At 42.5% G+C, this 72089-nt stretch overlaps 1 protein-coding gene across 1 annotated transcript; it reads left to right on the top strand.

Moving 5' to 3' along the window:
* The first annotated feature begins 34068 nt into the window (after positions 1 to 34068).
* On the top strand, positions 34069 to 54288 carry RGS18 (regulator of G protein signaling 18). Its single transcript, XM_060232382.1, has 5 exons — positions 34069 to 34337; positions 36741 to 36845; positions 41127 to 41188; positions 48177 to 48343; positions 53882 to 54288. Exons 1-5 carry the CDS (start codon positions 34222 to 34224, stop codon positions 54137 to 54139), a joined length of 708 nt encoding a protein of 235 aa, XP_060088365.1. The 5' UTR covers positions 34069 to 34221; the 3' UTR covers positions 54140 to 54288.
* Positions 54289 to 72089: the final 17801 nt, after the last annotated feature.

Raw genomic sequence — 72089 nt, 5'->3', positions numbered from 1 at the left:
AGAGTGGGATCCATGGCCATTAGGCCCTCCACTGCCAGCTGCCTCCAGGTGCTGCTCACTGCTCTTGTTCCAATCATGCTGAGTCACAACTGGGCCCTCCAGTTGCATCTGAGATCTTCCCTCTTATCGGCGTCTGCCAGCTCTTCCTTCCACCAGGACCCTGATGCATATATGACTCCTAGCAAAAGCCAGAGTACAGCCACATGAGGGGGCAGCCTGAGGAAGAGCCAAAAATAGCTGTAAATGTTAGTTGCGGCAGACTCCCGTAAGAGTAGCAGAATGCAGCGTGCAGAGGCAATCGGCAGCAAACACCAGAGCAAATGCATCAGATGCGGGCCTGCAAAGCAAGAAAATATGGCAAGTGCCCTTTCCTTGTCCAAAGAAGTGAAAGTTGTTTTGATTACACTGGAAGTTCATTTTTATTTCAGTGTCTTCAAGGGCATTTCTTAGAGAGGCTTTGTAGACATGCAAATATATTCCTCTGCTAGTTTCTTGTGAAAAGGCAGAGGGTTAATCAGTTTAGCTTTCAGCCCCAATAGCTGATTATCTCTATAGTTTCATCCTGTTCTGCACTAAGCAGACATGATCAGGAGGATAGCATCTAGTTGTGTGTGTGTTGGTGGCACAGTTTAGACACATTGGAATGGGTTCAGAGGAAGGTGACAAAGGGTCTAGAAAACACCGGTGAGTAGAGTTGCCAGGCTGCAGCCAGCAACCCCATGGGAGGGATTCACTGAGGCTGGCATGCAACTGGCATGCCAGTGTGCTTACACTGCTTCCAGTCAAAACTGGACGCAACACAGGGGATGTTTCCTCTGTGGTTTTATCTGAGGCACCATTGGGCAACAAAAGGGATTTCTGGAGTCTTCTCACTATAGTGGGAGGTCTGACTTCCTTACCACTGAGGAAAGATAGAAAGAACTGGGTATGTTTAGCCTGAAGAAGGCTGAGGTGAGATGTAACCAGGCTCCTCAAATACATGAAGGGCTACTACCTGAGAGAGAATAAAGACTGCTCTGGAAGACCAATGGATATAATGATAAGAGCAGTTGAACAATGCAACCACCTACCTGTTTGGAAGGGCTCTCCTTCTTTGGAGGTTTGGGCTCTCTTTAACTAAATGTTTTCAAAAGGACGTTGGACAGCCATAGCTTTGAATTTTCTGCAATGAGCCGGGTCAGGTAGGCTGCAAGTCTCCATTCAACTTTAGAACTGTATTTAAGCAACCTACTTTGATTTGATACAAGAACTCGTGGGCATTCAATGAAATTGCTGAGCAGTTGGGTTAGAACGGATTTTTTTGTCCACTGTGTGATACAGAGTGTTGGACTGGATGGGCCATTGGCCTGATCCAACATGGCTTCTCTTATGTTCTTAATTTGCAGGTGAATTATATATTCAAGCCCTGATCACTACAGCTGCCAGTTGCCTCCTAGACACGGACAACCTCCTGCCCCTACCTGCTCTTGAGCAATTGTGTGGCAGGAAACAACAGGGAAGGGGTATTGCAGATATCATTTCTGGTCATCAAGTCCACGACACCAGCAATGTCCCCAATTTCTATGGTCTTTACCTCAGAGAATGGGGAGTTCCTAGAGTGTTGCAGGCACAGTGGCAGGGCTTTTGTTGTAGCAGGAACTCCTTTGCATATTAGGCTATGCACCCCTGATGTAGAAGAAGAAGAAGAAGAAGATATTGGATTTATATCCCGCCCTCCACTCTGAAGAGTCTCAGAGCGGCTCACAATCTCCTTTACCTTCCTCCCCCACAACAGACACCCTGTGAGGTGGGTGGGGCTGGAGAGGGCTCTCACAGCAGCTGCCCTTTCAAGGACAACCTCTGCCAGAGCTATGGCTGACCCAAGGCCATGCTAGCAGGTGCAAGTGGAGGAGTGGGGAATCAAACCTGGTTCTCCCAGATAAGAGTCCGCACACTTAACCACTACACCAAACTGGCTCTCCAATGTAGCCAATCCTCCTGGAGTTTACCATAAACACTGCACTAAGACGCCTGTAAACTCTTGAAGGATTGGCTACATCAGGGGTGTGTGGCCTAATATGCAAAGGAGTGCCTGCTAAAAAAAAAAAAGCCTGCACAGTGGTATCATTTCTAGGAGATTACTCAGAAAGGGACATTTGCCACATCAGTAACATTCCCTTTCCATTCCCCTGGAGGTGCTGACACAGGACTGGGGAACCCAATCATACAATGCAGGAAGCACATGCATTAACACCAGCTCCAACATATGCTCACTTTAGTATTGAAACCAAGAGCCAATGCCTGGGTAAATATGCATTTCTATCACATGATCAGCTGTAGAATCATTGAGTGAAGAAAGAAAATTACTCAAGAAAAATCAAATGCACTATGCACACAGATTGTGCGTGTAGCCACTATAACTTATGAAAAGGGCTTCGGTCTGCTCAGTTCCACATGTTATCAGCTCTACACATCATTAGATAAGCAGTTTGTTATCGGTGACTGTGAATGGATATCATATCCTCTAACACAGGGACACAATGGTAACAGTCCTATCCTTCACCAAGGCACACTGACTGCGTCATTCATTCATTACAAACTGTTCTCCACATTTTTTTATTTTATTTATTTATTTATTTATTTATTTATTTATTTATTTATTTATTTATTTATTTATTTATCTGTGCTCATGTAACATGTCTTGCACTGACTTCTAATGCAGCGGGGAAGCTGATCATAGTAGCTTCCTTTAACCCAGCTGTTGTTTTTTTTTAATCTGAAGAATGTTCAAGAGAACATTTAATCTCATGGCAGATCTGTTTGTGCTTGCTATAAAAACTCAAAACGCATCAGGCAACAGTTATTATCTGGATAGGCCCACATATGCAAAGTTTTAAATACCTCAGAACGCAAGTATGAGCCTCTGGGCAAGGACAGGTAGCAGACACAGTGGTTGTCCCTCTTCATTGGGGACATATGGGACACGTGTGTTCTATCATGCACTCCGCAGAACTTTGGAAGGGCAACACAATACATGAGACGTTAATCAGACAGTTGAAATGTGGCATATTACAACCCTTTTCTTTCCAGCCCTTCATAGGCAATCTACTGCTTTTGCCAGCTACATGGCTAAAAATAGTTGACATTTTAGAGAGTTTCTATAGAAACAAAGATAATAGTATCACATAATAGGCCTGCTCCAGCAGAGTTTAATGTTGCCTTTAGATTGCCTGCACAACTCTCAGCCGTAATGATACCGCTTCCATTGCTTAAAAAAAAAAGGCTGAGGTTTGCTGAAGCTTTTCAGTCTGTCTCCTGTTTAGAGGAGTTAAAATTTCCCAAAGTGGCTTAGGCTAATCCTTCAAGTACTCATAGTGGTGGGGGGTCCTGAAAGGAATAGGCTGCAAGCCCCATTTCCCAGCACTGTGAGCCTTTAAAAATGTTAAGCCCATGAAAGTCAATGAGGTTTAAGTTCCTGTATTCTTTTTTAAAAAATGGAACGGAGGCATGCATTCATCAGGCTTCTGAAGTCAATGACATTACTCCAGAGTAACTCTTTTAGGGATCGCCTGCTTTGCTTTTTGTCCTTGAAATCCATACGAGTTTTTTTTGGGAGGAAATGGAACTCTAATAAAGCATTTATCAGATGTAATTAAGTCTTACTTTGCACAAAACAATACAGAGGAAAGGACATGAAAAATGTGGCTTCGCACACACACATCACTGCATTATGAAAAGAGCAAGAATCCAGTCGCACCTTAAAGACTAACACTCTGTGCTGCAGGGTATGAGTTTTCATGAGTCACTGCTCACTTCTTCAGATACTCTTCTTGCTCTATCACTGCAATAAGTGATTTATTAATTTAGATATTTATAGCTCACCTACCTCCCCAGTGGAAACCAAAAACTGCTCACAAATTCAGTCTTCCCTCCTCAACTTTAAAAAGGTAGTCCCCTGTGCAAACATCAGTCGTTTCCAACTCTGGGGTGACGTTGCTTTCACAATGTTTTCACAGCAGACTTTTTATAGGGTGATTTGCCATTGCCTTCCTCAGTCATCTACACTTTCCCCCAGCAAGCTGGGTACTCATTTTACTGACCTCGGAAGGATGGAAGGCTTCTGCCGGGATCGAACTCAGGTCGTGAGCAGAGCTTAGGACTGCAGTACTGCAGCTTTACCACTCTGCACCACGGGGCTCCTCAACTTTAGCCTCATAATAATCCTATGAGGAAAGGTAGGCTCAGAGCAACTGGCCCAAGATCACCTAGCAGAACAAATGGTATCCCCCTCATAGGATGTTTCCGATTGGGAAGTGGCATGGAAGAAAAAACTAAACCCTTCCATTGTGCGTGCAATCATTTCAATCTGAATCAGGCCCCCATTTATATCAGGAGCATGGAATTTCAGAATATGCCTCTCCACCTGAAATTCCTGGGAGTGAACATAACAGGTTAGATCAGGACTAAATTTTCCAGTGACAGAGTGGAATTTCCTGCTCCCTCCGACATACATGGCAGCCCTCTGATCTCCACAAAATGATGCTCTTGGGGGATAAGGTATCCTGAAGAATTACAAGAATTACAGTCTGTAGCACAAAAGAGGGGATCAGTGAAAATTGCCAGTTTTGTCTGGATCTAGCTAATTTAACTGTCTGTAAATTAGAGGACAATACAACCTTTGTTTATGACTGAATTAAAAAAAGAAAAAACCTTTTGCCATTATTATTTGTAGCAAATGCTATTGTCTTGAGAATATTCTCCATCTTCACCATCCTTATAATTGTCAGTTTTGCTCCTAGAACCCATTTTGAAATCCAGCTGATGAAGCCAGAAACATAAATGTCTAACTAAATGATTATCAGTTCATCTGTGATTTGTCAGTCACATTCTTACATATATCTGTTTCTATATATAATGCTCATATATGTACACTCTGTGCTTTCTATTGTTATCTTTGGCTCTGCATTTCTAAAAAAACCGAATAAATTATATGCAGGAATGCTTCCTGAGGCTAAAGGAAAGGTTAATAGCAGTCATTTTCAGTTGAATTCTGTAGGCAGTAATTTTTGAGTGGAATGAATTTGTGTAAGCCTAAAAGTTTTCATGTTTGTGTTAAGAACAAAGAATATGTCCATGTCTAAAAGAAGAATCAAAGTCTGATTAGTGTATATTGATGGAGCTCTGTTTCCTGTGGGGGGGGGGGACAAACATATTACACAGGAAAACAACCGGTTTGTCACAGCAGATCTACTCAGAAGTCTGTGATATTATTATTACAAGATCAGACTTCCACATCACTGATGAGAGCTTTTTTAGGTAGAAAAAGCTCAGCAGGAACTCATTTGCATATTAGGCCAAACCCCCAATACCAAGACAGCCAGAACTGTGTTCCTATTCAAAAAAAAAAAACCCTGCTCATCAGTCTTATGAACTAGACACAGGATGGGCTACTGCTGCTTGCAATCACATTATGTTACCTTTCTCTAAGAGGACAGAGTAATGCATCCAAAGGCAAATGACTCAACAGCTTTGGTACAGTGTCCAAGAGCTGGAAGGATCCTTACGGACTTTCTTTTGTCCAAACCCAAAACTTGAACATTCTCAGCACTGAGCTATCCAGCCTCTACTTGGAGACCTCCAGCAAAACAAGTCTGCCATCCCCCCAGCTAACTGGTTCGATTGTCAAACTGTTATTAAGTTTCTCCAGATGTTCAGGAGAAATCTATCTTCCTGTCATCCATTAGATCAAGTCTTGCCCTCTAGTCTTGCTCTCTTGCAGGGAACAAGTCTGCTCTCTCATATGACACTGCATTTCCAGTATCTGAAGAGTGTGATCAGGGGTCGTTTTGTAGAAAAATAGGTGGTGGAGCTTATCCAGGGATTGTTATGCAGCTGCACATACTATTCAATGGACAAGGAGGTGGAACTCTCAGAAGGAGGAGGTGGAACTCTCAGAAAGGTTCAGGAGCTGTGCTCCTGTGAGCTCCCACCAAATCTGGGGTCTGAGTGTGATCATGATACATTTTCTACTGGATCTGAGAAAGCTCCTAGAAAGTCTAACCATATCTTCTTGAGTTCTTGTATAAAGAAAAGTTGGATGTAAATGTAAAAAAACCCAAACCCAATAATTTAACATTAGAAGAACTTGCAACCCCAAGTTGTCCAAGTTTGTTTCTCTCAGTTTTGGTAATCATTGTTTTGTGATTTTATAAATGTTCACCACATCATTGTATTTGATACCCCTGCATACAGGAGTATCAAACATGCAGCCTGGGGACCGAATCAGGCCCCCGGAGGGCCCCTATCAGGCCCTCGAGCAACTGGCTGTCATTTGCTTCCTACTTCCTCTCTCTTGCTTCCTTCTGCATAACAGCTTGCTTTGCAAGGCTTGCTTAATTGCACAGGAACTACAGAGCAAAACCTCAGTTTTCTCCATTGGCTGAGGTTCCTCCCTTGGGGAGGAAGGGGGGAGGCAGAGCATGCTTTGACAGGTTCTCTCAATTGCACAGCAGAGTGACTGAGGCAAGTCTTCCTTCTATCAGCTGAGGCTCCTTCCCCTACTTGTCCTCTGGGGAAGCAAGGAAAGAACCAGAGCTTCCTTTGTCCAGTTCCCTGAATCCAGGGTTCTTTTTGAGCAGGAACACAGTTCCAGTTGGCTTGGCATCAGGGGGTGTGGCCGAATATGCAAATGAGGTCATGCTGGGCTTTTTCTACAAAAAGTCCTGTGTAAAACCATAGTAATATTAGGGGGTGTGGCCTAAAATGCAAATGAGTTCCTGCTGGAATTTTTCTGCCAAAAAAGCCCTGCCTGGATCCCATGGGAGAAAAACCAAGAAAGCACCTTTAAGACCAAGAAGTGCTAATGTTTTAAGCATGTTTTAAGTTTAAAAAAAACTTTGCATTTGTCTATGTCCTTTATAAAGCTTATATCTCTGCTACCTAATCTTAAATAGGTACACACATGGCCCAACCTGACATGGCCCAGCCTGACAAGGTCTCATTTATGTCAGATCCGGCCCTCATAACAAATGAGTTCAACACCCCTGCCCTACAATATTTGATTTCAGCACTTGATATTTGCCAGTGTTTGAAACTAAACATGGATGCTATTTATATTTGACATTACGGGATACTTGGCTTGGAGGTGGTGGACTCTCCTTCCCTGGAGGCTAGATGGCCATCTGACAGCAACATGGATCCTGCGAATTTATGGGGAGGCATTTGTGAATTTCCTGCATTGTGTAGGGGGTTGGACTAGGTGACCCTGGAGATCCCTTCCAACTCTATGATTCTAATTCTATGATCTTACTGTATTGGATAGATGACATGCATTTCTATTTGTATTTTAAAGTATTTGAGAGTTTATGAACTTTCACATTTGATGACAGCCAAAATCAAAACATTAAAGCAATACCATATGTCTAAGTTATGCAAACTTACATTCTTTTAGAGGAAAATCTACCTTAAAAGCTTGCACTGCATATTTGAAATTTGCTATTAACAGTAATATACCAGAGTCAATTTCAAAAAATGTGCTCATAATTCACACATAACTCTTTCTGGAGCTACCAATGTAAATTTGCCCTCACATGTTAAAACTGGCTTCCTATGACTGATCATGTTAGACAGATCAGGCTTAGTTATTTTATCTACCAATTAAAGTAATTTAAACTTGCATTCTTGGTAATAGGGTTACCACAACCTATAGACCACTGCCAGTAAATTTAGCAGCAGGATGAAAGGGAGGGAAGTCAGCACTTCACATGTCACAATGTCATTTACAGCCATAATGCCATTTCCACCCCTCTGTCCCCCTTGACCCTCCACCACCCTAGTAAGTTTCCAATTAGTTGCCAGTCAAGGGCTTGCAGCTACTTGGTAAATACAAGTTTTTGCAAGTCAAGTAAAAGATTGTCTTGGTTAGAAACTTAGATTGCATTTTATTCTTTCTTAAAATATTACTGTTCTTTCTCAATGCTCACATTCTATCATGCTAATACATTTGCTATCAATTCTTTCCCTTATGTATTCACTAGTAAAGTGTCCTATTGCATCGCATGCTTGGGTCGCTTGACAATATCAACCAATCAGAATTTGTTTTCTGGCAGGTGTAAGTTAGTTATTTCATTTGGCCATTTGATCATTTTATCTAGTTTGCTTGGCTGACATTCAGTAGAGGCCCAGGAGAATCATGCTTGCAAAGCATGCAAAATAAGGCAGGATTTCCCCAGTCGGATTTAGGACACTGAAATTTGCTACATTGCAGGGATATGAGCTTCACTGCAAATATTTGGTTCAGCGCTAATAAAAATACATAAATCTGCTTATAGTCTTTCAAACTATGCTGAGCTTGGCCAGACATAAAAATTCATCTGCATTTTCTGCAAACATAATCTGTGCTCTGAGCCTGCACTGAAACAGAAGTCAACTGAAAAACAAGGAACTACAAAAGAGTTTTGCACATTTTCCCCCTTCTTTACAGCAAGGGCTGGCTCACACACTACAGCATTAAGCAATAACTCGCATGTGGTAATGAACTCACACATCAAGCATTACAGATATTGCTATCGACTTACATTGACTCTAATAATGCAATGCTGTTCAATTTTCTGTCACATCAAAAGTAGAATAGGTGCATGTGTTAACTGCCATGCAGAGCAATGTGGAAGCCAGTGATTAAGACCCTTAACTCCACCTTGACTCATGTGATCATCCAACATGTAATGTGGTGGGACTGGGAAACCATAAATACTCTGATGCTTCTACTATGGCTATATCTCAGTGTATGGCATGACTGTATTGTGCAGATGATTTGCACCATCTTTCCCATTCAGCAAAAAAGAAAAGATAGTAAAATAGTCTACGCTCTTGGCTATGTTGCAGATTATATTATAGGCAATCTGGGAATATAAAACCACATCACCACTATAAGGGGTCATTTTAAATGAAGTCATTCCCTGAGTTCCCTGCTACAAAAAATGAGTGGTGTCATGACTCACTCTTGCAAAAAAAGGGAGTCATTTTTGGTTAATCAAAATATAAATTAGGAGCTGATCTATCTAGATATGGCAGTTCTAAAACTTTAAGATAAAAACCAGGATGGTTTGGCTGAGAAAGGAATTCTATCAAACCCCCAACTCAAAGCTAAATTAGGATATCTTCCTGATTTTGGCTAGGACCCCGATAGGTTTGAGGCGCACACTCTCTAAATTTGCAGATTTTTGTAAGGAAAATGTTTTGGAAGTAAAATACTCTAAAACTAATATAATGGCTTTTGGGGAAAGCCACTGGACCATTAATGGACACCCTATTGTGCAAGTGCACACCTTTAAATACCTAGGTATGGTGATCCAAGCTTCAGGAGCAAGGATTGCCCGTAGTAACTATACAGCAACACAAGCTGAAAGATCAGCAAATGCTATCCTAAAATTTTTGCGCACTAGAGGGGCTCACTTTATACCTGCTGCATTAAAGTTGTTTCACACAAAAGTGATTCCCCAGCTGCTCCATGGTACCTTTTTGGGATCTCCACCCCATTGCTTCTGCCCACTGGAATGTATTAAATCAAAATTCCTAAGGGCGGCACTTCAGTTACCAAGATGTGTCTCAAATGCTAAGCTTAGACTGGAGACAGTCCTGATGTCCACTGAAGCCAAGGTAACCTTGTCCTCACTTAACAAGGTTCGGCCCCTTCCCAGCCAAGCCGGCTTGCCGGCGCTTAGGCTGGGGGCCGTCTTTGCCTCCCTGGAAGGAGGGAGGGGCGACATCACCTGACATACGGGTGTTTGTCTTGGGCGCGGAGCCGGGGCTTTATAAGCCCCGGCTCCCGCCCCTTCAGCACGCAGTTCCTTTTGGCTCTCTGCCCGCCCACCCTTCCCTTTTGGCAGTACAGGCGTATGCCGGTCGCCTTATTAGGGGCCAGGTAGGAATTTTTTCACTTCCACACAATTGGCGCATGTGGGGGTGTTTTTTGCCTACCTTGTACTGCCTAGTAGGTTAGGATTTGTTAGTGGTATTTATTATGGTCGCAGGCTGGAGGAGGTTTGGCCACAGGGTTTTCCAGGGGAGCACCTATGGCCTAGCACCGTTGGTGCGGTGGTCTGCAGGAACCGTAGATGGGCTACACGGCTCAGTGCGGGGAATGCAGATCACAGGGAGCCTCACCTGGGTGGATCTTTCCATGGGGATTGATGCCAGCCCAGTTGGTGATGGCTGGAGGCCTGGCCGCTCAGCTACAACCCGAATACGGCGGGCTTGTGCTGGGGGCAGGGTGGCTCGCCCTTTGGACAAGGCGGGGTCCGGGGTTGACCCCAGGGCTTGTCTGGTTCAGGTTCTTTCACCCCCTGCCAGTTACAGTTGTTAATTGTTAATAAAGCGGCCCGGTTTAAAACCCAACACTTGTGTCTGCCTCTTCATTCCGACTGGGGGGGCAAATGTCAATTCTCAACCTCAAAACCTAATATAATTGCTGCTTTTGGATAAATTTCAGTCTAGCTGGTTAAAAATGATTACCAATAAACTACATTTACTTGGTTTCTCCCCTCAGTTTTACAATAAAGGATGTGGAAAGACATCTTGATCTCTCAAGATGCCCGGATTTTGTAGTGTCTGATTCAACTAGGCATCATCTTGCTCCTCTCCGCGATCTTACTTAGAGAATCACAAGATGAGGAAAGCTTTCTTCCTAGCAAGATGTTCAGCCCTTCATAGAATCATAGAGTTGGAAAGGACCTCCAGGGTCATCTAGTCCAACCTTCCTTCTGCTGTTCTTAAAGGAAAGTATAAGAAAATTCCATTTGCTCAGATACTTTGTCAGTGTGAGTTGCAAGAAACAGAAACAATCAAACATGTGTTTCTAAGATGTCCCTGGTATAGTTTAGCCCGTGCTAAATATATTCTCCCTTGGGTTAAGGCTAAACCAGGGCTAACAGAATCTGCTCAGGTAATCTATCTCCTCTCAGATGCCAATCAGAATATCACAAAACAGGTAGCTAAGTTTTGCAATGCTTGTCTCTATATTAGAAAGGCATATATCTCTTGATTTTATTGATTCTTTTATTAATTTTACTATCCTGTTTTAACCACTGATAATTTTGCCATTCGATGTTTAAATTTGTCTAATAATTAGGCTTTTTGTCGGCTTGGTGCCATATAAATAAACTGACTGACTGATATCTTCCTCATTCTGGGACATTAGCTGACCACTGAATATCTAAGCCTCAGAGATTAGCTTTTTTCAAAGATTAGTATTTGGAGGTCTTTAAGGGCTGAAGCAGATGCAGTGTCAGAAAGGTCCATTTGTCCAACTGGGGCAAACGTAAAGGTTCTGGTATAGGATATATATGTTTCCCCCATCCAATGGGACAAATAACCCAACAGGGTCATTTCAAGTTGAGAAAATGGCACTGGGGGAAGAATTAATCCTCCCTTCTCTCATGTCAAGGTCCTGATCAGAACTGGGGTCTCACATGTTAGCTATTTAATGGGGGGGGGAGGGGTTTCAAGCATGTTATCTGGTTTAGCCCTCAATTTCTTTAAACTGGAGTCAGGGAAAGGAATTGAATATGGAAAGAAAGTGGCTGGAAGGTGGCAATCCTCCAGCTCCAGTTTTGGAAAAGCAACAATCCTAGTTCTCTTATTCCTCATCAAGTCCATATGACATCCAATCCCACTCTAATTTTTTTCCATCTTCCCTACCTTCACAAGGCCAGGCTGTAAAGTGAAGTAATGCTATGTACCTGAAACAGTGATGCCCACAAGACTCTCACCCCATGGGAGCCCTGTTTTTCTCTGCAGCTGAATTCCCTTTTTATACATGTGTACACCTGAGTGGGGGCCCAGAAATGATAGAAGGAGCCTAAATTAAAGAGTGAATCATCCCAAAGACAAAAATAATGCAGGGTCACTCCTCTGTCAGTCACATGTAAAAACCTATAACAGGGATTCAGTCAAGGGCCATTCCCTGCAAGGACCCCAGAGTTTCCTCCCAGCTAATCTGATCATAAACAACCCAGATTTCCTAAAGCAATAAGCAATGGACTGATCCCAGCAATATCTCCCCTATGTAAATGGTCTGACAGGAAGACTTCAGCCCTTCCCAAATAATGATAAACTTTGAATAAGGCCTGTTGTTAATACACAGGGCTCCAGAAAGAGGCTCTGGGTGAGTGCCAGAGTGTATTCTTGGTGCTTGGGGGCAACAGTGGGAGGGCTTCTAGTGTCCTGGCCGCACTGATGAACCTTCTGATGGCACCTGAGTTTGGTTTTTGTTGCCATTGTGTGACACAGAGGGTTGGACTGGACGGGCCATTGGCCGCTTATGTTCTCTTATTTTCTTATCTGGAGAGCAGTTGTAATTCTGAGTAGTCTCCAGCCCTCTCCTAAAGATTGGCAACAATGGTTCCCCAGGAGGAAAAAAACCCTTGCTATTTCCCCACCCACTCAAGTGAAGGCATTCACTCACACCCATCTCCAGGGGAGCTGGTCTTTGCCATTTGGAGTACTGTGTACAATTCTGGTCACCACATCTCAAAAAAGATATTATAGCATTGGAAAAAGTCCAGAAAAGGGCAACTACAATGATTAAAGGGTTGGAACACTTTCCTATTAAGAAAGGTTAAAATGCTTGGGGCTCTTTAGCTTGGAGAAATATCAACTGAGGGGTGACATGATAGATGTTTACAAGATTATGTGTGGGACAGAAAAGGTAGAGAAAGTAGTAGTTTTCTCCTTTTCTCACAATACAAGAACTCATGGACTCTCAATGAAATTGCTGAGCAGTCGGGTTAGAATGGATAAAAGGAGGTGATTCTTCACCCAAAGGGTGATCAACACATGGAATTAACTGCCACAGGAGGTGGTGGCAGCTACAAGTATAGATGGCTTCAAGAGGGGATTGGATAAACATATGGAGCAGAGGTCCATCAGCAGCTGTTAGTCACAGCGTATTAATGGAACTCTCTGTCTGGGGCAGTAATGCTCTGTATTCTTGGTGCTTGGGGGGGGGCAACAGTGGGAAGGCTTCTAGTGTCCTAGCCCCACTGATGAACCTCCTGATGGCACCTGTTTTTGTTTTTTGTTTTTTTGCCACTGTGTGACACAGAGTGTTGGACTGGATGGGCCACTGGCCTGATCCAACATGGTTTCCCTTATGTTCTCATATGTTCTTATCTGGAGAGCAGCTGTAATTCTGAGTAATCTCCAGTCCTCACCTGGAGATTGGCAACAATGGTTCCCCAGGAGGAAATGGCTGGTTTGGAGGGTGGAGTCCAGGCACTGTATCTGTCTGTAGTCCCACCCCTCCTCAAACCCACCTCTCCAGGCTCCAGTCAGGTGGCATCAAGTCACCCAGAGGTTGCTCCCAGGCCTAGGGTAGCCAACCTACAGGTGGATCCTGAAGATTTCCTGGGATCACAACTGAACTCCAGACAACAGATCTCTCTCCTCCTGGAGAAAATAACTGCTTTGGAGGGTGGATATGGCATTATATTCAGCTGAGGGCAACTTTGGTTGCCTAGCAACAGCCTCTGGCTAACAGCTTTCCCAGTGGGCCATTCTTTGTATTGGGGTGAGGCTGAGGGGAGGAGTGAGGGAGGGAGTGACAGGAAAGAGGCAGCCACCATGGCCTCTGGTGAAGAGCGGCAGCCCTTTCTGAGGCCGGTTGAAGTAGAGGACACAGAAAAGTGTTGGAGATGTGTCTGTCTCTGAGGTAAGACTGTTTTTGCAGTTTGTTCAGTGTTCCCAGGCCTGCAGTAGGCGGAGGACAGAGGAGGCAGCCCATGGGAACCCAGAGGTGATGACTTGACACATGATGGGCCAATGGTTTGTTGAATGCACCCATCAGCCAATGGGAGCACTCCATTTGGCCACTATCATAGGGGAATTATTATTTATGATACCTGGCCCAAATATTCAAACATATCTCCCCAAGGTGTTTGAAACTTTAAATGAAAAAAGAGGAGACTCCCCTCCAAAAAGAGAAGAGACTCCCCTCCAAGATTTCATGTAATTTCACACTCCCAAAGAGTGCATTTCTTATTATTGTTACATTCCAAAGCAAAAAACCCTTACCTTCCGCATCCCAGGCTAAAAAAGTAACTATTCAAGCCCTGACTTTTGTAGCTGGTTTTGGAAACATCCCATTACTCCAAGCCTCACCACTGGTCCCTTGTCTGTCTTGTATCCTGAATCTCTGCCCCCCTGAGCTTTCTTCCTTTGCCTGTCAGCTTCACCTCCTAGTGCAGCTTATTTGCTACCACAGACATTCACACCTACTGCTTCTTTTCAGGATACGCTCATATGTTTCATTTTTTTCTTACAGATTTACTCCCCTTTGGGTAGATAACAATTTTAGGGAAAAGTTTTATGTGGTTCAAGCGCCCCGTGGAGCAGAGTGGTAAAGCTGCAATACTGCAGTCTGAACTCTCTGCTCATGACCTGAGTTTGATCCCGGCGGAAGCTGGTTTCAGGTAGCTGGCTCAGGTTGACTCAGCCTTCCATCCTTCCGAGGTCAGTAAAATGAGTACCCAGCTTGCTGGGGGGTGAAGTGTAGATGGCTGGGGAAGGCAATGGCAAAACCACCCCGTAAAAAAGTCTGCCATGAAAACGTTGTAAAAGCAACATCACCCCAGAGTCGGAAATGACTGGTGCTTGCACAGGGAACTACCTTAACCTTTTTCTTATGTGGTTACAGGGCTTGCTTCTTTTTTTTTAGCAGGAACACACATGTGTGCAGTTCCAGCTGGCTTGGTGTCAGGGTCTGTGCCCTAATTTTGAAATGAGTTCCTGCTGGGCTTTTTCCACAAAAAAAACCCTGTGTGAAACAATGGTGATGACGAGGAGTGTGGCCTAATATGCAAATGAGTTCCTGCTGGCTTTTTCTATTTAAAAAAGGTTCTGTGTGATTATTTGCTGTTCCATCATGTTGCATTTCCATCTGTAATTTTCATTACCGCTCTACCTTACTGCATAAATTACTTTTTTTTTCTAAAATAAAAACCGCATTTGCTTAACAGCCTTTCCCCATCATTTGTCCAAGTGTTGTTCTGAATCTGCACCTCATATACATAGGATAAACAATCTCAAGTGTTTTAAACCCTCTAAACACATATTTATTCTGTGCAAGTTGTTGCTGTTCAGTTGCACAGTTGAGTCTGACTCTTTGCGATCCCATGGACCAAGTCACGCCAGGCAAGTAAAAAGTAGGGGGACAGTTTCGCACATCAAGATCCTGATACATGCATAATTATTTGGGTAAAAGCACCTCCTCCCACAATCGAATAAGAGATTATCCCAAAGCCCTCTGCAATGATGCCAAGGGAGAAGGAGGAGTGTTGCAGAGTTGGTTTTATACCCTGTCCTTCACTACCTAAAGGAGTTTTAGAGTGGCTTACAATCACCTTCCCTTCCTCTCCCCACAACAGACACCATGTGAGGTAGGTGGGGCTGAGAGAGCTCTGAGAGAACTGTAACTGGCCCAAGATTGCCCACCTGGCTGTATGTGGAGGAGTGAGGAATCAAACCCATTTCTCCAGATTAGAATCTGCTGCTCTTAACCACTAAACCACAGTTGGCTCTGTGATGTCTAGAGCACTTAACCAGCAGCAGTTCACTAACAATTTATGTACTCTGGAGGTCAGTTGTAATTATCAGACAACACTAAGCCCCATCTGGAGATAACATGTGGGAGGAGGCTGCTAGTTAAATGTTCTGGACCTAGGCTAAACAAGATGGCCAACTCCAGATATTAATACCCCCTCCAATAACAGATGAATACTTTGGCATGTTGCAATGTCAAGTCAATGAGGCAGACAGCTCAAAATTTTACACAGACCGAAATTCTTCTGTAAAAGACTGCTGGCTGCCAAAGAAAGCTATATTTAACTGTATACTGAAACATAAACATGGCTTGCACAATCACTCAGCCATAATGACTTTGTTGAAAATGATAGCTATCAAAAGCCCTGGCATTTTTTTTATATCAAAGTCAGAGTCTCATAATGTGGTCTGTTCATTCTGATGGATTTCTGACATTAGACACTATGAAGGGCCTCTATAATGTGGAGTTAAGTACTTTGAAGCTCCCAGAGGCACTGCTAAAGGAAGTCAGTGGCTGTTCCAAATTACAGTTGTCCAGTCTTTAAACGCCCTGACCTGGATAGCCGAGGCTAGCCCAATCTCATCAGATTGCGGAAGCTAAACAGGGTCAGCTCCAGTTAGGATTTGAATGGAAGACCACGTAGGACTTTGAGGGTCACATTGCAGGAGCAGGCAGTGGCAAACCAACTCTGAATGTCTCTTGCCTTGAAAACCCTATGGCAGGGGTGTCGAACATGCAGTTTGGGGGCTGAATCAGACCCCCGAGCAACTGGCTGTCATCTGCTTTCTTCTCCCTCTCTCCTGCTCCCTTCTGCATAACAGCTTGCTTTGCCAGGCTCTCTCAATTGCACAGCAGAGCTACTGAGCCATGCATCTCGTCCTCTGTTGGCTGAAGCTCCTCCCACACCTGGGGAAGGAAGGAAAGAGCCAGTGCTTCCTTTGCCCAGTTCCCTGGATCCCACGGGAGAAATACAAAGAAAGCATCCTCAAGACCAATGAGTGCTAACATTTTAAGTATGTTTTAAGTTTTTTAAAAATATATATATTTGTGTCTGTGTTCTTTATAAAAATTTATATCTCTGCTACCTAATCTTAAATAGGTACATAAATGGCCTGGCCCGACATGGCTCGGCCCAACAAAGTCTCATTTATGTCAGATCCGGCCCTCATAACAAATGCGTTTGACACCCTGCCCTATGGGGTCCTCATTAGTCAGCTGTAACTTGACAACGCTTTCTGCCACCAGTCTTGAAACAGAAACTTCAGGCTTCACAATAGGAAGAGCTCCCTATAGAGAGGGATGATAATAAGGAATGGGCTTAAGAAGAGAGTCCAGCATTAGGGCCAGGTTGAAGTACAGGTGAAGATGAGTGGTTTTGGTGATTTCAGGTACAGGGCTCAGCACAAAGCTCTCAATTCACATAAAGAATGCAAAAAAAGAGTAAAGCATAAAACACAGTATTGCCACTTCATTAATTGCCAACTGGGACCAAATAAACAAAACCAACAGTAATCAGGCCATTTTTTTTCTTGGTGGGTTGGCATTAATGGGACTCTCCTTTAGATTTACAGTAAAATTATTTGTTTTCATCCAGGCATCACTGTGTGAAATAGAAGTGGATCCCCTCCACAGATTAAACAAAACAGCCATATGTCGGCAGTTCTTTGCTTATCATATCATTACAAAATGGTGGGACCAATTACAGTTCCTTCCAGGAGTGAACAAACTCATCATAAATATTCATCCGATTTTGATAAATTGTGAAAACAGGGATGTTGCGAGGGGGGGGGGGGGTTGTGAGCTGCCAAATTAATTTGCACATGCAAATGAATTCAAAATATGCAGTTTTAATTTTCAACTCTTCAACTCCCACTGCAGTAAGAAGAGGGAGGGGGGGTAGGAAATCTTGATGCTCAACCTTCATAACATGCCTATATGAAGCTTCTTGATGAGTTGATGAGGGGGCCTATATCCTCACTGAGGCAACTTGACGTTTAATGAAATGCATTTGGAGCATGCTTCCTTGGGGTGTATCTTCGACATTACATTACATTTTGTTAACTGAGCAATACAGACATCTTTTAGAATATAGTCGCAGCGCAATAAACCACCTTGCAAACATCCCTTCAGATCATCACCAGAAAACTAATTGCCTGCAAGAGATATGCTAGGTGAGAAAACTATCCGAAGAAATCACTGATCCATCCGGTCCTAGAGTTCCTCAACCAACCATCCTCTACTACAATGGCCATACGTCAGGACTCAAGTCCTCAGATGTTAAACCTGTGATACAAGGTAGAGATTTGTTTTGGTAAGGATAAAATGGCATTAATACCCATATATACGGCCCTGGAAAGTAACTGAAAAGTAAAATATACAAAGATTTCATATGCTCAGAAAATGCATACAATTAAGGTTTAAGTATAGGGATATTTATTGAACATGAGCACGATCTTGCAAAATAAACAAGATGGACATTGAAAGTACAGATTAGCTTCACACATACGTGTATATTCCATTGTTTTCTGTGGAATTCAGACTGCAGCCCTGTAACACTGATTAGAAATCATATTGACTTCCCTCTTAGTAAAGGGAATCAGATTGTGCCCCTTTATATTTTGCATCATAAAAAATAAGAGATTAACCTATATCACTTCCAAATTAAAAAGGAGGCATTCCAATCCTGCAATAAGATGCACAAAGACATGCCCCTGTGCTTATGGGAAACTCGCTGTACATCTTTTTGCTTGATCAAAGCATTATTGTATGTGGTTTTCAGCAATGATAAGCATGGAATGCTCACAGATTCTAATATGTCCCAGGAGTGACTCAAATGTATTTATGGTAAGACCCTTGAATAGTTATAAATTAAAAACATAAAAACAGCCCTGCTGGATCAGATGCAAGCAGAGAACGGTTCTTGTTTTATAATTGGGGAACAGAGAGATCATAGCAGAAATCAACAGGAGAGAATAGAGGACTGTCCCGCACTGGAGGTGTAGGTCCTTGTGCTTACAGGACATCACTACAATCCCTTCCTCCAAGAACAAGATTTAGTCATGTATGAAAAGTGATCGATGCCTGCTGACCTTTGGTTTTGATAGTAACTCACCTTGTGAGACATGAGGATGAGTGACATTTCAAGTTACTTTTATTATCTGTTGTTCAGAGTTCAAGTATTTTATTATAATGATTTTCTGCTTTTCTTCTGAGAGGCAAGGTCAAAAGTTCTTAGTTGGCATGGATGTCAGGAATGCAAGATAATAGCACTGGAGCAAAACCTGTTTGTTATGAAGGAAAGATCTGAACAGAAAAGGGGCCCTGGATTTGAGGGACAGAGACAAGGGGATACTGGCTAAGCAATTTTAGCCTTAATATAATAATTCTTCCCCTTTCACTTGCAGGGAGCAATTGAATAATCGAATTAAATTGAGTAATCTAATTTACCTCCTAAAGCTGAAAGGCTTTAGGAAACCAATTAAGAATTGTGAGAGGTAAGATGGCATAGAGGAGATATGGTTTAGATGGCTGGCTGGAAGTTGTACCCGCCAGTCTTCTACTGCTCCACCTATGGGAGGGAATGGTGTGTTGTCAGAGGGACCATAGCTGTATTGACAAGTAGTGGTTGGCTGTGCCTGTGTGTGACACTCATCAGTGGGGAACCACTCATTGATGAGTAGTTATTGCTGAGGTTGCTAGGGACTCTAGTTTGCCTGCTGTGTGGTCTGGGCCTTGCAGAGGGATGGTTTTTATTTATTTCCTCTGAATGACCTTAGGATAGTGACTGACAGCACCTGCGTTGTGGGTGAAGCCCTACCAGTGTGGATGTGAAGCCCTGCTTGAAACAGAAAACATAGTAAACTAATCTTACCAATGCAGAACAGTTATCTCTGACATCCTGTCCCCCAATGTCTGTGAAACAAATGCACCTCTAGACCCCTCCAGCTCCCTGCATTTGGACAAAGCATTTGAACAAATACTAATGGATGCTGCAACTTTTTAATTCTTCCTGTGTTAGTTGGTGGGAAGCCTCTCTCAATCCAGGTTTAGGAGACTTGCCCTACATGGGAAGGTGTTCCTAGTCTCCCTCCAATCAATCTAGAGTTCATATTCAAAACATCCAAAACCCAGGTCACGTTTAACAACAGTTGCTCTTATTGCCCCCCCCCCCTCCAGCAGATATGCAAATGGTTATCTCTCTGCAGATATACATACCCTGCTGCTTTCTATGACCTCTTTGTGTATTTTATGGCTCTTTCCCCTGGGAAAACAAATGGTTGTCAGGATCCCAGGAATTCCTCAATGCACTTCAAAGCACCTTATACCTTCAAATCATACACTATGTTGGGTGCCATAAGTCAGGTGAAATTTGTAGAAAAGTTTGCATCTCCCATTTTATTTTGGGGGGCCCAAATTCATAGATTTCTACAAAAAACCTATTCCCCATTTCTCATTTTAGCTAGTCCCAGGCTTCAGGACTTTTATTGTCTGAGCATTTTGAGGCAAGTAACTCGTGATTTTTATTTTATTTTTTACCTGACCTGGATAGCCTAGGCTAGCCTGATCTTGTCAGATCTGGGAAGCCAAGCAGTGTTGGCCTTGGTTAGTATTTGGATAGCAAACTACCAAGGAATACCAGGGTTGCTACGTGGAAGCAGGCAATGGCAAACCACCTCTGAACTGAAAACACTACGGGGTCATCATAAATTGGCAACAATTGGATGACTTTTTTTAAAAAATAATGAGATTACAGGAGGTGACTCAGTGAGCATGAAAAAGTCAAAACATCAGAAAGATGTAAGTACAGTGACTCAAAAGATATTGAAAGACTATGAGAAAACAGATATTGAAGACAAAACTGAAACAACTGTGGCAACCCTTTGATGTAGGGGATGGAAACACTGCAGATTTTATTATGGTTTTGTAATTGTTAGCAGCAAGTCTGTAATTTCTGTAGTTGCAATCGTCAATTCAAATTTGGATTTCCCTTCATTTCAGCAGCAAGCACAACACTATCCCGTAGTTATTATTACTGGGGTGCTTCCGTGGTCTCTGGTCAAGCTAGTTAGCTCTGACCATCGCCTCCCTAACTGGGCAAGGGAGAAACCCAGTTTCCCTGCAGGCTTATCCTACCTTATCTGCAACTAGAACACACATTTTTCCCACTCTAACATGAGATCCTAAGCAGAATTACACCCTTCTTAAAGCCTATGGACTTCAATGGATTTAGACTTTTTAGAGTTGCACTGTAACTTCAATAGACCTCAGTGGATTAACTTTTTAAAAAATTATTTAGATATCTGTACCATGATTTTTTAGCAGTGTGAATAGCCCAGCCTAGCCTGAGCTAATAAGAGCTTGGAAGCTAAGCAGGATCATCCACAGTTTGTGCTTGGATGGGAGACCACCAAAGAAGACTGGGGTTGCTACACAGAGGCAGCTGATGGCAAGCCACCTCTGCTTGGGGGTCACCATGGGTTGGTTGTAACTTGATGGCATACTATTTAAAAAAAAACAACTGTTCTTCTCCCCACTGGAGACACAAAGCAGGTTACGTTGACCATCTCCCTTCTCCAGGATTTATCAGGATTGAAGTGCAAAACCAGTTTTTAAGACAGTGAAGTGTTTTGACCAAGGTTTCACTTCCTATGGTATGCACATATCTCTTTTATTTCAGTTACCTCAAGTCCAACAGCTCTGAATGATTTTGAACTACAAAAACCTGAAAACTCTGTAGCTGCGAAACTGAGATAAATATAAGCACAAGTGGTCATTTCTTTTTCCAACTGCTTTTGATCTTAAAAAAATGCCTGTCACCAGCCCAGACTAGCCAATGGAAAATGCACAGAATATATAGGATATTTCACTTCATTTTCAATTGCAAGGGTAATTTTAAATGAATTTTGATTGCATAATGACTGCATGCATGATTTGTATTCATTTAAATAATCTTCATGCAATGATGGTGACTTTCTGCAGCGAGAGCCAATTTAGTAATCTTCACACAATAACTGTAACAGGACTGAAAGACAATACACAAATTCCACAGTAACCTGTGGGAAGCAAAGGCAGCTAATGCCAAATCAGTGTGGAGCTGTGGCTTCTGAATAACACCAGTGCCTAGCTGATAATTGCATCCCAATCACAAAGGTGGCGTGGAATTTGGGAGGTGAAGAGTGAACAAACAGACCAGTTGCTGTCCTCAAGAGAGCTGCATTCTGTCCTAGATACCTTCAGTTTATACACTGCCATGTGCACAGATTTTCTGTCACGGCATAAAGTAACATTCCCCACCACCACCCCGCCTCCAGTACCACCACAAAGGAAAGAAAGCCTTGGTAATATTCAGATTTGAACAGAAGTATCTGCAGGCTTTTCCTGTTCATAAATAAGCAATACAGGTATCAGCATAAAGGAAAAGAATCAGATATATATGGTTACTGGGTATACACTCAGTAGGAAAACAATGAAGGGCTTCGAGTTAATGATCTGTCAGGCTCCCAATAGGAAATGCAACTTACCTATGGAGCTGGATACACACACACGCATACAGAGTGGGTAAGGGATATCCTTCTAGCACGTTTTTTAGCTTCCATGTAACTATTCCCCTGAAGCAACTAGGGTTGCAAGCCCCCAGGTACCAGCGGAGGATCCCCCAGTTATGGGGGCTCCTCTCCACCATAGACCAAATGGCCAGCAGGGGAAACCCCTCCCCTAAACAGGGATGTCATGCAGGGACACTCTGGTATTTGGGCAAACTCTATGGTTTTGAGGGATGAAAAAGACACAGTTTTGCCAGAATACCAGATCGTCCCCACACAATGTTCCCACCTCCAAAACGCCCCCCCCCCCCAAAAAAACCCCCAAATCCCCCTGCCAAACAGGTAAGGGGACCTGGCAACGCTACGTGCCACTTTACTGATTCTGCATACCGAATAACAGTGAAATGAATCCATGTATTAGGTATGTGTGTCAAAAAAAGCAAATCCTTTTTATTATTAAAAAGCCAAGGAAGTGAGGTGTTTTTTTTTTTTTAATTAGAGTGATAATATTGTACAAAAGCAATCACAACTAATGACCTTTGAACATACATATCCAACAGCAGACCTTTAAAAACTTCTCTCCCCCACTCTTTGCCTCCCTGTTTCATTCTATTCTCTTTAACAGTTAATAGAAGGAGGAAATAAGAGGGCAACAAAGGAATGCTTAGCCCCTGTCCTCTCAATTCCCTTACACCAAGAATAATGCCAGTCAGGCACTGTTCCTTACCCCTTGGGCTCCACTGCCTGAGCAGGGGAGCTAGTGTTGCTAAATCTGCGTGGGCAAATGTCTGGAGATTTGGTGGCGGAGGGGAGCCTGTGGAGGGTGGGGTTGTGGAGGAGGGAAGGAATCTCAGTGGGCATTTTTTATTTATTTCTATCTTGCTTAAACTATTTTAAATATTTTAATATAATATGCCTTTCTGCCTTGCAGGACTCAAGGCAGCTTACAATTGAATGAAAATTCCATATAGTCCACCCTTCCAAACTGCCATTCTCTCTGCTGTATGGAGATCAACTGTAGTTCCCAGAGATCTCCAGGCCCTACCTGCAAGCTGCCAACCCTAACAAGGAGCATCAGTTCCCCACCGGAACAAAAATCCTAGTTTTGACTTCTGCGGCTGCCACACCTCACACTGGTAATACTGCCTTCTAGCTTGACATCTTCCTCTCTTCTCTTTCCATGTGGAAAGCCAGGGCTAGTTTTATTTCCTGCCTTTGCACTTTCCAGCAGTTCCTCTTCCAGTCTCCCTTGTTGCCACTGCCAGCCTGACTCCTGTAACAACATTGTTCATGTACACAGCGGAGTCACACTTCTGTGCTTCTTTGTGGTAAGTCACCTCTCTTAAGTATCACCATGATGGAGAAGGAATGTGGTAGAACAAGGGTAACATCTGTCTTGGGGCATGGCTTCTTAGGAGGCTATTCCACAGTTACTATTGTGGGAATGAGTGACCCAGCAAGTCTGTAGACTGTGGGGCACTATGTCACTCTAAGCATGTAAAAGTTTTATCTCCTTGAATACGATGACGCTCTTTGTCTTAACCTGCAAGCTGCCCTTTGACCCCTCTCCTCTCTGTGTGTCTTTTGCTCATCTCATTCAGTGCATGGCAGCCACACATTTCTACAGATCTTTCTCATACACATGATGTCAGAACAGCTGACTACTTGTGATAGGGAAAGTACTCTTTAGATTAGGCTTATCTCTCTCCTTTCAATTTCAACCTGAATGAGGACTGAATCAACTTGAATAAAATGTAAATATACCTCTTAGGAGATTTATTTATTGAACTCCTTATCACATTTCTATGACTGGGCAAACTCTGCTATATTAACTAAATATCTCAATAATGATTTTGTTATTGCTATGGGTGTGGGTTTTATCAATGTTTTTATCAGTATGTTTTATTGATTTTAGTGCTGTCACCCATTTTTAATGTGCTGGTGTTTGTTATATATTTTGCTTTTATTGTCATCGGAAACTAACTTGAGAACAGCAGACCGCAGAGATGCAGGGTATAAATAAATATATCCCTATAAGAATGTTACCTCTCCCTCACATAGTTGGAATGGTCTATAGGGCTGTCTCCCTGCAAACAAGGGATGATTCCACACTGGACATCTAATCCTGATTCATCTCTGTCCCCAAACTGATTTTCTACGCTAGATTCATAGAACCATAAACTCATAGAGTTGGTTTCTATGATTCCATGATTCAAGTGTAGAATGTTAGTTTGGTGACAGGGCTGAACCAGGATTAATAGTGCGGAATTGGCTAATAAATCCCTTGATGGGCTTAATTATCAGAGGGAAATAAACAACAAAAGATACATTGATGGGTCAGTTTCAAAATATTCTGTATCTCCTGTACAATACAGCATCCCAATAACTTTTTGTATGCTTTTTAAAGTTATGAGCTGAACTTGACAACATTTCTCACAACTACCATAAAATCCCACCCGAATAGGAAATCTATTTTAAAGCACAGTTGACGATGCAGCTTTTCTCTGTTTACATAGTTTTTTTGTGATACATGTTTTGGTAGCTAATAGTTGTCCCTATTAGTTACTGAATATACAAGACCAATTATCTGATGCATCATAAATGAATAAATTCTTGTTAGCGTGTGTACATTTTGGGGCCCCTTGGGCTGCTACATCAATAGATTTATTAATATCTAAGCCTATATTTGCTGCCTAATTAGACTGTGGTAACTTCCAGCAGGAAGCAGCAGATTATGGTGCATTTTTTGAATCTGACAAGCAACTTGCTGTCGATAAGAAGCACTACTGGGCTGGAGAGAGTGTAATAGCTGGAGTGTCAGGCTTTAGGCAAGGACCTAGAACACTCAGCCTCAAAATCCCCCCTATGCCAGGAAACTCACTGGGTGATCTTGAACCACCATCCCTTAGGGTAGCCAACTTTGAGCTGGGACCTGGGGATCCCCTGGAATTACAGCTCATCTCCAGACTATAGAGATCAGTTCCCCTGGAGAAAGTGCAAGCTTTGGAGAGTGGACTTTTTGGCGTATTCGCCCACTGAGGTCCCTGTCCTCTAGGAGTTTCCCAACTTAGATCTGGCAAGCCTATCCCCTATCCCTGGCCAGTGGCCGGCGGGGACCAGGCAACCCTAGGCTGCATAGGATATCTCACAGTATTGCTGTTCAGGATAAAATGGGGAACAGAGGGATAAAAATCAAACCGCTTGAGTGCAAATCTAGTCAAGGCAATAAAACTAGGCTGACAATTCTTCTACCAGGTATTATTTTTTTCTTAGACATGAAAAAGGTGATAAATGCAGGGTTGCCAGTTGTATGAAAATTGTTGTAGCTATACAAAAGTTGTGGGTCTTCATATCTGACCTTTTGCAGGAGGGAAAAGGAATCACAGAACATCTCTGCTAGCAGTAGGCTTCCGAATCCCCAGGTCCCAATGGGGGTTCCCCCTGGTTTTCAGGCTCCTGCCTGTCCCCAGCCAGCCGGCTAGTTGGGGGAAGCCCTTCCCCAACAGCCACCATGTGCCTTTCCACCTGGAAGGTTTAGATGATTCTTGGGAACTACCTAGCTTTTTAGAAGGTGTGTGTGTCTTTAAATCACAGGAGCCAGGCTGAATGGTGGCGGGGCAAGCCAGAGAGCTGTGAGAAAGGAAGGGATAGCAGAGTCCTTCCGTTTGTTTTACAGTCCCCTCAGATGACATTTGCACAGTAAAAACAGAGAGTAACCTTTGGTTTCCTTGTGTTAGTCTGGAGAACTTGGTTGAATATACAACATATTACTTTCAGCAGTTCCTATTAGTAAATTGCCCCAGTGAGACCACAAAAGTATGTTCTTCCAACTGTGTTTATTTTGGCTGCTCTGTGTGTGTGTGTTCACTTTCATTTAATGGACATGGAGCTGCAGGGGGTACGAGGGAATGAAGACTGTATTCAGGGGAACCGCACTTCTGTATTTTTATTTATTTCAGGGAAGGAGAAAATCTCCTGGCTCCACCCCCTAAAGTCTCCCTGTCCCATCCTCAAAGTCCCCGGATATTTTCTGAGTTAGACCTGGCAACCCAAGTTAGCAGAAAAGTCATGAAATTTCCTGAGGTGAAATGACTTATGGGACTGCTATAAGCAAAAACCTGAGCATTGTGAGTATTCCAAACTGATAATTTGGCATCACTGGGTCAGTAAGATCATACAATGAATTGCTTTGGACTGGGGGCGTAAAAGTTTGAACGTTCTCTTGCCTGGAAAACTTTTTGCATATTCTACGCTAGATCTCTTCTTGCTGACATGTTATTCTTACATGTAAAAGTAGGTTGGGGTGGGGGATTTAGGGAGAGAACTCGCACAATTCCCCTCCTTCCTCTGCCATCTTGAGTAGTTCAGACCAGCCTGCTGGCTGTGTACTTAACATCCTCCCTCAGTGAGTGAGATTGGTTCTAAGATAATACACACATTTCACAATATACTCTCTCTGAGCAGCAGCCTTAAAAAGCATCATTTACTTCTCACTTAACCTCCAAAATGTTGACAAGAAATCAATGTTAAATCGTATAACTGATGTTGCATATGTGGAAATAGAGGATTCTTTTCTCTTTTTTTAACGTTATGGGCCATTTCTCAGTAAAATAGCTTCTGAATTGAGACAAATGAGGAGGTGAAATGCTATCACCACCTGGACAAGTGTTTCTAAAAACCCTTCTCTAATCCAACTTTTCCTTCATTCAGAGCCACAAATGGATAGGAAGCAAAGTGAGCAGGCAAGGCTGCCTCAATCTATTAGAGCCAGACATTCCGCGATGAATTGATTAACATATTCTTCCTTTTTACCCAGTCAGCTCTGGTACTGCCTTTATTAAGTGAAACGATGAGACGGTGTCTTTGTCTACCAACGATATAAGAGGCTACAAGCAGAGGGCAGTTGCTATAATGATTAGAGGATCATAGCTACTTGGAAAAGGTTATTGAAACTGGGTTGGCTTCATTCGATGAAATTAGATGCTGAGCAAATAGGAATACTCTTCAGCATACCAAGTTTTGAGGCAAACAGGAATAGCAGACATAACCAGGCCCTCCAGCTGGGTACTCAGTGTTAGCAATCAGAGGAGCAGTTTATTGCTAGAAAGCCATAAAGCACCCTTCCTAAAATATCATCTCAAATATCATAAGTGCAATACACTGCCTGGCCCAAAATGACACAAAATGGAAATGAGACAGAAACAAGTCTGGAAGAAGAAGAAGAAGAATTGCAGATTTATACCCCGCCCTTCTCTCTGAATCAGAGACTCAGAGTGGCTTAAAAACTCCTATATCTTCTCCCCCCACAACAGACACCCTGTGAGATAGGTGGGGCTGAGAGGGCTCTCACAGCAGCTGCCCTTTCGAGGACAACCTCTGCCAGAGCTATGGCTAACCCAAGGCCATTCCAGCAGGTGCAAGTGGAGGAGTGGGGAATCAAACCCGGTTCTCCCAGATAAGAGTCCACACTACACCACTACACCAAACTGACTGGCTAACTAATGACCTCCTACATACCCTGGAGAGATGCATAATTTAGGACCATGTGTCTCTCAAGAACCTAATGACTCACCTTGGAATAATCTCATCAACACCAAGGGCGTTTTCGCACAGGGCTTACTCCGGAGCGACGTCCCTCTTCACCACACAGCGTCTGCGCGGATTTCGAACCAGCTGCTCCACAGAGCCACAAAGAGCTGCAGCTTTTGCGTCACAAATGTAAACTGGTTTTTGGCGGTTTACATTTGCGATGCAAAAGCCGCGGCACTTCGCGGCTCTTCCTGGTTCTGCGGAGCAGTTGGTGCAAAATCCGCGCAGACGCTGCGCGGTGAAGAGCAATGTCACTCCAGGGTAAGCCCTGTGCGAAAACGCCCCTAGCCTCAATTCCTTGCACTCCTTTACCCTAATTAAGCAACACAATTCTATTCACCAAACCTAGTAGCCAGCTGTGGCATAGTTGTCAAGAGCAGTGGACTCTAATCTGGATGAATTGGATTTGATTCCCCACTCCTCCACATGCAACCAGCTGGGTGACCTTGGGTCAGTCACAGCTCTCTGAGCTCTCTCAGCCCCACCTACCCCACAGGATGTCTGTTGTAGGGAGAGGAAGGGAAGGGAAGTTGATTGTAAACCCCTCTGAGACTCTTAAGTGAAGGGCAGGATATAAATCCAACTCTTTTTCTCCTCCTCCTTCCATCTATAAAATTCTGGAGATGGAGTACCACCAAAAGGCTGAAATTTTGATCGGCAATTCCCTCATATATTCAAAGGGCTGTATATTCATGAGAAACATATGAGGTTTATTATACCTTATTCTACATTATATAAAAGTTACTGAAAACGCCAATACCTAAACTTACAAGACCTGAGGAACGCATACAGAAACATGATTATACCAGTTCTCATAGTCTTATGAGCTTCTACTTGCTTGAGTGTTCATCACTGGAACTCTTTGTAGTATTTGCATTGTGTATCAAATTGTGAATTTTCTGATTTTTTTAAATGTTTGTGTCTCGAGAATAACCACTGCAGTGCAAATATTGTTTTTCAACCTCTACGTTTGTTTTTGCTGTGATAATATTTACACGGTGCCACTAGTCTTTTGTCCCTGGGAGTAAGGCAACTCAGATGAGCAGCAGATAATAAAATAGTCAACACTGGGTCAAGTTAGAAGTATGATCCAGCCATTAACAAAAAGGTAAAGGTAAAAAAAAAGGTAAACCCTGTGCAAGCACCAGTCGTTTTTGACTCTGGGGTCACAGTCTGCTTTCACGGCAGACTTTTTACGGGGTGGTTTGCCATTGCCTTCCCCAGTCATCTACACTTTCCCCCAGCAAGCTGAGTACTCATTTTACTGACCTCGGAAGAATGAAAGGCTGAGTCAACCTCGAGCCAGCTACCTGAAACCAGCTTCCGCCAGAATCGAATCACAAGATTGAATAAATAAGTTTCAACTTGATACCAAAATGATAAACAAGTTCTCACAGAACTGTCTGAGGAAGCCATTCCTCGGGGCCTCCTTTCTGAGAAGGCCCAGACACAAAGACAAGCTCTGAAGCAAATCTTTAAAAGTCAGAGAGATTCATACAGGAGCAGGCCAGCTTTTAAGTAAACTGATCACTTTGTTCCTTCTTCACATAAGCCCAGTACAGATGTCATCTCCTGCCCAGTATTTGCTCACCCTGCAGGGAGAGACAGAGGGCACAAATGTTTTGTTCCTACTCCCCACTTCCATGAGATTGACAAGTGGTCAACATGGGACAAATCCATGGAGGAAGCATCCACTTGACACCCTGTCCCTGGAATTAAAAAAAAAAATTCCAAAAGCAGCATTGATGACTGATCACATGGGGGGAGGTCATCTGTACCAGGCTAAAATGTGACTCATTGTCCCTCTCCTTTTCTGTAATTTCCCACTTTTTTTACATTTAGACTATAAGTAGGTTTGCCAGTCCCCAGGTCCTGGCGGGGGGTTCCCCAGTTTTGCAGGCTCCCCCCCACCAACAGCCATGATGTGCCTTTCCACCTCTGAAGGCTTAGACGTTTGGAAGGTGTGTATGCCTTTAACTCTCAATAGGAGCAAGGCTGAATGGGGGCAGGGCAAGCCAGAAGAGCCATGTGGCTGTTCACAATAAGTCTGTGAAGCTGTGAGAAAGGAATAGAGCCCAGTTTGTTTTACATTCCTTTCAAAAGTCATTTGCATAATAAAGAGTAAATTTTCATTTCCTGCGTTAGTCTGAAGAAGTTGGTGGAAATACAGTAGATGGTTACATTCAGCAACTCCCATGAGTAAATTGCCCAGTGTGTGCCTGCAAACTGCATTTATTTTGGCTGCTGGTGGACATCAAAATGAAGACTATTCAGGGGAATTGCACTGCTGTATTTTATTTATTTTAGGAAATGGGAAAGTCTCCTGGCTCCACCCCCAAAGTCCCAAGGTATTTTCTATGTTGGACCTGGCAAACCTAACCGTAAGCCCCTTAATGCAGGTACCTATATTTTGTTTAAACTTCTCTTAATATGATGTATTGTCTGAAAGGCAACAATGAGGAATTAATTTTTAATTTTTAACCTGTAATCCTCCCCAATATAGGTCATTTAAAAAGTTTTGAAATCCTCACTCTGGATTCAGTCAGAGTTTATACAGTTACATTTTTTTTTCTTGAGAAATGGGGCCACCAGTTCCTAGTTTTATTGAAAGAAAGGAAGATCCATCTGAGTTTTAAAAACTGAATTATTGGAAGAGAGCCAAGATGCCCAGCTCATTGTTGAAAATAGAGGTGGGGGCAGGGGTTCAGCTGAGATATAAAAGACCCACTCAAAACTAAAAAAGGGGAGGGATGTGTTAAGAGGCTTGAGGGTACCGGTCTTCTTGGTACATTTTATATTTCTTAAGTGCCAGAAATACATGAGAAAATGACAAAGTAAAACGAGGAGTGTGAAATGTAGAAGTGGTTGCTAAGTATTCTGTGGTTAGACTGGAGGTACAGGATGTGAAACAGACATCAACACCAAGCTTGAAAACAGAGGTTAAACATGTAGTGCTGATTCTCAGATATGTACTTCTTATAAACTGAATTTATACTGAGTATGTTCCAGCCAATCTGATTATATAGTTCTTATTTTCATAGATATTAATGATATATGGAATCCAAACTAGATTGCCATCTGCTTGCTGGCACTCCAGTGGCCAATAGGAGGAAATAAACATTTTTAAAAGTGGCTATCAATTGGATAAAATCACAGTATATAAGAAGATTCATGAAAGTAAAGCTAACTATCAGGAAGACTTGTTGACATTCGGTTTCTATTTATTAAATATTAGAACAGATACAAATCTAAGGGGCAGATTAAATAATAAATTCTAAGATATATTTGACCAATCAGTCTGAGACATGTAATTTATTTATTTATTTATTTCTATACCACCCTCCCCTGGATGGTTCAGGGTGGTTTACAACATTGTTAAAAACAGTTTCACAAGCAAATATAAAATTAATTTAAAACCCATTTAATTTAAATCTTGAGGACATTCTGATGACATAGGTAAGTTATTAATTCCATTTATGGAGGGGGAGGGGGCAGAACAGGGACAGACATGATGGTAAGCTGTTGCTATCCTCGACCATAGGCCTGGTGGAACTGACTCTGTTTTACAGGCCCTGTAGAACTGTCTCAAGTCCCAGAGAGCACAGATGTCACCAAGTTGAGAGTTCCCCTAGGCAGGAGTCAGGGCCAAGAAGGCCCTGGCTCTGGTTGAGGATAGCCAGATGTCCTTTGGGCCAAGGACCACCAGGAGTTTCTGATCTTCTGAGTGCAAGGCTCTCCATGGATATGTGCTGTTGTTGGGGTAACCTGTAAGTATCCACGCCACTGCATTCTGGACAAGCTGAAATTTCTGGGTCAGCTTCAAGGGTAGCTCCACACAGAGCAAACTGCAGTAATCCAGCCTAGAGATGACTGTTGCATGGATCCTTCCACCTAGGTTAGGATGGGAGAGATAGGGGGTCATTTGCCTGACTAGGTGCAGTTGTAAAAACGCCAGTCTAGCAACCTTTTATGATCTGGGCCTCCATAGAAAGGGAGGCATCCAGAATCAAATCCAGACTCTCGACAGTTGGTGCTGGTGTTAAAGGCACACTTTCAAGAGTCAGGAGCTGGTACCCCAACCTTGGACTGCCCATCTCCCAGCCACAGGACCTCCATTATTGACCAGATTTAACAGGATGGTATCTGGCCAACTCCCCATCAGCAGAATAACTGGGTGTCATCAGCATACTGGTGACAACCCAGGCCGAAACTCCACACCAGCTGGGTGAGGGGGTGCATATAGATATTAAACAGATAATGTGCTAAGCAGTATGTTTTAATGGAACAATTCCAATAGAAGCTTTAGCTTCCTTGTGTGATTGACTTGTATTTTGCTTGTTTAATATGTTCTCTTTTTTCTACCTTGTAAGGATATCCACAAGTTATTATTACGCACGGTAATATTATGCAAATATGGAGTTATAAAACAAATATTGTACAAGATGGTGATGGTGTGATGTCACTTTCAGAAGAAAACCGGGAAGTGGCATCAGGCCTCTTGATGGTTTTAGCACAAAATTTCCACCAATTCCTAGAGAGGTATGGTGTCACACTGTCATCGATAGCTACCCCCTCCCCACGTTCCCACCCCACATGGTCTCCTGCTGGTTGCCAAGTCTGGATTGTTATCTCGGTGAGGCACTTCTGGTGGGACTGTCTGGTAGAGAAATTATTCCTGCCTTAAAACAAGGTACAGTGAATGTTGACGAGAGCTAGTGTGCTGCAGTTGCTAACAATGCAATCCTGAACAATGACTTCAATTGACTTAGAATGGTCTAACTATGTTTAGGATTGTGACATACAGCGGTGGACTTGGATTTGGGAGCAAGGTTGCTGAGAGCGACCACAGTTTCCCACTGAATCATTTGACTTGCCTGACCCCCATTCCACCACAGTGAATACAATTTTCCCCTAGTCCTCCCATCTTGGCAACCCTGGTCGAATTTCCACCTCCATGTGGAGCCTGGAGATCTCCTGGAATTACAACTGATCCCCACACTACCAAGATCAGTTCCCCTAGAGAAAATGGCTGCTTTGGAGGATAGACTCTATATCATTTTACCCTGCTGAGATTCCTCACCTTCCTAAACTCTTCCCTACCCAGGCTCCATCCCAAATTGTCAGGAATTTCACATCCCATAAGTAGCAACTCTAGAGAGATACCTGCTCAGCAATGATTTCTTGGCTAGAGCTAATCATTCTATCTCAGCGTAATCTATCAGACAGAGTTACTATAAAGATAAAACAGAATGCAGTCATGTGCCCTCTCCTGAACACCCCGGAAAGAAGCTTGGATGGGGTGGAATTCAAGGTAGGCATGGGCAGGCCCAACTTACCTAGTTATTTTAAAGGAAAGAGCCAGCCTACGTAACTATTAGTATCTCACATTGTCATTTAAGTTTTTACTTGTGATAGGTTCTCAGTATTTCAACTTTTGCATGTATTAGCAACAGGGTCTCTGTAGGCTCCACAGCACCCACTGACACCTTTCCTGGCATTTTTTTTTAAAAAAATGGGTGGAGTCAGTGGGGTTTTAATCCAGCAGGTATTTTGATTGGCTGTACAGAGGGTTTTTTTTAAAAAAAACAAACAAACATTTTGGTCTGGTAGCAGCTGCCTTGAAAACCCTATGATATCACCATAAGCTGGCTGCAACTTGACAGTACTTCTCACATGCACACACAACCTCACTCCCTGACATTGTGCAGTTGGTTCCTTGTTCCATGACAGTCATTTTGTTACTGACTCCACCTCCTGTGGCAGCCATTTGTGGTTGTGCCCACCAACTTGTATCAGAATTCCAAAGGTACCTGCAGGTTAAAATAGGTTGGGAATACAAGATAACAGAAAAAATCGGAACACTAAATGACAGGTTTTGGGGGGGGGGGGGAATAATGCAAATGTTCTTGTTTTGTGTGTGTCTGGTTTTATATCATTTCTTGAGAGGATTGCATCCTTCAATATACTTACAATGAACGATCAGGGAGGATCTGATGCAGCAACCTTGCTGAAGCTAAGAAAGTGAAGTCTGCTCAGCATCTCACTGAGACACCATGGGGAGACCAGGGAAGACACTCTGAATTTTGCAAAGTACATACTAGATTTAAATAAATAAAAAATAATACAATTTTTCTCTCTTTCCATTTTCTGGTGCTGTAATTTTTAATACATCCTGTATTGAATGCATCTAGCAAAAGATCATATGCTAACCACAAGTGACACTTATGGAAAGGGATATGGTTATTTTAATGACTTGCAAAAATGTTGTAATTCCTCTTAAAACAAAACACAAAAAAAATGGCTGAGAGAAGAAAAACTTTGAAAGTTCTGATGTCCTTGCAATTCTTGCTGAGACACTGGTGGAGAGAGGAGGAAACCACTTCTCACAGGCCACTAACCAATACCAATGCAAGAGTCAGAGCATGTGAGGAACTACTTTGAGGAAGCCAAAACATCAACAGTGCATTATATGAAAGAGCCGAGTGAAGTACAGACAAAGCTGCAGAGAAAAAGATGGAGAATCCTCTGCTTTTATCTCCCCAGCTTAATGCTTCTTCACGGATGAAATTATTATACAAGAGCATGAAACCCTTCAGCAAAGATGGGGTAAAGACAGAAGCAAAAAACGGGTAAGCATCATTGAACGTGGTGTGCTAAAGGGGCACAGCAGAGTGCATAATGAAGCTGTGATGCTCTCTCATGAGAGTTTATCATTAAATTTTGGATTTAAAAATTAAATCATTGTTTTGTTTAAAGATCCACTTCTTAAATCACCCCTCCCTCCTTGTCTGAGGCCCAATTCACTTCTTTGTGCTCACTGTTTAATTTGCTTGTTGACTGGAGGCATTGTTATCACCATCAAAATTGCTGTTATTCTTATTCTTCCCCTCTTCCAAGATTCTTAGGATGGTGTAGATGGTTTCTCCATCCCCATTTTATCCTCACAATAATCCTGTGAAGCAGGTTAGGAGGCATGTTGCAAGTTAGAGCTGGGGCCAGGTAAGTAAGGAGGGTGAAGCATTCCTTTGGCTCTGGTGCCTAAACACTCCCTTCTCTGGCCCCTGCGAGTGAATCCATTGGGGTGGGACAATTTCATCTTGTTTTGATTTTTACATATCCTTTATTTGAACACCTAGAAAATTCCCAAAATAGTTTCTTTGCTAAGTTTGTAGTTGTAAAAATAATAAAAGAAGCCTACAGTGCCTCAAAGGCTGACATCCATTTTGTGAAATGCATCCAGCGGTTTGGAAACTTTGATGTGTGTGTGTATAAGAACAAATATAAAAACACAAAAGGGTCCAGACCTTTTCTTTTTTACGTGTCCACAGTAGGGCACATTCCAGTCTCTCTGAAGTTCATGAACTGCACCAAACAATGTGCCAGCTATGGGCAAAAAATGTTCATTCCACATGGCTACAGTTTTGGGGGGTTTTTTAAGAAAAAATCATGTGCCAGATATAAATCACGTTTTAGCCGGAGTATGCTTTTAAATGGGTTTATAAGAAAAAGAGTATGTAAAACCATCAAAAGGAAACAAACAAGGCTAACAGCCATTTAAAAATATATCGGCAACATTATTAAAATAGCCACATGAGGTATCAATTTAGCTGAATGGACAACAATCTAAAGTGTAGACAAGAAGAAAGTGTCTTTACCGTCCCCCAGAAAGAAAGGAGTGGGAAAGGCATGACAAGGGGAGCTAGTTCTGTAATGTCAGTGTGATATTTTGGAACTGTTTATCTGCCACTTAAGATCCTCTTTCATGACCTGCCTTCTGTGCCCTTGTCTGCAGATATCAAGCAGGTAGCAACAAGAGACCAGGCTTTTCCAGTGGTGGCAACTCAGCTCTGGAATGTTCTCCCCCTTGAGGCTCATTTGGCACCAACCTTACTGTTCTTTAGGCACCGAGCCAAACAATTTCTTTTTATCAAGGCTTTTAACTGAGGGGTTCCATCTTTAGCCATTAATGTGGATTGCTACTAATTTGAGAGTCATTTTATCATTTTAGATGGTTGCATGTTGTTTTAAAGCTTGTTCTAGTAGTAGGTCCCTCCTGGCAACCGACGAGCTTACCAAGAGCAGGAGGGAGGCCCAGCCAATGTGCAGCAAGATACCTATGTGCAGCCCACATGATCTGGAAATGATGCCATCATGCTGATGATATTGGGGCAATGTGCTGCTATTTGGGAAAAAAACCTATGGTAAATTTGGCTTCTACCATAAAATTTTTGTCCAAATATTGGCGCATTGCCCCAGCATCCTCAACTTGATGATGTCATTTCCAGGTCATGTGGGCAGTGATGTAGACATGTTGCTGCACATTGGCTGGATCTCTCTCTTTTGGGGCTAAGTTTATCTAGTGGCCTTCCCATTTCAACAGAATACCCCTTCTTTAGATGCTTCTTGTGTATCCACTGCATTTAAAAAAAAAAAAACAATCCACCCAGATGCAACTCTACCAACAAACCTTAATCAAAGAAGCCCAATTTGCTCATCTACAAACTAAAACAAAAGCAATTCAAGTCTCAATCAGTGTTTCAAACTCAAATTCGCATGGATTTCTTTGATGTATCCAGAGTTTTCATAAGACTTTGAACCAGTCTACCATAACACCTAGACCTACTCTAATTCAGAGCTAAGAAAGTTTCTTTTTAGCATTTCAAGGGCTGAGATTCATAGCACATTTTCCTTTATTTTATTTTTTTTCAAATCACCAAAAGACCTTGACCCTCTCTCTGGGCTCACTAAAATTAACTTTTTCCTCTTGCCTTTAAACTAAATGCAAACGAGTGTCGAAATGAGAAGACTTTCATTTACCCTTTGCAGATGATTCGGTATGTAAATGTATGCAAAGGTGTAAGTGAGAAATTCATTATTCTCTACAGCAAACGTGGGAGAAATAACGTCAACATTAGTGCAACTGCAAGTAAAGGGAAAAGATCAACTTTACAGAACCATTCTGCATTTGCAAAAGGGAAGTCTTTAAAAATACTTTGTGCTGGTGATTTGAAGTGGCTTAAACTCTCTCACAGGGCACAAGAAAAGAAGAACCGGTTGAGCCTCCTGCTGAAGAAGTCTGAATTGCACCCAAATCCCACCCATCTTGACACTTTTGATAAACTGACAAATGCTTCAAGGTGAGAGCAGGTTTTTAAAAAAAGATGTGAATTGCTCCAAGGAAGTGGTGGTGGAGGAAAGTGCCATCAAGTCACAGCTGACTTACGGAGACCCCCATAGGGTTTTCAAGACAGGAAATGAACTAGAGGAGTGTCGCTATCACCTGCCTCTGCAAAGTGATCCTGGTCTTTTTTGGTGGTCCCCCTTAGATGAGTTTCACCACCCACCCACTTAGCTAGATAGGCACACCATCTGTAGCTGGTACTAATTGGCCTGATTAAAATAGAAGACTGGATCCAGGCTGGAATTGAGGGGTTTCTTTGTTTGAGCACTTTCACCTCTTGTGAAATGCTTGTCCAATCTGCAGTTTGGAGGGAGCATGTGAAAAGTGAGTGAAAAAGTATTCAAATATCCAAAATGAAAATATTTTAATGAACAAATCAGCTGTATCATCTCATAATCAAATCTAATTGCTACATGACTTACAGTTTCATCAGGCCCAGTCCATGGTCTCTGGCTAGCTCAGAGGAGAAACATAACCCTCATAAGAGAAACTATGTTGGATCAGGCCAATGGCCCATCCAGTCCAACACTCTGTGTCACACAGTGGCCAAAAAACCCCAGGTGCCATCAGGAGGTCCATCCGTGGGGCCAGGACACTAGAAGCCCTCCCGCTGTTGCCCCCCCCCCCAAGTACGAAGAATACAGAGCATCACTGACCCTGACATAAGATCACAAAAGAAGCCATGTTGGATCAGGCCAATGGCACATCCAGTCCAACATTCTGATCCACACAGTGGCCAAAAACCCCAGGTGCCATCAGGAGGTCCGGGGCTAGGACACTAGAAACTCTCCCATTGTGCCCCCCACAAGCACAAAGAATACAGAGCATCACTGACCCTGACATAAGGTCACAAGAGAAACCATGTTGGATCAGGCCAATGGCCCATCCAGGCCAACACTCTGTGTCACACAGTGGCCAAAAAACCCAGGTGCCATCAGGAGGTTCACCAATGGGACCAGGACTTTAGAAGCTCTCCCACTGTGCCCCCCACTCCTTCTGTATTTGCTTTGCTTGCCCTTAGTGATACCTTTACAAAGCCAAATTTGATTGGTTCTATGATGTCATCAGCGGTCACAGGGTGAAGAAGATGCACACAGAAAAAAAATGTTAATCAGGAAACATCCAGGAAGTAGCATTTTCCAGGGTATAACACCCCCAAAAGTATATGTTCATCCTGAAAATGTTTAAAGACAAACATTCCTTGCAACTTGAATAAGATAAAACATATTATTGTATTGCTACATGCCTACTTACGTTTTGTTCTTCTAGGAATGCATTTTCTTAAGTTTTTGCCTCTGTGTGGAAGGCTTCTTAACTTGTAAATCTTTTAATACACAAGCTGCCTCAAAACACACAACAATCACAAATAAATTAGAACTTCAAGGGAAAGGGGAGGTGTAGCTAGACAGCAAATCATCACTGTGAGATTTGGCCACGCCTCCTGGTCACTGACATGTCCGCAGATCAGAACTCCAATTCTTTTTACACCTACCATGAGGGAAACAGTCTGCAAGGTATTATATTCTTTGAAGGGTTCATCACAGTCAGCAGATATCACCCAAGACATTTTCTGGTCTATTTTAATAAAATGTTCCCTTCAGCCCTGAAAACCTTTGCTCTAACAGTGCAATCATAAATTATGTTTAGATTTTCTACTCTTCTAACTCCACTGAAGCCAGTGAGCTGTTACTCTGCTTCGGGTTGCACTGTCATACACATTATGAAATAATTTATTTTCAAGGAAGATCATAGATCAAGTGGGCATGCATGCATAATTATATAGCATCATCAGTGCATGTAAGGGCTACCTCTCTCTTTTACTTCCATCCCACTAAGAGTTTGGTGTAGTGGTTAAGAGCAGTGGACTCTAATCAGAACTGGGTTTGATTACACACACACACACCCTTTCACATGAAGGCAGCTGGATTACCTTGAGTCAGACACAGTTCTCTCAGAGCTGTTCTCTCAAGAGCAGTTCTTTCAGAGCTCTCTCAGCCCCATCTACCTTCACAGGGTGCCTGTTGTGGGGAGAGGAAGGGAAGGAGATTGTAAGCCACTCTGAATGAAGGTTGGGGTATAAATCCAACTCTTCTCCTCCTCTGTGCAAACCAGCATGCAAATTCAGGTAGGGATGCTCAGCACCAACAGAAATCCTTCCCCAGGCCAAAGACTTGGTCAGGTCACAGATTATTTGTTCCCAGTGGCTTGGCTTGATTTCCTGAGTTCTCTGCATTTTGTGTTATCTGCTTTGAATTGCCCTCCCTCAAAAAATAAATAAATAAATTCTGCCACTGATTCAATGATGGTTCTTGGAACTCATCTAAATCTCATCTGCAAAATAGTTATTTTTCTAAAGCATCTTCTAAATGTTTAATTTCTGTCTTTAAGTAGTCTGTGACTGAGTTCACATGCAGTTGTCTACTCTACATACAATTTTGAAACCCCGTGTTGCGCTTTTGATTCCATTGCAGGCCCATAGCCATGAGGGGAGCCTCTGGAGGCCCTATCCCCCGACTTCCGGCAGAGGCCCCCCAACTCAGGGCCCCTGACCTGGAGAGGTGGCCACAGTGTGTCTTCCTGGTTCTGGCTCTCTCTGCCTCTCTCCCATCCTGCTCAGATTGAGCAGGTCAGAAGGGAAGAGGTGGTGGCCGGTGTCCCTCTTCATGCTTCTTGCAGCCAGCTTTAAAGCCAGTTGCAAAAGCACAGAGACCTGAGCTGCTGCCCCCCCCCTCTCTCTCTCCCTCTTGACCAGCAGGATGGGGCAGCAAGAGGCAGCAGTCCTCCTGCTTCTTGCAGACAGCTTTGAATCTGGCTGTAAAAGCACAGAGGCTGCCAGCCCCACCTCTCTCTCTTTCTCTCTCTCTCTCTCATCGTGCAGGATGGCAGAAGCAAGAGGCAGTGGTCTCCCTGTGTCTTGCAGCCAGCTTTAAAGCCAGCAGTAAAAGCACAGACACCTAGGCTGCCTGCCCCACCTCTCTCTCTTGTCCTGAAGGACAGGGGAGCAAGAGGCAGCAGGTCTCCCTGCTTCTCAGAGTCGTCTGTCTGTGAGAAGCAGAAAGACCTGGACTGTCAGCCATGCTTTTTTAGGTCGAAGTTTAAAATGTCCCCCCATTTTTAAACCCCCCCCCGACCTAAAAAAAATTCTGTTCCATTGTAGTATGTGCTGTGTTAGTATGGCCTACCATAATGTACCAATGGTATTACTAATTGCCAGGAGCCTTAAAACTGTTTACCTTAGCTAAACATATGATTTTCTGTGGGCTTCACTCACTGACTAAATTCTGCAAGTCCCTGGGTACAATGATTTATCTTTTTGTGGCAAAGTGTGGTGTAATAATAACAATAATAATTTGCCTTAACTCTAATTCCACCAAACCCTGAACAACAATCCAGCAAATATACTAAAAAAAGGTGTTTCACAAACATTTAAACCCAAATTGCGACTGAGATTGCTACTGCTTTTCTGTGAAATAGAGAGATCAATATACAATATTCACGGTATGACATATATATTTTAAAAAACAAACAAATGTATTTTTATATTAAAAAAAGAAAAAAAATCCAGTCCTTCAAAAATAGTGTGACATTTTTTAAATGTTATCTTTTTTGTGGAAAATAAAATGACAAGGCTGCATGTGTTAATACTATTATGGGGCCACAGCTTTTGTGACTGTGTTTCCATATACCATATAGAGCTTCCTCCACACAGTTTAAAAATAGCCTGTGGTCACAGAGCCATCAACAAGCTGCATTTGAAACTAGATCTCTGCACAGGCATTTCACTCGAACTCCCAAGCCCTTCTGTTTGCATCGTTTCAAAAAGACAGCTGACCTCATTGTCTTCTGATCTTTACCATTCAGAACAATTTAATATATATATATTTTCTTGAAAGATCAGGAAAACAACAATGCACCCAAGGGACAATAGTTCCTTCCAATCCTTTGAAGTTAGCTCTCTCTCTCTCTCTCTCTCTGTGAGTGTGTGTGTGTGCGTGCATGAGGGCGTGTTGGAGGTGGTAGGGTAGGGGAATTCTATAATTCAATAGGAAAAAATGTCAGCAAAATTAAACCAGCTGTTTTTGAAGGCTCAAGGGAAAGAGTGTTCTTTTGTAATGTAATCTAATTCAAGATCCTGTGAAATATGACAAACTGGGAGCAATAGGAGGGAACATATGTTGCAAAGTGCCTCAACATGCACACCACACATAAATCCTTTTTTTTTTTTTGTCTTGTACAGTGGGTCCCCTGAAGAACTAAAGAAATGGGGTGAATCTTTTGACAAACTTATTTCACAGAAAGGTTAGTACTGCCAGTGTTTTCATCTGGAATTATACTCCATAAAAACCCTGTACCATTTCTTTTCCTTCACAAGTAGCCTCAGATCTATTTTTCATGCCAAAATGTCTCATTATGATTATCTTTCTACAGTGGAGAACTAACTGTGCGTAAAGTACGGAAGTCTATTAAGTTCGACTTCTGACGACAAATGGATTGCTGTGGGAAATGGTCTTGAATTTTGATAGGAAAATGGACCTGAGAAAACTCAGAATGACTGAGTTTCTCCAGAAGAGAGTTTCATTCAGGATGCCATATTGCTCAAAAACTACACTTCATATAAGTGGAGATTTGATGCACAATTTAGGATTAAGAGAATGCTAGATTGCATATGTTAGATTTGAGTCCAATAGACACCATCAAGATTATCAGGGTATAGAAATTGTATGTAGTAACAGTGCAAGTAAAGGTAAAGGAGTGGAGCCGTAATAAGATCACTAAAGCAGCAACAACAGGTCACCCACATTCAAGGTAGAGGTTTTTATAAATTCAATAGACTCTCTGGGTATACAGCTTGGAAAGCCATGGTGATACTGCATTGGTATACAGGTCAGTAAATCTATATATCTAATTCCCAACATGGGCCCCATTTGCGGATTTGGGGCACACAGAGGCAAAAGAGAATTTTTCTGCACATTGGGGGGACTCTCCAGGTATACAGAAAAATCTGAAAACATAAAAACTGCTATGTGTGTGCAAATAATGTTCTTACCTGCCACCACTTGGCCAGGATTATGTTCCAGGAGCTGCCAACTTCACCCAATGAGGGAAGGAGGAATCTCAGCTGAGCAGGAGCATGCGCCATCTCCTCACCCAGTGCCTGAGAAGAAAAAGTGGTGCTCATCCAGCTCTCCCTGGCACCACCTCTTTCTTTCTCCACTGCCACCACTGCTTAGCCTAGGCCTGCTCCTCCAGCAGTGACAGCAAGCAACAGCCTAACTTCCAGTGCAAGGTGCTGCTGGGAGGCCAGGTGGATTGGGTCAGGCTGGCCAGAGGGGGTGGGATGGAGAGAAAGGGAAGGCCACTGAGGAGCTGGAAGGAGCCTGCATAGACTCCCTGGGGGGAGGGAGCAAAGGTGGGGGGATGCTGCCTCTCCGCAGGTTTCTTGCAAATTTCCCACTTGTGTCATCCTAAAAAACTTATAAATTTGTTTTATGACCAGATTATCATGAAACCTAATGATCTAGTTTAATTGGTAATAGGGTTGGCAGGTCCAACTCAGGAAATATCTGGGGACTTTGGGGGTGCAGCCAGGAGACTTCGGGGGTGGAGCCAGAAATAAGCAAAATTGAAAGGGTTGCCAAGTCTGTGTTGGAAAATACTTAGAAACTTTGGGGGGGTGAATCCAGGAGAGGGTGGAGTTTGGAGAGGGGAGGGGCCTCAGCATGGTGCAATGCCATAGAGTCCACCCTTCAAAGCAGCCATTTTCTCCAGGAGAACTGATCTCTGCCAGCTGGAGATTGGTTGTAAAAGCTGGAGATCTCCAGGCCCTAACTTGAGGCTGGCAACCCTAACTTGTAGCTTAATTAACCAATGTTTTGCAAAATGGGTCAACTAGTGCCTTCTGGTGTATGTGCTTACAAAGGAATTGGAGTCAATATGTAAACTTCAATATTATCCTGCAGAAACAGAACAAAACAGATTTCTAAGAATGTTGGCAGGGTCAGATCTAGGGGGACAGAGGGGGTGCTTGCCCCAGGAGCCATAGGGGGTGCCGAATCGGGTGCCCCCCTGGGGTGGAAGGGGGGTAGAAAGATTGGCTACTTTTGCCGCCTCTCCGTCTGGTGAAAAGGTGGCAAAAACAGCCTGATGGCTTCCCCTCTCCATTTAAATACCCGAGGGGGGTAAAATGGGGAAGTCAGATTGCCTGTGGATCCCCCCCCCCCCAGTTTTTGAGTGAGGGTGCCATTTTTTGGTTTTGCCCTCACTCAAAAAATGTAGATCCAGCTCTGCAAGTTTGAAACAATTTTGCTGAAATGCGATCAGCAATTTCTTAGGTCATTATGAAACAAATTATAAGGATTTTTAAAAAAATGATTTGCCCCTCCCTCATAAATTTTCATTTCCCTTATATAATGCCCTAGCTAAAATTGGGCAGGGAAGCTCTCTTTCCAAATGTTTTCCCCTCCCCCAAACTACATAATATATAATTCCCTTTTTGTCTTGGTAAATCCAAGCTCTCTCATTGGTTGGAACTGTATGGGACTGTGGGGCATCAACCTTTGGACCATCAAACCATCAATCAAGTGCTCTTGCATCACTGATTCTGTTGGCTGATTCTTTTCTCCCCCACCCACTGGTGGCCCCAGGACAGATAAGGAAACTGCTAGGAAGTGTCTGCTGCTAGGCAACTAACTTTGCTTCTCTAAATAAAAAGCAACCATTGGCTTGGGAACTTCCTGGAGATTTAAAAGCACTGCCTCGACAGGGTGAAGTCTGGAGAGTAGTTAGAACTTAGTGGGGATATTATGCTTCCAGTTCTGCCCTCCAAAAGCAGCCAATTTCTCCAAGGGAATTGGAGATCAGTTGTAATTCAGAGAGAACTCCAGGCCCCATCCTGGAGGCTGTTAACACTAATCAGACTGTGAGTGAAGAATTACATTTTTTTTCAGAGTTCCCCTTCCAATAATAATAATTCCATGTGAATGGAAAACTATCCCAGCATGCAGGGAGTTTTTATAGAGAGGGAGAATTAAAAATATGAGTTGCCTCACCTAAAGTCTATATCACGCAACCCATGGTTGAGTGTGCCCCCGTTCCCAGTGAGGGACACACTTGGAGGTCGAGTAGAAGAACTAAAATATGTTTATTAATAAACAGGCAGAGTGCTAGATACAGAAGGTAAAATCCCTCGGAAGCCAAACAACACTCTGAAGGTTACAGACTTTGTCCAGAGATCTTATACCCTTAGCAACATAAGCAAAATAAAATTATATGAAGCATACATTATTGGTTATACAGGTAAAACCCATTTTGACCTGGACAAGTCTCATTGGGTATTCAAAAGCTGGGATGCCCCTCTAGAATTAGCATTTTGTTGATAATTTGAAAAGCAACATAATCCTTTTTTGACTCCTTAAATATGTGTATCTGTTCAGTAGAAGTATTCTCACCTCAAGGACAATATTATGTCTAAGTCTGGTATATCTCCCCTTCAAACATCCTCATTCCATAACCATAACATATTGTGAGCCTTCCTTATGAGACCAAAGATTCACTTCTAACATCAGAATCTACAGACCTACCTCTCTTCCACATAGTACTACACAGAGCCAGGGGCCTGGAGACCTTGAAACTATCTAAGCCATTATTATTCCTAAGTGACAGAGATACTAGGGCAAGCAGCCAAGTTTGGGAATGTAAAACTAATTAGATTCCCACTGAAACCTCTCTTTCATTTTCATAGTCAAGTCTAGCAGAGAAAGGAAATCCAAAAATATACAGGCGCTCATCCTAAATACTTTGAATAACATACTTAAACCTAAATATGTCTTTCTTAATAACTACCTTAATTTCCATCCCTAAGTATAATTGTAATGTTTCTAGATATAAAATAATGTATCCAAGCCAATGCACTCCACAGCTCTAAACTGGTACAACCTGCTCTACAACCTTCTTCCATCTCATTCTGCTGCATTTGAAGACTAGGCCTGTGTCTCAGCTACACCAGATTATACCAGAGAATTTTTCTCTATAACCCCTGCAAAAATATTTACACACACACATTCAGGAGGTAGGATTCTACTTTAAAAGTATGAATGCTTTTTCTTGGGAGCAGTGACCATAACGTCATTGATTTCACCATTTGTATAAATAGACAGTTGTCCCAAAAGACCGGCATGGCCACGTTTAACTTTAAAAGGGGTAAATTCTCTGAGATGAGGAGGCATGTGAAGAGGAAACTGAAAGGAAAGGTAAATACAGTCAAAACCCTTGGGGAAGCTTGGAGACTATTTAAAACTACAATCCTAGAAGCTCAGATAAAATATATACCACAAGTTTGGAGAGCCAGTTTGGTGTAGTGGTTAAGTGTGCGGACTCTTATCTGGGAGAACCGGGTTTGATTCCCCACTCCTCCACTTGCACCTGCTAGCATGGCCTTGGGTCAGCCATAGCCCTGGCAGAGGTTGTCCTTGAAAGGGCAGCTACTGTGAGAGCCCTCTCCAGCCCCACCCACCTCACAGGGTGTCTGTTGTGGGGGAGGAAGGTAAAGGAGATTGTGAGCCGCTCTGAGACTCTTCGGAGTGGAGGGCGGGATAAAAATCTAATATCTTCTTCTTCTACAAGTTAGGAAAGGCACAAACAGGTATAAGAAAAGGCCTGCATGGTTAACAAACAAAGTAATGGTAGCTGTAAAAGGTAAGAAGGACTCCTTTAAGCGGTGGAAAGCTAGTCCAAGTGAGATTAATAAAAGGGAACACAGGCTGTGGCAAATCAAATGCAAGACTGTGATCAGGCAGGCAAAAAGGGATTATGAGGTGCATATTGCAAAAACATAAAGACCAACAATAAAAAATTCTTCAAATATATTAGAAGCAGGAAACCGGCCAGGGAGGCAGTGGGGCCCTTGGATGACCAAGGGGTAAAAGGATTACTGAAGGAGGATAGGGAAATGGCTGAGAAGCTGAATGCATTTTTTGCCTCCGTCTTCACTGTGGAAGACGAGAAGTGTTTGCCTGCTCCAGAACCACTAATTTTGGAAGGAGTGTTGAAAGACCTAAGTCAGATTGAGGTGACATGAGAGGAGGTCCTACAACTGATAGGCGGATTAAAAACTAATAAGTCACCAGGTCCTGTTGGCATACATCCAAGAGTTCTGAAAGAACTCAAAGTTGAACTTGTGGATCTTCTGACAAAAGTATGTAATCTTTCATTGATATCTGCCTCCGTTCCTGAGGACTGGAAGGTAGCAAATGTCATCCCCATCTTTTAAAAGGGTTCCAGAGGAGATCCGGGAAATTACAGGCCAGTCAGTCTGACTTCAATACCGGGAAAGTTGGTAGAAACCATTATCAAGGACAGAATGAGTAGGCACATTGATGAATATGGGTTATTGAGGAAGACTCAGCATGGGTTCTGTAACGGAAGATCTTGGCTCACTAACCTGTTACATTTCTTTGAGGGGGTGAACAATCATGTGGACAAAGGAGACCCAATAGATGTTGTTTACCTTGACTTCCAAAAAGCTTTTGATAAAGTTCCTCATCAAAGGCTCCTTAGAAAGCTCGAGAGTCACGGAGTAAAAGGACAGGTCCTCTTGTGGATCAAAAACTGGCTAATTAATAGAAAGCAGAGAATGAGTATAAATGGGCAGTCTTCACAGTGGAGGACAGTAAGCAGTGGGGTGCCGCAGGGCTCAGTACTGGGTCCCATGCTCTTTAACTTGTTCATAAATGATTTGGAGTTGGGAGTGAGCAGTGAAGCGGCCAAGTTTGCAGATGACACTAAATTGTTCAGGGTGGTGAGAACCAGAGAGGATTGTGAGGAACTCCAAAGGGATCTGTTGAGACTGGGTGAGTGGGCGTCAACATGGCAGAAGAGGTTTAATGTGGCCAAGTGCCCCTGTTTAAATCGATGGTGCGGTCTCATTTGGAATACTGTGTGCAATTCTGGTCACCGCACCTGAAAAAGGAAAAAGTCCAGAAAAGGTCAACTAAAATGATTAAAGGGTTGAAACACTTTCCCTAGGAAGAAAGGTTAAAACGCTTGGGGCTCTTTAGCTTGGAGAAACATCGACTGCGGGGTGACATGATAGAGGTTTACAAGATAATGCATGGGATGGAGAAAGTAGAGAAAGAAGTACTTTTCTCCCTTTCTCACAATACAAGAACTTGTGGGCATTCGATGAAATTGACGAGCAGTCGGGTTAAAACAGATAAAAGGAAGTACTTCTTCACCCAAAGGGTGATTAACATGTGGAATTCACTGCCACAGGAGGTGGTGGCGGCTACAAGCATAGCCAGCTTCAAGAGAGGGTTGGATGAAAATATGGAGCAGAGGTCCATCAGTGGCTATTAGCCACAGTGTGTATATATATGTGTGTGTGCGTGTGTGTGTGTGTGTGTGTATAATTTTTTTTTGGCACTGTGTGACACAGAGTGTTGGACTGGATGGGCCATTGGCCTGATCCAACATGGCTTCTCTTATGTTCTTATGTTCCCCATGGGACAGCACTCCCTAGTATGTGAACCAGGGCTTTTTTTTTGTAGCAGGATCTCCTTTGCATATTAGGTCACACACTCCTGATGTAGCCAGTCCTCCTGGAGCTTACAGTAGACCCTGTCCTAAGAGCCCTCTAAGCTCTTGGAAGACTGGCTGCATCAGAAGTGTGTGGCCTAATATGCAAAGGAGTTCCTGCTACAAAAAAAGCCCTGATGTGAACTCATCTGCAATCTGAAGTAGTAGAACCCAGACTCAGCTTCACTGCCTCAGCAAGAACTAGGCTATATTTGGAAAGATACCAAGCACTGATTTCCCAAAGTAGTGTCTGAATTCTCTCAGTGCTTGCCCTGATCACCATGCCCTTGATACTTCTTCAGCCTGAGTGCAACCTGAGATGGAGAACATCTCTTACTCCTCTGTTTCCACTGGACCAATGCCAGGGTATTTTGGACCCCATCATGCTCCCAGTTAAGTCATCATGCATGAGACTGTGTCTGAATGTCACAACTGGACTCAAAATAAACCCTTTTTAATTACTGTTCACTGAGGAGTTAGCCCACTACTGACACTCAAGCACACATTACCTTCATTAAGCCAGCCATATGTTTTTTCAGTTGTTTCAGGATGACTTTTATAAATTATTTCAGTTATTCTTTTGTTACTTAATCTGCTGAAGAAAAATCCCAAAGTGGATTTGGGACTACAATTGTAATTTTAAAAGTATTTTTGTTTCATCATCTGGCAACCCATGTTTTGAATGCATTTGACAATCAAACTTTCTATCTTGTAGCTGGGATGGATGCATTCACAAGGTTCCTCAAATCCGAGTTTAGTGAAGAGAACATTGAGTTTTGGATGGTGTGTGAAGATTACAAGAAGATCAAAGACCCTGTTCAACTTTCACTCAAAGCAAAGGAAATATACAAGACATTCATTGAAAAAGATGCTCCAAAGGAGGTATAATGCAAACAGTCTTGATGAGGTTGAGTGCACTGTTGCTGGCACCTTATTGATACAACTGTTTTTCATGTATATCTACACCTAAACATCACCAGACTGAACCCCAGAGGTCTTAATGTGCTGCAGCAGAAAAACATATCAGCCACATAGTGAAATATTTTTTTAACTGCACAAAAATCAAAGGATGAAAATAACAAGCACAATCCTGTTATTTTAGCATACACTAAAATTTGTTCCATTGAAATTCATAGCATTTAAAAAAAACATTTACCTAATTATGCCTAATCTCTTAATTTCCTTACTGGCAGAGCATTCATAGAGTATGAGCCAGTCAAGTTAAGGACATTTAAGTCATATTACTTTATATGGCACATTAATCACATTCTGAATTCTCTCTCATGGAAGTCAATGAGAATGTAAAGTTGTTATCTTTGTCTATATCATACTGATTCTTTGGAAACATGTCATAGAAATTACAGTTCATACCACAACAACATCATTGCGAAGTACAAATATGTATCTGCTCAAGAACTTTATCTGTGCATATCTGATGTGAGGATGTAAGAATTAGTCTTCATCAGTCTGCTAACCAGCAATTACAGATCCAATTACTATTACAAACTATAACTATTACATTGCCAAGATTTCAGATAACAAGCCAAATGAATAAAACAAATCACCAATTTAAACACAGCTTTCAGGGTAATAATCATACTCCACTAAGCAGGAAAGAAAGATGGATCACAAATGTGTTCTAGAACACAGTATTAACAATGACATACACATGACATATCACATGTAAACAAATATACACACAGTTGATGTAGATACTCTTTTACATTTAACTACCTAAGTGTCTTTCTCTGTGATCAGGGGTGGATGAGGAAGGAGAGTCTGTAGATTGGTACATTTTAGCATGCCTAAAATACCTCATCCATCTTCCTGTTCTACCACAACATATACAATTGATCAGGTGTGCTCAATGTCGTCTATGCATCAGTAAGGTCCACATGGGTTCACATTCTCTTCCCCTGGATTAACCAAGACTGTACGTCTTCTCAACACAGATGTTTTTTATTCAAAGTGGCTTTGGATGGTTAGGGTAAGGAAAGATGGTAGATAAGCATGGCTTTTTTTGTAGAAAAAGCCCAGCAGGAACTCATTGGCATATTAGCATATTAGGCTATACACCATGACATCACCAGAAGGGTGTCATCCAGCCACACCCACCTTGTAGAGTTTCTGGTGATTGGTGCTGGAAGTTCTAGAGAGAGTAAAGACACTAGCATCATTCCAGCAAAAACCACACATACCTTCGCTTTAAAGCATTTTCCAACACAGTTGCCAGAAGTTGTCATGTTGCTAATTTCTTAAACAGAGGAAACACAAAACTGAGAAACTCAGGACTGTGTGTGCTCCAAGGAATAAAGGAAGCTGACATAGAAGGGTTTTTCATATACCTTCAAAATGTGGTAAATAGCAGACTACAAATCATCCAAAGAGTTGTTCAGCTCCTCCCTCCCCAAAGCAAAAGGAAGAAACATAGAGTAATGACAGTGACAAAGGTGGAAATAACCATGTTCAATTCAAATGAAGTCTTAAGAAACATTTAAAGCAGAGTGACACAAAGGTTTGTGGAAAGAACTCTGAAGAGGGAAGACAATAAAAATACCAATAATATATTAAAAAAAACGATATAGGAGAAACTTGAGGATAGCTCAAGGAATTGAGAGGGAGACAGAGAGAAAGAGAGGCCAAATAAACACAACAGGCACACAAGAGAGTTGTTGAATGTAACCAAGTTTCACAACAAGTTTCATACTAACACAGGGAAACCAGCTTAGTATTTACTCTGTTTTACAGTGCAAACAACTTCTGAAAGGAATATAAAAGAAATGGAAGGACTGGGCTAGTTGCTCTTTCTTACTTACAACTTCAGCGTTCACTGGGAGCAGCCATGTTGTTCTGCTGGCTTCCCCTGCCCCCATTTAGCCAGGTTCCCGCATATTTAAAGGCACACACACCTTCCAAAAAGGAAGCCCTTCTCAGGCTGCCTCTAGCCTTTGGACCTGGAAAGGCTCATGGTGGCTGTTGGGGCTGGGGCTTTCCACACTGGCCAGCTGGCTGGCGGAGAGGAGGAGCCTCCAAAACAGGGACCTGGGGACTGGCAAGACTAGGAGGGAGGCACTTAGCAGTCTAAGTGCCTGCTTTCTCCAAGTCACACAACTAGACAAAGTGGAGAGGGCATGCACTTCAAGAGACAGTCCCCTAACTGGCTGCCTTCTCTCCAAGCCTGCCGGAATGCTATCTGAGCCAAGCCACTTAGAACTCTTTTCACCCCAGCAGGAACCCTGTTCCTGTGAGTTCCAGCTCAAAAAAAGCACCCCTATGCTTCTGAATGATCAGGGCTGAAAGTCCAATAAATGAATACTGCAGGCCCACATTGCAGTACTAACACCTCCTTCCCATACAGTCCCTTTTGGAAGAGACCGTGCTGTCTCTTTATCATTTTAACTCACTAGAAAGATGTCTCCGAATATAGCATATTATGTTGGTTCATTGCTATAAGCTTCAGACACTGAGGAGGGGGAAATAACCATTAGAAATAAATGTCAGTTGGTTTTACTTATGTAGATGTATGGCAGAGATTCTGTTATTTGGTTCATAATAAATGGAGGGGGGGGGCACTAGCAGTCACCACAGAGGTAGAGGCTAAGCCTTCTCCAACCCAACAATGATCTCAATAGGGGAGGTTTTGCATCCTTTCAACTGCATCTTAGATTACTGTCTCACAGGTGAACAGAAGCCATTCAGATCCAAGTATATTGGAATGGTGAATGTAATATAATGCAATGCATATTGGAATGTGTTCTTCTAAGAACACAGCATTGCACTTCAAAGGAAAGGATGCTGTTAGCTAACTCCATGTTGACAGGAGACAAATGGAGTGTAACAACAGAGTCTCAATCACACTTAGCAATTAAGGATACTTTTACACATTAGTATGAAATATCTATTGCTCCCCTGTTTTCCTCCCATAATTAAATCCAAACATATTGCGACCTATAAACTTAGCTTGTTCTTGTTGTTTAGTCTTTGCACAGTTTAGTCATTAAGCTTTTATGCTAATTTGCTGTTCACCTATGTACTCCTAGAGGCATCTGCCTATACATATGTGAACTGTTAACTTCCATTTCAATGTATCTGAGGAAGTGTGCATGCACACAAAAGCCCACACCTTGAATAAACTTTTGTTGGTCTTAAAGGTGCCCCTGGACTCAAAGACAGAGACTGTTAGGAATGTCTACAGAGGTTATAGTGAACATTCAAAATTCCACCTGGATATTCACACATGAATGCCAATGTTCCCAGATGAATGTTGAGTAAAAACAACCTGTCAGGCTTCCATTCTTCAATTGAAATAGGCTACCAAAACAAACAGGAGCAATACGTAAGAAATTTGTTTCACTTTACACTGACTGTTAACAGCACAATGCTAAACAGACTTCCACCCTCCTAAATCCATTGACTTCAGAGAGTTCAGAAGAGCGTAACTCTGCTTAGGACCACAGTGTAAGACTTTTTAGTGTACTGGTGGTCATTTTCCCTGGCACAGATGGGCTACATGCTGTCCTTGGAACTATTTTCTGCAATCTGCTGTTCCTTTGCTCTCATACCACGGCTAGGTTCTTGACCTGTACATGACTGCCTCAGCCAATAGCCGCCAATTTCATAATTGCTTGTGACTGTCTTCAGTGCATTCTGAGTTCCATGCTTCTGCAAGTTGATGTAATTGTGGTAGCCACATAAGCTCTTCAGCACCCACTAGTGGACCTGGAACTAACTGCAGGCTAAATCTGTTCTAGCAGCCAGCCACCCTGCATATGTCTCATTCCAAAGTCATATAGAGATACAACTTGATGTGTGCCTCTTACCCAGCACATGGAAGAGAGGGCTCTGAGATATGTCAAAGTAGGAAACTAATGTGTAAAATGTATGCTAGTTTGCTGTTCACCTATGTGGAGGCATAACTGAGAGACAGTTTGGTATAGTGTTTAAGTCTTATCTGGGAGAACCGGGTTTGATTCTCCACTCCTCCACTTCCAGCTGCTGGAATGGCCTTGGGTTAGCCATAGCTCTCACAGAGCCATTTTGAAAAGAGCAGCTTCTTTGAGAGCTCTCTCAGGCCCACCCACCTCACAGGCAATGCTCCCTCTAAGCTGCAGAGTCTTGTGAGTAAAAATTCTACTTTGTGAGCTACTGGCATTAAAGTTATGAGCTACTGCATAAATTAATGTGCTCTGAGGTCATCCTTCCTGAACTAAGACAAAGATGTGTGAACTGGAGGCTAAAAATCTGTGAGTTAGCTCACGCTAACTCAGCTTAGAGGGAACACTGCTCATAGAGTGTCTGTTGTGTGGGAGGAAGGTAAAGGAGACTGTAAGCCGCTCTGAGACTCTGAGATTCAGACTCAAGAGTGGGGTAGAAGTCTAATATCATTGTCTAAACTGCAAGGATGAAAGACTATTTAAAAAATTCCTAGGGCAGTTTTAAATATAAAAATACTTCTGAACAAATGTATAAATTTGATTAATCCTCCCACAGTACAGAGCAAGCCAGTTAAGATATTCTGATATTATTGTTTTGGGTTTTTTCCCCCTCACATCATGCTAAGAGTCCAAAGAGTATCTACATTGTGCCATACTGTGGATAAACAGTGACTTTCGAAAGATCATCCAATGTTGTGTGTGAAATGCTATCAAATCACAGCTGACTTATGGCGATGCCAGCAAGGGGTTTTCAAGACAAATGAGAAGCAGGGGTGTTTTGCCATTGCCTTGCTCTGCAGGTTCCTCCTTGGTGGTCCTCCTTCCAAGTACTGACCCTTCTTCGTTTCTGAAATCCAGTGAGATCAGGCTATATTATGTTATTATGAAGGGGGGTTGGAATGCTTGGGGCTCTTTAGCTTGGAGAGGCGTCGACTGCGGGGTGACAGTTGGGGAGGGACGGTGGCTCAGTGGTAGAGCATCTGCTGGGCAAGCAGAAGGTCCCAGGTTCAATCCCTGGCATCTCCAAAAAAAAGGGTCCAGGCAAATAGGTGTGGAAAACCTCAGCTTGAGACCCTGGAGAGCCGCTGCCAGTCTGAGTAGACAATACTGACTTTGATGGACCGAGGGTCTGATTCAGTATAAGGCAGCTTCATATGTCCATATATGTCCATACCTTCCCTCTCATCCAGTATATTACATTATAGAACAGGGTTTTGAAACGTAATGTTGCTGAGTCCGATCCAGACACGTTTGGAAGCCTGACTGTAGCCTACCATTAGTGTATTCAAGTCTTGCTTTTTTGGACATAAAAATAACTTCCGTATGTGGGGAAATGCCTTCAGTAATGTGGAAAAATTGTTGGCTTGTAATGTCTGTGCGTCAACAGAACTTGATGAATGAGAAATAATGAAATGAGAAGTGTTTTGAACCATGGGCAATAAGTTTTGTGTTACCATGCAGGCTGATTTTCCTTCTTGCTCCTTAGGTGAACCTTGACTTTAACACCAAAGAGTGTGCCAGTCAGAGTATCAGCCATCCTACACTCAACAGCTTTGATGCTGCACAGACCAAAATCTACACACTCATGGAGCAAGACAGTTACCCACGCTTCCTGAAGTCCAACCTTTACTCAGATTTGCTCAATGGCAGGCCTCTGGGCTATTCTGCACTTCGAAGAAGATCACGTTCATTCACCTTCAATGAATTCAAAGATGCTCCACCAGATTTTGCCATCTGGCTGTAAAGAAACAATTGGCGTCTACAACTTTGAGGGTACAGTGATACTGGCTAAAGGTCATTGCCTCAAGTGACTTGTGCACGTGTTACTTCATATTCCCATGGAATTATGGCCATTTTCACCTGTTAATTATCTGGTCCTCAAGTTTTCCCCTATTAGTTCACTTGGCAGAGTTGATCAATGGTTAGATCCCCCCCCTTTTCTTTTCTTTCTTTTTTTTTTACTCTCAGAGGCCTTCCTGCAGTGATTTGAGGCTAGTAGTCATCGGTTGTATAATAATGCACAATAATACCCTGCACAGCCCAAAACAGAAGGAACAGGAAGGGCCCTGGTGTTATGGAAGATATGCTAGAGACTGGAGAACTACTTGCAATATGAAAACATTTTGGATTAGTGGAAGGCAGATAAAGGCAACTCTCTGCTCACAACCTGAGTTCTATCCCAGCGGAAGCTGGGTTCAGGTAGCCGGCTCAAGATTGACTCAGCCTTCCATCCTTCTGAGGTCAGTAAAATGAGTACCCAGCTTGCTGGGGGTGGGGGAGTGTAAATCATTGGGAAAGGCAATGGCAAATCACCCCATTAAAAAAGTCTGCCATAAAAACGCTGTGATGTGACATCACCCCAGAGTCGGAAACGACTGGTGCTTGCACAGGGGACTACCTTCACCTTAGATAAAGGCAAAGCTTCTCAGTTTCTGTCTGTCCCGAGAGCTGACAGTAGACCAGCATCTTACTTATTGTAAAGTGGCACACCTAAGATTTTTATACTAAAATATTCACATTCAATGGTGTCCTTTATAACACAAGAATAAAGCCAGCACAAGTCATTCTGGTAGAATAAGTGAACAACCTTGGATTTGCAAATGATGAGGAACAGAAAGTGGGCAGAGGCTGAGGGGCGTTAATACTCTGCTGTATGTTTCCAATCTCCTTTTACATCACAGGCATACAAATTATCAGAACACAAAAGCCACGCCAGTGCTGAAGTGCTCTTTTTTATTAATGTATTGAAATTTCCCACACAAAAGTACAATAAAAAGAGAGAAAATAACACACAAATGATGTTCGGGAAAACATATAAATTATCTGGGTGGTACAAAATTGTCCAGAATAGAAGTTCCAGAAATGCTCTATCTTAGAAACCCACTTCATATAATGTTTTCTACAAGTATAGTCCTTGATAAAAGTGAATGTTAGCCACTATCTTGTATGGAACTAGGGCTTTTGTTGTTTAGCAGGAACACACAGAAATGCAGTTAGGGCTGGCTTGGTGTCAGGAGGTGTAGCCTACTATGCAAATAAGCTCCTGCTGGGCCTTTTCTACAAAAAAAAGTCCTGTGTGAAACAATGGTGATGTAGGGGTGTGGCCTAATATGCAAATGAGTTCCTGCTGGGCTTTTTTGTAGATGGGACAGTGTAAATGGGGTGTGCTTGGGTCTACTATTTACCTGAGGATCAAAACTTCCCCTTCCCTCTGGCTGACAACAGCATCTGGGTCAAGAAGCAGACCATCCCTTACCACCACCACCACCACCAAAGTTCACACTGAACCAGTGGGAGCCCTCGAGCTGCAGCCACGTCAGTATAACTAATGCCACTCAAGATCTTATTTCTTGGTTACACACTACAGTGTGATAACAGAGAGTGTCACTAAGATATGGAAACCAGGCTTTGTGTTTCCTATCATTGAATGGAATATAAAGTATTTAGAATTATATTAGAAAGTAAAGTACAAAGGTTGAAATCAGAACAAAGGAAAGAGACAAAACCAGTCTAACCTATCTCATGGCATTGTGAGGATAAGATGGAGGAGGCTGAAATAAACCAATGAGGGAAAGGAGACTGACAATGCAGGGCTCTTACAGCATAAAAATCAAATAAATAAATAAATAAAATGGAAGACAAAGGAAGAGATGAGGCATGACCCTGGACTGCACCCTTCATAAGCTATTTGTTGCTTTAAGAATGAGACGGTAACCATGACATACTTTTCTGTTACCATATTTGCTCAAAATCATTTTCCATATGAATCAAAGAGATGACCTGTACAGACATATAGTCAGAACAAAGGAAAGAGAATTACTGAAGCACTGAGACCACAGGACGTCTGCCATGCCACTTTCCAAATTAAGCTGTTTGCTGAATATGCTGTCTACAAACAATTGGTAGCTGGGAAGGAGAGTTCCCTCTTTTTAAATATTTACCATTCAAGTCATGCTTTCAGTCCCAGAGTCAGCATGTGTCAATTACTCAGCCTTTTTTTGCTGCAGAGAGTATGGTAGGGATATCTTGTACCACACGGCAGTTCTTAAAATATTAAACATGGGTTTCATTCAATAATTCAGCAATGACAGGATTTAATAATAAGCATGACTGGTATAATCAAGTGCACTGCATAGAAATTGCTTTCCCCCCTCTTTTTTTTCCCTTTCTTTTCAAAGAAAGAGTGCATAAGAATGTTAATTTGTGTACATTGTCCTGGCAGAGTGTAAATAGGTGGAACTGCCAACCTGCAATGTTTTTGTTAGTTTGTTTCAATGCAGTTGAGAAACTAGTATGGCATTCTTCAGTTTTTTCCAGTCCATTAAACACATTGTGCTAAGGCAAGCTTGATAAATCCCAGGGTGCCAGGGTGCCCAGAAATTTCATTGTGGTGCCTAGCATTTTCCTCAGCCATTTACTGTACGTGCCTTTTGGTGATTCTGAGTAGAAGCACAAAACTTAGCTGTTAGCTAAGGTTAGCTGTTGTGATGACAACTAGTGTCACCCCATATCTACTTATACACTGCCAGGGCTTTTTTTGTAGCAAGAACTCCTTTGCATATTAGGCCACAGAGCCTGATGTATAGCCAACCCTCCAATAAGAGCTTACAGGGCTCTTATTACAGGGCCTACTGTAAGCTCTTGGAGGACTGGCTACATCAGCTCTTGGAGGATGTGGCCTAATATGCAAAGGCGTTCCTGCTACAAAAAGGCCCTGTATACTGCAATGCTTTTGTTATAACTTTTTTTAAAATGGCAAGAAAGAGTTTAGAATTAGGTTTTGTGGTGGCAATAAATTTCAAAATGTGTTAATTAAAACAGAAAAGTATGAAGGTTGAAAAATAAGTCTGGCTCCTAAATTTTTTGGGTGGCTCCAAAAGCCGAAGAAAATTTGTCAAAGCCTTTGCTAAGGATATTGTAACTCCTTGGGGTTAAGCTTAATACTCCGATAGAAACAAGGCTGTTGCCAAAAATGTGCATCTGTCCTCTCTTCTTCAGCCCTATAACATCTAACACAATTATTTCCTGACATTCCAGCAGCAAACAAGGAGAGCAGGTGGAAGGAAAGAGGAGTTCAAGACACAGATAAATTCTACTAGGTGTTAGAGGGGGTGGGAACTAGACACACACAGCTTCCATTTTCAGCAGCAGCTCTGCATTTATCATATCTCTAGTTTGGCACCGTCTAGATAGGCTTGCCAGTCCCCAGGTCTGGACGGAAGGGAGGGGGTCACCCATTTTTCAGGCTCCTCCTTCCCACCAGCCAGCTCGTTGGTGGAGGGAAGCCACCGCCGCCGCTCCCCCCCAACAGTCACTATGTGCCTTCAAACCTTGGCAGGTTTAGAAGCAGCTTGCAACTATTTGTGTTTCTGAATGTGTGTGTGCTTTTAAATCTTGTCAAGAGGGGGGCAGGGGGGCAGGACAAGCCGACAGAGCCACATTGCTCTCAGTCTCTCTGAAGGAAAACTTCAGACTGAAGAAGCTGGCTGAAATATAGCAGATGGTTATATTCAGCAACATGAGTAAAATTGCCCCAGTGAGATCACAAAAGTGTGTGTTTGCCAATTGTGTTTATTTTGGCTGCTTTGTGAGAGTGTGTCTGTTCATTTTCATTTAGTGGAAGTTTAGCTGCTGGAGAACAAGGAAATGAAGACTGTATTCAGGGGAACTGCACTGCTGTATTTTTATTTATTTATTTTAGGAAATGGGAAAGTTTCCTGGCTCAACCCCCAAAGTCTCCTGTCTTCACCCTCAAAGTCCCCAGGTATTTTCTGAGTTGGACCTGGCAGCCCTGGTCTAGGTGCACATTGTATGTAACCACAGCGGCGAGATAGCTGCTTCTTGTGCTTGGTTACAAAGTGCTGCAATATGCTGGAAGCCCATGGGTAGAGCCAATGACTCAAGTCTCTCCTGATTCTCACCTGTCTTGAATACACTGTTTGGTTTATTTTTTTAAAAAAAACCCTGTTTTTCTCACAACCAAAGGGCTAGTTACTTAGTTTTTAGGGGGTTTAAATGAAAGTTGGGAATTCAGAGAATCCACTCAACCTACCATTATTCCAGTATATCAATATATCAATATTTTTTTAATTAAAAAAAAAAGATAAAATGCAAAGCTTTGTCATTTGGGAAGAGAATTCTGGTAATTTACTGACAAACTCACACCGTATTGCTCACCATGTTGATTATCATCCTGTTAGAGGAGTTTCATTACATTTAATCCCTTTTGGCTGGTACCACAACACTGCTTCACAGAAGCCACTCAACAGGCTTGCTGCACTGGCTTTTTTTAAGGGAACCATCCTTTGAGGAGCAGAATCTTTTCTTAAAGCAAAATAATAGGTGCGCCTACTGAGACCTTGAGTTGTTCTATTAGCCTTACTTTAAATGGGTGTTCAATAGAATGTTAGTGTCACAAATAAAGAGACTTGGGCAGGCCTTAATGGATCTGGAGGCAATATGAATGACTGTTATTGATATAAGGAAACAATATATCTCACAATCAAAGGGCTAGTTACTTGGGGGGGGGGTTGAGGGGGGAGGGAGGTTAAATGAAAGTTGGGAATTCAGAGAATTCACTCATCCTATCATTATTGCAGTATATCAATATTTTAGTGCCACTTTTAAAAATCCAGCATATTGATTTAAGCAGGCCCAAAAAGGGGGGGGGTGCTGTGACAGTACAGGTAGAGCCATTGATCACATACTACTTGTTCTTATTAATATGCTTCATGAAAATAACTTCTTAACTGTAAGATGCAGCTAACAGGGCCATCTTTCTGGCAAGGTCCCTGTCAAGACAGGGGTGAAGCAAGGCTGTATTCTGACCCCTCTGCTATTTGATTTTTGTATAAATTCAATGGTTCAATCTTTGTTGAATCCAGACTATCACCCACCAATCCTAACGAAGAGACCAATACCCACCTTAATAAATGCAGATTACAGCCATTTCATCCTATTCTGAAGTCGAGTTTAGAAGAACTCTTCCTGCTTTTACACCATATTGCAAAGAGGAACAACTTATTAATAAACCTTCAAATTACCAAGATTTTCGTCTCCAACAGAAGATATGCCAAATATAAATGGGGGATGGATAGATATAACAGAACAGGTGAAGATCTTGAAATACTAGTTTTTTTAAAAAGCCAATGCAAAGCTGGATCGGGAGGGGGGGGGTTAATCTGCTCTCCCTGGGCATGGCCGACCTTGGCTGGTCTCTCTTCTCCTGCAATTTGGTTTAAACCAGGCTGCAGGAGAAGCAAGCCCCACCCCAGGAACTGCTGTGCCGCCAGGAGCGATGTGCTCCATGCTGCACAGGAGATTTGGGGCTGGCTTTTCATACAGCCTAGTTTAGGAGAAGTGAGCCCCAGAGCTGCTGTGCTGCACAGACCGCATTGCTCCATGCATCACAGAAGATCCTGGCTGAGCTCACTTCTCCTGAAGTCCAGTTTAAACCAGGCTGTGGGAGAAGCCAGCACAAAGCCCAGCCTGCAGGTAGCCATGTATTCCTGGTGGCAAAGTAGATCCTGGCTCTGGCTTCTTCTGCAGCCTGGTTTAAATCCGACCTGGCCGGAACAGTCTTCTCCCCACCAGCACAGCTGATCCTCGGGCTGTCTTCTGCAGTCCCTTTAAACTTTTAAAGAAACTGCAGTAGAAGCCTGACAAACAGCTGAGAGGCAGGAGCAATCTGCTCCCTGCCTCCTGAGAGGCAGGAGCAATCTGCTCCTGTTTTCAGATCTGCCCAGTAACCCCCCAAAATATCCATGATTTTACGGGGATTTGTTTTTGCTTTGTTTTTTGAGAAATCCTGGCTACATTTGGGATGCTAAAATCTACTAAAAAAATCCAGTAAGGGAGTTTCCAGGCAGATTTTGAGCTTGAGTAGATCTGAATGCACACCCCTTGTGTATTCTTGTCAACTGAATGCAGTCAAAACAGTAGGACATGTGCAATTATACATATCTGTTTTACAAGAACATTGATTCCACATCTCACCCCTTTTCTATCCAAGTTCCTAGGAAGATCTGATAAATTCTGTGCATATCTCCTCCTCAGAGACTAATCTAATGAGACCACCTCTAAAGTGGCCAAATTTTGTTTTGAAGCTTTGTCCAAAAGAAAGCAGATATCCCAAACCTTTTAACAACTTTTAATGTATAATTAACTACAACTATGTCTATAAATTTTAATCCTTGTATATTAATTTTAGATTTGTACATAAACTGCACTAGTAAACTGCTGTTGGCTGATCTTTTGATCATAATAAATGTTGATGATGATTAAAAATGGCAATTAAAAACATTGGTTAGGAAGGAAGGATCAGTGAGGGAATGCTAAATGAATCAAAGAAGTCTTCACCCACTGCTAGAAGATGGGAACAGACAAATCTAGGGTTGCCAGCCTCCAGGTGGGGCTTGGAGATCTCTCACTTTTACAACTGATCTCTAGCTGGCAGAGATCAGCTCCCCTCGAGAAAATGGCTGCTTTGAAGGGTGGACTCTATGGAGTTGTACCATGCTGAGGACCCTCCCCTCCCCAAACCCTGCCCTCTCCCAGATCCTCTCCCAAAGTCTTCAGGTATTTTCCAACATAGACCTGGCAACCCTAGATGAATCTTACTGGGGAGAGAGTTCCCAGGGTTTGGTAGGACTACCAAGAAGGGCCTCTACTAGGTTGCCACCAGCCTAATCTTTGAATGCCACGGCTCCTGAAACAAAACCTCTGATGATGGCTGCAGTGGTTAGGTAGGTTCATAAGGGAATAGACAGTACTTCAGATATGGTCCTGAACTATATAGGGCAGGGGTGGCCAACAGTAGCTCTCCAGATGTTTTTTGCCTACAACTCCCATCATCCCCAGCCATTGGCCATGCTGGCTGGGGCTGATGGGAGTTGTAGGCAAAAAACATCTGTAGAGCTACCGTTGGCCACCCCTGATATAGGGCTTTGAAGATCAAGATCAGCACCTTGAATTGTACCTAGAAACAAACTGGGAGCCTAAAACCAACATCAGGAAATGAAATCTAGGCTTGGCTAAATTTAAGACTGGAGTAATATGGTCCCTAAAACCAACTTCATTCTGGCATAAGATTTCATGAACCAGAGCTACTTCATCAGTTTCTTACAATTCACAAAAGCTGATCCCACAGTAGTCGTTAAAGCCCCACACAATTCTTTATCATTTTGGTTGTGCACTAGAATGGCTACTGTTCGGCTACATTGTAGATACTGGTGTCTTTCCCTAAATGGAAATAATAATCATTCAAGGGGGAGATTTTTCTGAGGGATGCAGCACTGTATCAAAGTCACCACTCTTTAGTTTCTGCTTAAATTTAAGTCATACATCAAGAGATTCAGTCAGAGAACCTTTGGTATTCTGACACAAGGTGGTGGACACAACCACAAAACATCAGGAAATGAGATTATGCATAACTCCAACAGACAGTAACTCTTCAATATTTCAGGCAGAAGCTCTATTTAACAGGAATTCTTTTTTAAATGAATGTATTGTTCAAAATATTTTCTTGCACACAAGCACAGTTACACACTTGTACTAGGGTGCTTTTGGCGGAGAGTAGAAAGCAGGGAGTTAAATGGCTCCATGCCATTTAATCCCCTGCTTTCTGCTTCCCACCGCTCAGCTGTATTTCATGAAGCTCTTCATAAACTGCCATGAACCACCACAAACTGCCTTAAAATTAATGGACGTTTGTGGTGGCTCTTTAGTTCACAAACCACAAACTGACAAAAATTTGTAATGAACTTTAGTGCGTAAGCCAGTTTGTGCCCATCTCCACTATTTAAGTCTTCAAGGTTCCCCAAGATTTTTTTCCCCTTTTCCATTAAGCTTTTAGGTTAATCCCAAATGTAAAACTCATCTGCTTGCATTCATTCATTGTTAACCCTGCTATTCCTTTCCCTTGGTTTTTTTCCCCCCAGTATTGAAATTTACAGTGTTGAGTTGTTCAGGGCAGGAACCTCTCATTTTTTGTACACAGTAAAGTACCTTGTCCATACGTGGTGTTATATGGCTAAATGAAATAGTAATAATAACAAGTCAAGGGAATACAGAAATGCAGATTACCATTTTAAATGATCTTCCACAATTCTCTATGAGACACTGTCCATCAATATGGGGAACTGTATTGATGCACAGTAAATATTAATGTGCGTAGGCTCATGCTTTTGACATGCACATCTATTATTCAAGCTATTTCTCAACAAGATTCTATTATTGATATCATGCAGTGAGAAAATCAACAGCTTATTCCGTTTTTCCTGACCTCATGATGACTTCTTACATTAGCAAGCCCCAGACATTTTGAACTTGAAAAACCCACTCAGCTGAAAATATATTTTCATCTGATTTTATTTCACTCAGGTTTTACAAATTCTGAATCTACCCACATGCAGTTTAACGCATTCAGACCCAAAACACCTGCAAAGGGGGGGGAGGGGGGTAGATGTATATTCACAAACTCACAAGATGTAAGAACATAAGAACATAAGAGAAGCCATGTTAGATCAGGCCAATGGCCCATCCAGTCCAACATTCTGTGTCACACAGCGGCCAAATATATATATATATATATATATACACACACACACACACATACACACTGTGGCTAATGGCCACTGATGGACCTCTGCTCCATATTTTTATCTAACCCCCTCTTGAAGGTGGCCATGCTTGTGGCCGCCACCTTATATATTCACCTTGTATATTCACAAACTCTTCATTAGCAGAAATGCTGGTGTTATTTGTGGATTCTTTTTTTTTTTTTTGTGGTAGAAAAGAACGCACTTGTTGCAGATTAACAGTGCAATCTTAAACATATCCTAATTGCATAACTATCTGTACAACATATTGCCTGTGAAAATTAGTTTATAGCTAATTCAACTTAACTAACTAGTTTTGAACTGATCTGTTTTAAAGACCCAGGGTGGTGTAGTAGTTAGAGTGTTGGACTCAGATCTGAGAGACACAGGGTTCATTCACACTACCACTAACTAATGTATTTTACATCCGGATTTTTACTGTGTAAGAATAGCAAAAATCCAGATGTAAAACACATTAGTTAGTGTAGTGTGAATACAACCACAAGTTCAAATCCCTGCTCTGCCTGGAAGCTTGCTGGGTGACCTTGGGCCATTCACACACTCTCAGCCTAATTTATTTCACAAGTTTGTTGTGAGGATAAAACGGAGAAGAAAATGATGTAAGCCACTTTGGGTCCCTGTTGGGAAGAAAGGCAGGGTATAAATTAAGTGAATAAAAGTAATTGATTACTTTAAAGGGGGATTATATAACTTCATGAATTTGGGTCATATGTTTATCAATGGATATTAGCATTTGCTTGACTTCTGTAGGAAACAGGTGCTAGTGAAGGAGAGCCCCTTAATAATTAATTAATACCCCTATAATAATTATAACACTGAACAAGAGCATGTTTTGCCTCCAAATTAGAATGTCTGATGTAACTTTCCGTTAAAGCACTGGCCACAGTACAGTGGGTGTATGCCCAAGCTGGCTAGCTAGATAAGAGAAGGGGCCTCTTAGAGGCGTCTTGCTGTAATAGATAAGTGAAGGGACGATGTCATGGAATTTTACCAGGGAGAACTCTGCTGGGGGGGGGGGGATTGTTGGAATCAGATAAGCTTGCTTGCTTGCCTGTTAAGAAAACTGTGTGTATGCAAAATGATTCAGTTCAGTTCTGTTGGGCCATGCTGCCCGAATTGAGCTCTGCTCTGGTACCAGAGTAAAAAAACCTCATTTAATACCAGAAATTCTGTGCAGACCTCGTTATTTTTCTGCTACACTAGAATAGATGGTTTGATCCAGCAAGGCTTGGCTGAATTTAAATTTTGCTTGTAGACAATGTGCAACTAAGTACACAGAATGTACAATTCACACTAAGGATATTTTTGAATGGAGAACAATGCACAGTTCATTCAAGAGTGCATACAATATACAAAAATCCTTCAGAAATTAGGTGAAAAATATTCCAAATCTGTGGTAGATATACATTTGAAAATTAGTATACAAGTTCAGGGCACAATTTGATATTTCACAATGAACCCGGAGCTCCAAAAAGGTTTGGAGTCAGCAAAACCTTGAATGTTGTACTTTTATGAAACTTGAGGAGGGGTGTCTTCTCTCTTACAGAGCTCCAAAATGTTATTCACGAAGGAAACAAAAAGGCCATTTTTCAAGAAAAAACTTCAGATGCAAAATATGAGGAATTAAATTTGGGTCTGCCTACACACTGCCATTCCCGTTTGTATACCTCCCATGCATGTAAGAAAATCACATTATTTTGATTATTTTACCAAAGGATCACAATTGCACACTTAAGCATGCTCAAGCTTACTGAAACAAAGATACTTTAATGTAACTTGTACCAAGGACCTTTTTCAACAGGAAGCAGCATTTGCAAAACACAGACAATAGCTAAACAACAGCAACCTACCAGTCCAAATGACCTGATTTAGGATTGCAAGAATTGCTAGATCGCTTAGTTAATAAATAACAGAGATGAAAGAAACTCAGGTGAGAAATGTGATGTTAGAGTGAAGTCAGATTAAAAAAAAAATTAGCTGCAGAAACTACACGGCTGACTGAATTCCTACAAGCAAGCATTCAGAGATCATCATGTAAAATGTATGAATTTTGGTAAACATGGGATGATTTTGAGAATACAGTATTTTTTTAAAAAAAGGAATCCAGACTTGCTTCTGTTCCCATGAGATTCCACCGCAGAGTGTGAAATGAAAGATGATGAAAAATAAAAAGGAAGCAAAGAGTATAACATAACTAAATAAAAATGTAAATACATTATTAATCATTAGTTGCATGGGCATAGCAATTGAAGAGAAAGTTTGGTTTTACACCCAGCATTTCTCTACCTCAACAGGTTTCAAAGCAGCTTACAATTGCCTCCCCATCCTCTCCCCCACAACATCTGAGGAAGTGAGCAATGACTCACGAAAGCTCATACCCTACAACAAATTTTTGGTCTTTAAGGTGCTACTGGACTTTGACTCTTTTCTTCTGCTACAGACAGACTAACATGGCTACCCACCTTGATCTGTCTCCCCACAACAGACACCTCAACAGGCAGATGGGGCTGAAAGAGTTCAAAGAGAACTGTGACTGACCCGCCGTCACTCAGCAGATTCATGTGGAGGAGGGGAATCAAACCCAGTTCTTGAGATTAGATTCCTCCACTCTTAACCACTAGACCGCACTGGCTCTCCAGTGGTCTAGAAAAGTGATACAGTAGTCTGCCTCACAGTGGTCAGAAGAATGATCTATCTACTCCAGTTACTCTAAAGGGTAGCAGATGACGCCAAAAAGAAAACACCTAAACCTCTATGATATTCTACAGTGCCACTTCTGGGTATGCAACTGGAAGTGATGTTGTAGCATCATGCACCACAACATCACCTGTTCCCCACCTCCAAAATCTCTCTGGGATTGAAGTAAATATCTAGTAACCTAACTGTGCTCAAAGATTCCTGCTGTGCCTCACTTTGCCATACATTTCGAATATATTTAAAGAAGTGCAAAAGTAAGAAGGAAAGGGATATGCAAACAGTAAAAGAAAACAAAATTCATTTTTGTTGAACTCAGCAAAATTTACTCCCTCTCACCTTAGCAAACAAGAGAGGCAGTCATGTAAAAATAAGCAAGGGAAGGAACTCACCAATGCAAAGGCCTCTCTGGGAATCCAGATCTTGTCAGTTTAACTGGGAAGCAAAACAGGTGCTTCCTTCCAACACAAAAAGCTTTTGCTTTGATCTGAAGTCAAACAAAGGCTTAAAGTCAACTGTTTGGGATGTCTACAAAGGATGCTAGCTATTGATGAAGGCTTGAGGTTTCAACTCACAGCCAGCATTCACAAAAGTACCACTGACTGTTATCTTGCTCTTTCAAGAGCAATATAAGACAGTTGAACTTCCTGTCTTCTTGGTGCTACAATACTGCCCATCCCAGGAATTTTGTATCCCTAGTCTGCTCCTATCCCTTCTCAACAGCCCTGACTCTCATATGCCTTCTCTAGGGCTCCCTGTGGAGAAAAGCTGGAAAGGAGCATCTAGCTGCTAGGGTTGCCAACTCTGGTGTGAGAAATTCCTAGAGATTCAGGGGCCATGCCTAAGAAGGGGGGCAGAGTTTGGGGAGGGCAGGGAGCTTAGTGGGGATGTGATACCATAGCATACTCCCTCCAAAGCTTTCATTTGCTCCAGGGGAACTGATCTCCGTAGTCTGGAGATCAGTTGTAATTCCAGGAGAACTCTAGTGCAGTAAAATAGTGTGAAAGTGTGAAGTGTCTCAAACAGCAGTCCTCAGTATGAGAATACAATTGTTACAGGTATCTCTCTATTTTTGGAGAGTACGGTGTTTATGTCATGATGCCATTTTAGCAGCAGCTTCATGGTAGGGTGGTTCCAGCACTGTGATGTCATACACACACTGCTTTCAGTTTAGCTAGAGTTGCCAGGTCTGACTCAGGAAATATCTGGGGACTTTGGGGATGCAGACAGGAGGCATTGGGGGTGAAGCCAGAAGCAAGGTTGTGGCAAGCATGATTGAATTCTGAAGGGTGTTGTGGCCATCACATTTAAGAGAAGTGCACTCCTTTTAAATGCCTTCCCTCCATTGGAAATAATGGAGAATAGGGAGACCTTCTTTCGGGACTCATAAAATTGGACCCCCTGGTTCAATCCTTTTGAAACTTGGGGGAGGGGGTTGAGGAGAGGCACCAGATGATATGGAGAATCAAACCTGGTTCTCCCAGATTAGAGTCCACACACTTAACCACTACGCCAAACTGGCTTTCATGTCATGCAGTGTATGTGTGGAGTGGCTCAATGTATACATGTGGAGTGGAGGCCTCACAAGCAGAAAGCTTATCAGTAAGTTTCTGAATAAAACAAATTTCTATTACAGTTCTGTCAGACCAAGCTATCTGAAGGCACCATCAAGACAAGGTTAGAAAAGGAGACAGCTGGATATTCCGAAGTAGGTCAGCTAGGAAAAATGAAGTAAATCAAATAGAAGTGAGGCAGGCAAGTAGGCCAATGATCTAGTCCAAGGGTCCCCAACATAGCGCCTAGGGGTACCCTGTTGCCTGGAAGCACATTTCTTGGCACCCACCAGGTGTTTTTGGAAAGTGGTCAAGGACCACTGGGGCTTTTGCCCATCAGGGATTCTGATTGGCCACTGGCTGTGCAGAATTTTTTAAAAAAAAAAAAAACATTGCTTTGGCAGCAGCTTCCACCATAGTATGACTGAAGGTAAGCTCTTTGTATGCAAGAAACTATTTTTAAATAATATGTTAATTTTAAAAGATATCCTGTTAAAAGAGATCTTCTGCCTGAAATGTTCTGGTTACCTCCAGAGTTAGGCATGAGCTCACTCCATGACATTTTGTGATGGCTCCACTTCCTGAGGCAGTCATTTTGTGGTTGTGCCCACCAGCCTGTAGCAGAGTTCCCAAGGGGGCAATAAGGTAAACAAAAGTTGGGGACACCTGATCTAATCTGACTGCTATGCAGAAACAAGTTCAGAATCAACCAGAGCCTGAGGACGTATAGCTTCAAGTGAAATTCTACTGGACCCTTGTCACATATGGTCCTTTTGAGGCAGATCTTATTACCAGAAATAAGGGTGCAGTACAAAAAAACACAGTTGCCTTGACTGTACCTGTTTGAATCTCTTGAGCAGAAGGAGAAACATTCAGTCAGCAAAAATTTGGGTCCAAAGTAGGCAAGTTAAATTAAACCCTGACCACATATATACAGCTTAGTGTCTCTCTTTCCGCTCCTCTCTTGGTCCATCCTCCTACTCTGTTCAGCTCAATCCTTTAGATACAATCTTCAATGAGGAAGCTTATATATAATTCCATGACAATGGACCCATCCTGAGTTTCCCAGTAGAGCAAAGTTGCTCTGGATGTAATATAAATTGGTAGCCTACTCATCCAACAAGTACTGGAAATAACCCAGAAGCCATATTTTTTCATCCTCAGACCACATAATTACCTAACACTCATGAGAAATCTACAGTACCTCCTTCAGGTCAACAGAAGAATTACAGACCAGTCAATACCCCTTCTGGCAAAATGCTATTATAGCACACAAACTGAGGCATTGGGTCTGGTTGCCTGAGTCCTGAGTTTTTTACCTGCAATCTTTGAATATGAAAAAGTCCAAAAGAGTTTCCTGTATTTAATATGCATGTTGAACCCTATACTCATCCTTTCTTCTTTTCCTTTTTTAAGCTTACTGTGAATGGTAATGTGCTGTTAATTGCTTGTCATATAGTGGCGGACAGGAATACATGAATATAATTAATTCCCACTCATTTTAATTTTGAATCCATAATTATATTTATTGTTTCACTTGATTGGTTATACCTAGATTAACCTAAGTAGAGACACAGTATTAAAAATCATGAATAAGATTAAAATATATTAAGAAGCAGCACACAGTCATGTTTAATGGTTTTATCGCCAAATAGAATGTTATTGCAAAACAGGAAAATGTGGCTTTTCTGAAATAATTATGTAGAGTCACTATATCTAGAGGAACTGATTTCCTAGGGCATTTCTGCAAGTGAGCTGGAAATCACTTCAAGTATCAGCCACATGGTTTTGGTAATGTCGCTTCTGAACAGAAGTGAGGCTCTTCTTTCCATAATGATCACTGAACTACTGCAGAAAAGGACATACTTCCACTTAATAAGGGTGGGATTTATAGAACACTGGGGTAATAGCACATAACACCAAATGACCTTTAATTCTCCTGTTGGTTTTTTGTTTCCCAGCCTCCCCCCACCCAGGGCCGGCGACGAGTCTGATGCACAACGATCACGCTAACCTACAGACTTCACTCTCTCCCCCCCTTGCCGCTGCCACCTTGCCAAAAAGATAACATCACATTTACTCAGCCACACATTGGCACATTCAGAAAACACATGTACAGCTGATGAAGAAGATGATCACCTATTAGAGTAGTACCAACATGGGTGTCAATGCTACATAATTCCACAAGTGCAATAGGAGACCTTCAAAGCACCTGCCTGCCCGCTAATCCTCCCTGCCCCCCAGCAGCCTCCTGTCTTAACTCCCTCATATCAGTTGCTCCAGTTGCTCTCAGGCAAGATAAGCGCCCTGGACGAGCAACTTCCAGCTTGCAGACCGTATGTTTGACACCTGTGCTTTAAAGCCTCACCAGAACTCTTCCTCGGGTTGAATGTTTGAAAACAAAATTTAAAAATTGGAAAAGAAAGATGCTGAGATGTGATGTAAAGTCCTGGTGAAATCTGCATTGTGCTTAATTGTGAAGATGGGGGAACATGCTTCCATTGGTGTTAAGATTTGTGTTTCCTGTCCTGACTCCTTGTTTCTTTATCAACCAAATAATAAACTTTCAATTTCTTAAAAATACACCTGCGTTCTTGCCTTTTGGCTGCTCCTATGAAAAGAAATCTATTCCTTTTGCTGGTGGTGGATTTTCAGTGCAGAAGCTGTTTGTGCAACTATCTCCTGCTACTGACTCTCTGGAGTTACATCCTGCTGAACCACTGACAGGTCACAACACCATGCAATGCATTTCTCAAGCCTCCAAGGCACATTCTTATGCAAATCTCATCCCAGTACTGTGCGAAGACTTCATAATCCAGATTTATATACTCTTGGCCCATGGCAGTAAAAAGCCACTGACTGCAAGAAACCTGCCAGATTCAGAGATGGAACTGGGTCCCTTCAAAACTATTTTTCTGATAGCTTTTTTTAAAAAGGAGCAGTTGCCATGGATACAAGGAAACAATCCACATGAATGGACCAGTTCTGTGTATCTAAGTTCTTAAGAAATTTAAGATGCACCTTCATCAATTTACTTCCAATTTAGGGCACCTCACAGATGTCAAGCATCCTATTTCTTTATTAGTATGCCTGTATTGTTAACGGTGATTCTAATGTGTTGCACATCAAAGCCATGTAACTTCTTCCTTAGTTCTCACTAGTAGCAAATGCAGGAGTGTCCTCTTTGAAGATAAGGCCTCCTGAGACGCTTTCCCAGGCGCAGATCTGGACCCAGGATGTTGCTAACCCGCAAGAATAGATAAAGTAGCAAGCGTGTGAATTTCACACGCCTGAGTAGGAATTCCTAAGCCATCTTTGATGTGTCCCCTCAAAGCTAGTATTCTAGAGTTACACGGTATCACTTCCAATCTGGTGCCTACCCGAGCACAATGGATTATCAATAAACCAATACTTTGTTTCAAAATCAACGGCTGGTTATTTTGAGATCCGATGCTGGACAACAGAATCATAAGAGTTGGAAGGAGCCTCCATCTAGTCTAACTCCCTGCACAACACAGGAAATTCAGAAATACTTCTCCCTGTACATACACCCAGTGACCCCTGCTCCATGCTCAGAAGATGCCACAAAACCTCCAGGATCTCTGACCAAACTGGCCTGGTAAAAAATTGCAGCCTGACCCCAAAGACATATAAGAAAGGGCCATGAGAACTAAGCACTGATGCAACCCTTCATACCCTCCACCTGGTTCTCTATAAATTCAGAAAGCTGATTACATAAGATCAAGCCCAAAGGTGCCCTACTGCTTTTCTCCTTCTCCCTGTCCAGGCCTTGGCTACAAGCTTATAGTGCTTGCTTTTAGTACATCCAGCTAGGCACTTGGCCATTATCTTCACTGTAAGTCTTCTGCACGTGCAACAGGAACATTCAATTGCTCTGCTTTGATTGGCTACCTTTACCGTATTGCTTCTGTGTGCAATGCCAGGTCTGGTGAAAACTTTAAGTGACATCATTATATTATTCTCATTCTGCAGATGTTCCATTGGCTGCCCACTTGTTATTGCGCTCAGTTCAAGGCACTGGCTATCACATAAAAAGCCTTTCATGGTCTGGGTCCAGGGCTTTTTTTGTAGAAAAAGTTCAGCAGGAAATGATGATGATGATGATGATGAAGAAGAAGAAGAAGAAGATGACTGCAGATTTATACCCCGCCCTTCTCTTTGAATCAGAGAGTGTCTTACAATCTCCTTTATCTTCTTCCCCAACAACAGACACCTTGTGAGGTGAGTTGGGCTGAGAGAGCCCTCACAGCAACTGCCCTTTCAAGGATAACTTCTACAAGAGCTATGGCTACCCAAGGCAATTCCAGCAGCTGCAAGTGGAGGAGTGAGGAATCAAGCCTGGTTCTCCCAGATAAGAATCCTCACACTTAACCGCTACAACAAACTGGCTCCCTACACCAAACTTACATATTAGGCCACAACCCCTGGCATCACCATGGTTGCACACAGGGCTTTTTGTAGAAAAAGCCCGGCAGGAACTCATTTGCATGTTAGGCCACACACTCCTGACACCAAGCCAGCTGGAACTGCATTCCTGCTCAAAAAAAGCCCTGCCTGGGCCCTTCTTATTTGTGGGACCATCTCTCCTCTTATGCTCTGTAATGACAACTTCACTCAAGTCAACAACTGCCCATCATGTATTTTCTCTGTTGTGCTTCCACCTTCTGGAATGACCAGAGGTGATAAATGATTAGGGACTTATCCAGGGGTTAATGAGGGTTGCTGGGGTTAATGAGGGTTTTCTCCTTCTCCCTGTCCAGGCCTTGGCTACAAGCTTATAGTGGGTGTGGTAAAACCCCTGGTGGCT

The sequence above is a fragment of the Heteronotia binoei genome, chromosome 2 (assembly GCF_032191835.1).
Source record: "Heteronotia binoei isolate CCM8104 ecotype False Entrance Well chromosome 2, APGP_CSIRO_Hbin_v1, whole genome shotgun sequence".
NCBI lineage: Eukaryota > Metazoa > Chordata > Lepidosauria > Squamata > Gekkonidae > Heteronotia > Heteronotia binoei.
Note: the sequence above shows the minus strand (reverse complement) of the source record. Positions and strands in the feature narration are given on the sequence as shown.

Bases quoted from the DNA above. Each gene is read 5' to 3' on its own strand.
- RGS18 (XM_060232382.1), top strand. From the start codon at position 34,222: ATGGAGAATCCTCTGCTTTTATCTCCCCAGCTTAATGCTTCTTCACGG. The intron at 34,338-36,740 runs GTAAGCATCATT...ACTCTCTCACAG, and splicing joins AAGACAGAAGCAAAAAACGG to GGCACAAGAAAAGAAGAACC. The intron at 41,189-48,176 runs GTTAGTACTGCC...TCTATCTTGTAG, and splicing joins CAAACTTATTTCACAGAAAG to CTGGGATGGATGCATTCACA.